This window comes from Notamacropus eugenii, chromosome 2 (assembly GCF_028372415.1).
Source record: "Notamacropus eugenii isolate mMacEug1 chromosome 2, mMacEug1.pri_v2, whole genome shotgun sequence".
Lineage (NCBI taxonomy): Eukaryota > Metazoa > Chordata > Mammalia > Diprotodontia > Macropodidae > Notamacropus > Notamacropus eugenii.
The window spans coordinates 378,188,297-378,249,244 of NC_092873.1; the positions used below are offsets into that span (position 1 = coordinate 378,188,297).

The following is a 60,948-nucleotide window of genomic DNA, read 5'->3' on the forward strand; positions in this document are numbered from 1 at the left end:
CATAGGATCATAGACTTAGAGCTAGAAGGGAATTTCGAGGCTACTTTACGCAATGCTCTCATTTTACAGGTGAGGTCCACAGTCACAGAAGTAGAAAGTAGTAAAGGCAGGATTTGGACCCAAGTCTTCTGCCTCAACATTCAACATTTTTTCCATTCTGATATGAAGTCATTATTAAATCAGTTAAGTATGTACAACCAAACCACCAACTTGTCAGGCAAAGGTCAGAATTAGTAAAAAGATAGAAAGATTGATGGAATAATAAAATTGAGAAAAAGATACGGCACATATTTAGAACAACTCAATCATGAATTGTTTAAACTACTGATAATGAAAAGGTAGAAGGTATGTTAACACCATTCATAATAATTTTATATAGAAGTTTAACTGATGTAAATTGATTGTTATAACAAGGAGATAAAAAGAGCCTTACAAGCACTTGTTAAACACAGCAAACACCTAACTCACATCCCAAGAAGAGATGGTGATCTAAAGCGATGCAAAATTAGAATATAATCTCATTTGTTTTATGATTAAGCTGATAGATGATGATGAGCAGTATTACCTAATAAAGCAGAAAAGCAATCCAGGATAAGGTTTTTTAAAAAAGCTTACCAAGCTATTCAAGTAAGCAAAGTTATTCTACTTGCATTTAATTATGAAAATGGAAAGAGAGCAGAAAAACAAGAAAAATGGAAAAGATCTGCAGAGAGTTTAAATTTTTCTCTTATAGTACTCAATGGTCCCAAAGCACTTATATAAAAAGGAATTGATCAATGAGAACCCAGTTTGGGGGGAGCATGTGAAATGGAGCAAAGCCATAATGTGGCTCAATGGATAGAGCACTGGGTCTGAAATCAAGGAAGACCTGAGTTTAAATCTAGTCTTAAGACATTTCCTAACTCTGTGACCCTGGGCAAGTTACTTAACCTATATCTGCCTCAATTTTCTCAAGTATAAAATGAGAATAATAATAAAAGTCTCTCAGGATTGTTGTAAGGATTAAGTGAGATAATATTTGTAAAGTGCTTTAGCACAGTGCCTAGCACATAGTAGGTACTTAATAAATACTTTAAAAAAACTCAAGAGCACAGTTCTAGATGTGCTTATAGAGGAAATAGAAATTTCACTAAAAAGAACAAAGACAGGAAAAGCAGTTGAATTGGACCTTGGAGAGTACTGTGTTGGAGGTAACATAATCATGAAGGTGAGCTCCTTGAGAGCAGGGGCTATCTTTTACCCTTCTTTGTTTCATCAGTGCTTAGCATAGCGTGTAGCACGCAGTAGGTGCTTAAATGCTTGTTGACTGACTTACTATTAAGGGATTAATTCACAAAGTACCTGGAGAGGAAAACACTAAATGTCTGGTGGGGAAAGATCTCATAATGAAAAAAAGCAACTGAGAAAATGTCTAAATATTTATATTCCTATTTATTAAAAGTCTTTATAAGACTTTTGTACACATGCATCAGGAGCTTTAAAAATACACTATTTTTAGATTCAGAGTTGGCACGGGTAACTTTAAGATGTCATCTTAATACACAAGACATGTAACAAACTAGTAAAAGGGTAGATTTTAAAGACAACTTTTGGAAAGATACAGAGATCCCACAATCTATGCTAATAGTTCATTAGAAGAATTATATACAAACATTTAAGTCTCCCTTACATTTAAATCTTTTTCTTGCTGAAGTTCTCCTTCATTAGAGGCTAAATCCTTACTTTAAAACAAACAAGCAGGCAAAAACCCAAACAACAACCCAAAGCTCTCTTCTTCTGGAAGAGATATGAAATTATTCTTTAAATTCTTGTTCATACTAATTATCCTTGGCCTCTTTTATAATCCTTTTCCTTTTCCTTTCCTTTTAAACAATTCTTTTCCTGTCTTTATCAATTGCCTTGTATCCATCTATTAATGAACAAGCAATAAATTGGATATATTATGCTACTAATGACCCTAATTTTGCATGCCATATCCCTGATAACACATTCCAGTATCTTAGCTATTTTTTTATAAAGATTTTCAAGTTTTTCTTATATCTCTTTCTGTTGTTCATTCATCGCTTTGGCTTTCACAGTTTGGTGATGTACTTGTGATTTACAGTTTGGTGATTACATATACTTGTTATGTCTACTCTTGAAAATTTTATATTTAATGACTTCTTTGATTTCTAAAAATTAATTTCACTTCCTATTTGTTCCTATCTGCTAAAACCTAAGGGTTTTAGCAATTTCATGTGTCTTTACACTTAAAAATTTTCCCAATTCTCCTGAAATCTAGACTACTAATAAACATAAGCATAAAAATTTAGTCCCAAAATCCTACCTATTTTCTGCGTCTCTAGGTTGACACCAAGTCACTGGTTACCCTTGCTTATGTCTATGTATCCTTGTTTAGTATGACAGAGCCATGGGCCCATGGAACAATGTCTTTAGCCTGAAACAAAGGCAGGCAATGTTGGTGATTACCTGGGAGATGCAAATTGTTTTTTGCCTGGCATCATATTTTTCTCAGAGCAGCTGGTAGTACATAGTGCACACAGCACCAGACCTGGACTTCCTGAGCTAGTCACTTTACTCTGTTTGCCTTAGTTTTCTCTTCTGTCAAACAACCTGGAGAAGGAAATGGCCAATCATTCTAGTATCTCTGGCAATAAAACCATATTGAAATAGGGTCATGAAGAGTCAGACATAACTGAACAAGAATATATTTTTGTTGCTAGTGGTTGGTCATTTCCAAGTTAGTTTAAGGACAGCACCAACTAGATGAAGTTTTAAAAGCTGAAAAAAGGATTTGACAAAAGCAATTAGGTAGCAATTGTTTTTTTTTTTTTATATGTTTCTTTTTCTTCATTTCACAGTGTACCTTTCAACAGATGTGGATTTCCAAATGAGAGTATGAGGGAGGAAAACAATGGGGGGAAAGGAAACAGTTTTGAAGCCAGTTCTGAAAATAAATCAAAACAGAAAAGGTTCCCCTATAATCTCTTTTGTTTCATAGCTTTAGTATACTCAGGCACAAAAAATGAACATCTCTTGTAAGCTATTTATACATTTTTGCATACTTCAATTTCCACTTAAATTTTAAAGCCTGGTCATATAACTTAAAATGAGTTTTGTAAAGCACTAACTCCTATAGACATTTTATAATTTTGTTTAAATATCTATTATTTCTAAATAGTTTCATTAAACTGGTTTCAACTTTGATTACTATACTGATTTTCAAGTGATTGGTAGAAAAGATTTTTATTGACCAGTCAGTCAAATAGCCTATATCTTTACTTCATTCTTGCAAAACCAAATAGTTGTTGTTTAGTTGTTTTCATTCATGTCTAACTCTTCATGACCCCATTTGGGGTTTTCTTGGCAAAGATACTGGAGTGGTTTGCCATTTTCTTCTCCAGGTCATTTGACAAATGAAGAAATGGAGGCAGGGTGAAGTGACTTGCCCAGGGTCCCATAGCTAGTAAGTATCTAAGGCTGGAGTTGAACTTAGGTCCTTCGGACTTCATGCTAAACTAAACAGCAAAAGATTTTTATCCACTATAAGAAAGAACTATTTGGTTGCTATATTAAAGTCAACAAAAATTGCAGTGATTTGCTGCTTCTAACTATCAAAACTCCTTAAATTAATCCCGTAATTCTATATTCCTGTCTAGGTTAGGTCAACTTTATAGAGCTAGCAGGATGAAATTAAGAGGTACTTAGAAACTAGAATAAAATTTAAGATTTAGTTATGAACACTGAAAAGCATAACCATCTGGCAGAATTAGGAAGGGATATTCAAACCTCATAAGATTGAGAAAATTTTTTAAAAATAAAGCACTTACCATGAGTTTACATTTGTGTGTGTGTGTTCGTCCTTTGTTGCCAAAGAAGACCATGCCATCAGAGAAATAATGACATGACTTGCACTTGACTTTTGTTTTGAGTGAGGGAGGGCTGTGCAGGTCACCAGCCTCACTTCTTCTCCAGGGCCATCTGGATCCAATGACCAGATACTCATCAGCATGACTGGAGATGACCCAGAATGAGGCAATTGGAGTTAAGTGACTTGCCCAAGGTCACTCAGCTAGTGTCAAGTGTCTGAGGTGAGATTTAAACTCAGATCCTCCTGACTCCTGCACTGGTGCTTTATCCACTGCACCACCTAACTGCTCCGAGTTTACATTTACATATTTACCAGCCAACCTTTAATTACAACTTACATGAAAAAGTTTGATTTTACTAGGAAAAAAAAGAATTCACCGGGTCCTTTGTTAGAGTTCAGTGTTGGGCTTTAGCAGACATGTGGAAGCTGTTTGAAGCATTTTCTCTCTCTTTCTCTTTAAACTTTTTGTCCTGGCTTTGCCACTTAAGTACTTTTCAAGCCTCAGTCTGACAAACTGTTCCATAGAAGACACTGAAAAGTACTTTATTCTTGTTTTATCTTTTGTTCAGTACCAAGGTGTTGACAACTTCTTGTACTTGTTCCAGATGATAAGTTCAAAAATGTTTTTTTCTCAGCCACCTAGTCTTGGCCTTTCTTGGTTTGTCTGAAGTCTCAAAACCTCTTTCCTAAGCAAGTTTATCTACATTCATCCATGACCATTTTTCTCACTGTTTTGGACTTGGCATTAGCAACTTCCGTCTTTTGGTTTCCAGCTCTAACAGGAGGAGTATATTTCTTTCTTTCAGTAGAACATACCAAAGTTCATGTAAATCTTCTGTGTGCTTGTACCTTCACTGTTCATAAGTACAAAGAATGCCTGATTTGACTGTTTCTTCTCCCCAATTTTTTGGATCATCAAAACATTCTTTTAGTACTTACCTTGATAAAGTTGTATGAATTAATCTATATTGGTGGAAGGTCTGACGTTGCTCACATTCTTGTTTGACAAACTTGCTGGCATTGGAGGCCATCATGCAATTGACTAAAAGATGTAGAGAATACAAGATTTTACTGTGTTTGTTGATCAAAAAAGCATTTGATTTTGTAGAGCAAAATGCTGCTGTAAAGGGCTTTTTGTAGTAAGATGTTTCTCATCCTCACATCAAAGTCATTCAAGATTATTTGAATGGTATAATAATAGTTATAACCTTGTTCAATGATCCTTGTATCATTAATATCAAATAAGGTGTAAAGCAGGATGTTTGTTACTCTTATGAATAATAGTAACAGTATTCATTGAGTGCTTTAAAATTTGCAGTGATTTACAAATATTATTCATTTGATCCTCACAATAACTCTGGGATATAGATACTACTATAATCTCAATTTTACAGATGAGGAAACTGAGGCAGATGATGGTTAAACAATTTGCCCAGAATCACAACTCTGATGCTAGAGTTGAACTCTGATCTTCCTGGCTCCAGGATTAGTGCTAATGGAGGAAATTCAATGTATAGTTCAAGTTAAAGAGTTCTTTTATGAATGATTTACTTCCCCAAGATGCCCTTGTTCATAGATGACATGTTAATTCCATAAAGCTCTGGAACATTGCAGAGCCTCCTGGAAGAGAACTGTAAACAAAACACAGGAGAAGACTGAAGGACCTGTAGGGGTTAGAAGACTGAGTAGAAGATTGAAAGACCTTTCACTATCTAGGGATTCTAAGCAGAGGTGTGGACCAAATGAAGTCCTGAGCTGCCACTGTCGGGGAGAAGGAGCTAGCACACACCTGGTGAGTTCAGTAGAAGAGGGAAGGAGACTCTGCTGGATGTGGGCACTTGCATGAGAGCAGAGTCCCTGGTTTTGGTTCCAGGGCAGAGAGGACAGCTGAAGTTTGCACCCACCAGAGGGACCGCAGGGAGCAAAAGCATTTGCAAGGCTGGGGGCTTTGGCCATGGCTTAGGGGTGGAGAGAAGTGCCCAAGGTTGGATCACAGGACAGAGCTCAGAAAATAACAATAAGAGGGACCTGAGGCTTGGGGCATCATTCCTCAGACCTCTGGACTAGAACTTGATTATTATAATAACTGCTAAAAGCAAAATAAAAATGAGCAAGCAAAAAAGAAAGAATGCAACCATAGATAAATAATTCATTGAAAACTAGAACTGGGCAAGGAGAAGCTAATAATACAGAAAGACACCAAGAAATAATAAAACAAAATCAAAAGAATGAAAAAAAAGAGTGTGAAATTTTTCATCAGAGAAAACATAAGAATAATCATACTATCTGAAAGTTATGATTAAATAAAGAATCTTGATATAATATTACCAGAAATTATCAAGGAAAATTGCCCTGACGTACTAGAACAGAAGGCAAAGCTGACATAGAAATAAATCCACCAATCACCCCCTGAAAGGGATCCCAGGAGGAAAACTTACAGGAATATCATAGCCAAAAATCAAAGTACCCAGGTTAAGGAGAAAATATTGCAAGCAACAAGAAAAAAAAAACAATTTAAATATCATGGAGCTACAATGAGGATTACCCAAGCCTTAGCAGCCACTACATTGGAGGACTGTAGGTCTTGGAATACTATATTTCATAGGACAAAAGAACTGGGGTTATGATCAAGGGTAACTTACTCAGCAAAGTTAAGTATAATCATGAATTTAAAAAATGGATATTTAATAAACTGACTTTCAGGTATTTGTGATAAAAACAGCAGAACTTAATGGAATATTTGACATATAAGATCCAGGAGAAATATAAGGTAAACATTAAAGACCAATTATAAAGGACTCAATGAGGTCAAACTGGTTGCTTCTTATATGTGAAAATGTTATCAGTACTGTTATAGCTGTCATCATTGTTTGGGTAGTTTGAAAGACTTGGGCTGAACTGTGTATGATGGGGTGATTCTAAAAAAATAAAACAGCATAGGGAAGATCAAAAGGAGTAATTATCTCAAACAAATGAGGTAGGAAAGATACAGAAGAAGCAAGTGGTGGGGAGGGCAGGTATTGCTGGAAACTTACTCTTATGGGTTAAACAGGGAACAATATATATATATATACATATATATGTATATGTAAATATGTATATGTATGTATATAAAAGTCTTCTAAATTTAGAAGGAAATAAGAGGGTAAGGGAATAAGATAAGAGAGTGACTTTTAGAATGGTATGAATTAGGAAGGAGGGAGGGGATAAAGGAGAAACTCTTAGAAAGATAAGCAGATTAAGGTGGATAGTGTGGGGAGAGGATAAGGCAGGGACTCATAGGAGTGGGTAGATTAAAGAATTAGAGGGCAAAGTAGTAGGTAGAAGTAAATTAGACAGGTAAGGAGGGATAGGGTAAATAGGGTAAGAAGGACAGTAAAGAAAAATAGGATGGAGACAAATAACAGTAATTATAACTGGGAATATGAATGAGATGAGTTTATCCATAAACTGGAAATGGATAGTAGAACTCTCTGGTACTGGCTAAGAAATGGAGAGGTGGATTAGTGGAACACAGTAGATATATACGATACATATTAGTAAAGGACTGTAGTAACTTTGTGCTTGACAAATATAAAAATTTAAGTTTTTGAGATAAGAATTCATTTATTTTGTAAAAATTGTTGGGAAAACTGGAAAGCAGTCTAAAATTAATTGGGCATAGAGCATATATTGAACGATGTACCAAGATAAGGTCAAAATGGATTCATGATATAGATATAGAGGATAAAAGGAAGATATCACAAGAAAATTAGAAGAACATGGAACACATTACCTATCAGACTCATGGATAAGAGAATATGTGAAGAAACAAAAGATAGAGAGTATTATTGAGGAATAAAATAGATAATTAGATTATTTTAAATTAAAAAGTTCTTATATAAATAAAATCAAGGTAGCCAAGATTAGAAAGAAAGCAGAAAACTGGGGGAAAACTTTCACAGACAATCTCTCAGATAGGGTCTCATTTTTCAAATATATGGATAACTTTGTCAAATTCGTAAGAATACAAGTCATACCCCAATTGATGAATGGTTAAATGAGAAGAACATATAGCTTCCTGATGAAGAAATCAAGACCATTTATAATTATATGAGAAAATGCTCTAAATCATTATTGATTAGAGAACTGCAAATTAAAATAACTTTGAGATATCATCTTACACCAATTAGACTGGCTAAAATAAAAGATATTCTTCAATTGGGGAATGACAATAAGCTGTGATATATAATTGTGATAGAATATTGTTGTGATTTAAGAAATGACAAGCTGGTTGATTTAGAAAAAAATAAAGAAAGAGTTGGACCTATGCAGGAAGATGCCATTCACCTCCAGAGAAAGAACTGACAAATAGAAATAGGCATAATATAGTCTTACATATATGTATATATGTGTATGTTTATTGATAGGTATGTATATGTATATATTTGTGTTTACTTGTAACCTCTAGGATGGGGGGAAGGAAAAAAAAATAAAAAGTGCACAGCAGAGAACAAAAGAAAAACTAGAAGGAAGCACAGAAAGGCTGGATTGTTTTGAAAACAATATATAAGATTTATTACATAAGTTTTCATGAAATGGAAATTTATCGTTTTGTATGGAACCCTCTCATGTTCTGCTCTATACATGGAAATATTCCTTTTTTTTGTTTTGTATTTAAGTTTAAAATGAATAAAATATTTTTAAAAAGGAAAAAAAGATAATTTAATTAAGGTAATTTAAGATTTGTGTCACTCCATAAGAAGTGTTAGACTGCAGTCTGACATCTAGTCAAAAGTTACTATCCTGGGGCATGTGGCTGTCCATTAGTGTTCCATCCCCACTGTTTCTTCACATATGGCTTCCCATATAGAAGACTCATTTAATGTCTCGTTGATCCTCTACCTAATTGGTGATGCCCTTTTTCTTCCTTTCTTTTTTTAAAATAATATTTTATTCCCCCTGCCCAATCACATGGAAAAATAATTTTTAACATTCAAGTTTTAAAAAAGTTTTGAGTTCCAAATTCTAACCTTCCCTCTCCCCTCTCTCCTTCCTGCCCTTTTCTTTTTTCTTTCCTTTCTAATATTTCATTTATATATAGTTGCTAAAGGTAATAATCCAAACGTGCAATTTAATTAGATTAGTAAATGCATAGTAAATTCAAAAACATGAACTGCTCATACAAAATCTTGCTTCTTTCTTAAGTACACAGTTTATTGGCTTAAAAGAGAAACAAACAGGACATTTTGTGTGAAACACAGAGAAAATCTGTCTGAAGAAATATAGTTGTGAGAGAGCCTGAGAGAAAAAGCAAGCCCTCTGATAAGGACCCTAGAAGAGAGATACAGAGTTCTGAGAGCACTGCATCAAAAACATACTTCTCATGTGGAAAGACTTGATGAACTGCTGCAAAGAGAAGTGAGCAACCCCTAGAGAACAATTTATACAATAACAGCAATTTTGTAAAGATAATCAACTCTGAAAGACTTAATAATTCTGATGAACACAGTTACCAACCATTATTCCAAAGAACTCATGATGAAACATGCTAGCTACCTCCAGAAAGAGAATCGATGGACTCAAAGTGCCAATTGAAGCATACTTTCTTCTTCTTCTTCTTTTTTTTTTTGCAGTGTGGCTAATGTTGAAATTGTTTTTGCATGTGTATACATATTTATAGTGGTTTTCATTTTTCCTGATTTCTCAATGGATGGGAGAGGGGAAGGGATAAGGGAGAGAATTTGGAACTGAAAACAAATAAAACTGAGCTGAAGTTAAAAAATAATAAAAGAAAACATACCCCTCAATAAAATAAAATATGGCATCCAGAATAGAACCCAGTAATCTAAATGTTGTCTGACCAGGGCAGAGTATATAACAACACTATCACCTCTCTAGTCCTGGACATTTAATGCAGCTTAGTCACAGTAGCTATTTTTTTAGTCTGCTATAATAGAATGCTGATATATAATGTGTTTGTAGCTTACTAAATAAAGTCTTGAGCATTGGTTTTTGTTGTTGTTTTTCTCTAGTTATGTGTCCATCAGCTTATAATTCTAAAGTTGTTTGCCTGTTTGTTTTGGGAGAAGAATCTGCCATAAGTGGACTTTACTTTTATCTCTATTAAGACTTTATTTTGTCTCCATTAACTTTCATCTTATTAGATCTGGCCCAGTTTTCTAGCGACTCAATTTGTTGTTGTTTAGTCGTTTTTCCGTATGTGCAACTCTTGAGATCCTTGGGGTTTTCTTGGCAAAGATAATGGGAGAGGTTTGCCATTTCCTTCTCCAGTTCATTTGACAGAAGAGGAAACTGAGGCAAACTAAGTGACTTGGCCAGAATCACACAACTAGTAGATGTCTGGAGCCAGACTGAACTCATGAAGATGAGTCTTCCTGACTTCAGGACCAATGCTCTATTCACTGCACCACTTAGTTGCCCTAGATACTTATAGCACATCAAATCTGACATGTTCAAAAGACAGTTGGTAACACAAGATTGGAGCTCAGGAGAGGCTAGGGCTGGATACATAGATCTGAGGGTCATCTGCATAAAGGTGACAATTAAACTCATGGGAGCTGATGAGATCACCATACAAGACAGTGTGGAGGAAAAAAGAAGAGAACCCAGAATAGTCTTGATTATGATCATAGCTAGCATTATTTAGTACTTTTAAGATTTGCAACACACTTAACAAATACGGGCTTATCTTATCCTCACAACAACTCTGGGAGATAGGTACTATTATTAATTTCATTTTATAGGTGAGGTAGACAGAGGTTGAGTGACTTGCCCAGGGTCACTTACCTAACAAAAGTCTGAAGCTGCATTTGAACTGAGGTTTTCCTGACTCCAGTTCCAGGGCTCTATCCATTGCACCACCTAGTGGCCTCTTTAGACATTGTTCTGGTTCTGCTCACTTCACTACATCGTTTCATACAGGTCTTCTCAGGTTTCTCTGAAATGGTTCCTTCTGTCATTTTTTATGGCACAATAACATTCCATTATATTCATATATCATAGTTCATTCAGTCATTTCCCAATTGACTAACACCCTCTTTGGTTTCCAGTTATTTGCTCTAACAGAAAAAAACCTAAAAACCTCATATAAATTTTTTTTTGTACATATTGGTTCTTTTTCTCATTCTTTGATCTTTGGGGGAAGGGATATAGTACTAGTAGTAATATCACTAGGTCAAATGATTTTTTACATAGTTCGGTGATTTTTTTTTTTATCATTGTTCTAAATTGCTTTCCAGAGTGATTGGGCCAATGCATAGCTCCATCAATATTACATTAGTAAGCCTGTTTTTCTGTAACCTATCTAACAGTTGTCATTGTCTCCAACTGAATGAGTGTGAGGAGGAACCTCAGATCTGCTTTAATTTGCATTTCTACTTGTGGCTACTACTTGTGGAAGTAGACAGAGTGTTGAGTTTGAAGTCAGGAAGGCTCCTCTTCCTGAGTTCAAATCTGGACTCAGACACCTATTAGCTGTGTGACCCTGTGCAAGTCACTTAACCCTATTTGTCTCAGTATATCATCTATAAAATAAGCTAGAGAAGGAAATGGCAAACTACTCCATTATCTCTGCCAATAAAACTCCAAATGGATCATGAAGAGATGGACATGACTGAACAACAACTAAAATTATTAATGATGTGGAGCATTTTAACATATTGTTAAATATGTTAATAGATTAGATTTCTTCCTTTAAGATCCATCTATTCATATAGTCTTTGAATATTTCTTAATTGGGGAATGGTTCTTGTTCTTATATATTTGAACCAGTTCTTTATCTATTTCTATTATCAGAGAAGCTTGTTTCCCCCAATTAATTGTTTCTCTTCTAATTTTAACTGCATTGGTTTAGTTTGTGCGAAAACTTATAGATTTTATGTAATGAGAATTGTTCATGTTTTCTTCTCCTAGGCCAGAACATCTTATTAATTACTTAATATACATGCGTAAGCAGTAGGTGGGTACTGGTGATCAAGGCACAATGAGCTGCCAGTTGGCCAGTGTGGGAAACTCCTTTCCTCCTTCCTTAGTGGAGGTTTGGCTTTTTTTCAGTTCACTCCTTTTGAGGCAAAGCTTTCTTTTAAAACATGTTCAATAGTTTGAAAGTAAAACCCAAAGTTACCTGCATATTGCCTCCTTAGCATCACCAGATGCTGAATGACCAACTCATGAATCTGGCCTTTGGGCACTATCCTCTCAAACATGCAGCTTGACCACTATTCCAGTTCACACTAACAAATCTAAATTTGTTTTCTAAATTTCCAGTCTAGTACTGTAAATCTTCTTCCTCTGAATGTTCTCACTCTATGCCTAATCTAGTCAGAATTCACATAAGCAGAATTATCACTGGATTGAATGACCACCTGCATTTTAATACATGATCACACACATATTGAGAAATCACTTAGAACATTATCATTTGCAAAGACAGTAGATTTATAATCAGTCAGTCTAACATCAGAAGGGCAGGAAGGAGAAGCAAAAGTGTTTCTGGTTCCTCCAGCATTCAGCTTTTTGCTACGGAATGGGAAAAACAGAAGGGAGTAAATAGGGTTCATAATTGGAGAGTAGATTTTAACCCTCTCCCTCAATCTCCCTGAAAACAGAGGGGAAAGTCTCCAGGCTTATTAATAGCCCTGTACCTGCTTACAACTTGGATGGTTGCTGTCACCTCTGGAATTCTATCCCTAGTTTCTACATCTTGCCCCCTGAAACAACTATTTTATTTGTCTTTCTCACAAAGATGATAGAGGACTGTCACTGTATCTTTTTTTAAAATTTAAAAAATTTTGAATTCCAAATTCTTTCCCTCTCTCTAGTCCCTTTCTCACCCACTGCGAAGGTAACACTTAAAATTATGCAAAATATTTCCACATTAGGCATGTTGAAAAACAAAACAAGAAAAATAAAAATTTTAAAATAAACTTCATTCTGTACCCAAAGTTCATCAGTTCTCTCTGAATGTGGGTAGCATTTTTCATCATTAACCTCTTGGAATTGTTGTGAATCATTGTGTTGATCAGCCATTAAATCTTTCACAGTTGATTATCATTTCTATTGCTGTTACTGTGCATGATGTTCTGCTTCTCTTCACTTCATTTTGCATCAATTCACATCTTTCCAGGCTTTTCTGAAAGCATCCCTTTTATTATTTCCTAAAGCACAATAGTATTCCATCCCAATCAAATACTACAACTAGTTCAGTCCATTCTCCAATTGATGGGCATCCCCTCAATTTTCAATTCTTTGTCACCACACACACAAAAAAGTTGCTATACATATTCTTTTACATATAGGTCCTTTTCTTTTTTCTTTGATCTCTTTGTAATACAGATCTAGTAGTGGTATTGCTGAGTCAAATGAGACACAGTTTTATATCCCTTTTGACATGGTTCTCATTTTTCCCAATTTATTTATTTATTTTAGTTTTCAACATTCATTTCCACAAGATGTTGAGTTCCAAATTTTCTCACCATCTCGCCCCTCTCCCCATCCCATGATGATGTGCATTCTGATTACCCCTTCCCCCAATTTGCCCTCCCTTCTATCACCCCACTACTTTCTCTTATCCCCTTCTTCCTCTATTTTCCTGTAGGGTAAAATAAATTTCTATACCCCAATGTCTCTGTATTTTATTTCCCAGTTCCATGTAAAATCAATTTTTAACATTCATTTTTAAAACTTTGAGTTCCAAATTCTCTTTCTTCCTCCCTCCCCACTCACCCTCATTGAATGGGCAAGGAATTTGATATAGGTTATATATGTGTAGTCATGCAAAACACTTCCATAATAGTCATATTGTGAAAACTAACTATATTTCCCTCCATCATATCCTTCCCCCATTTATTCTATTCTCTCCTTTTACCCTGTCCTTCCTCAAAAGTGTTTGTGTCTGATTACCCTCTCTCCAACCTATCCTCTTTCTGACTCCTCCCCTCTTATCCCATTCCCCCTACTTTCCTGTAGGGTAAGAAAGATTTCCATATCCAATTGAGTGTGTATGTTATTTCCTCCTTAAGCCAAATCCAGTGAATGTAAAGTTCACTCATTTCTTCTCACCTCTCTCCTCTTTCCCTCCACTGTAAAAGTTTCTTGCTTGTTTTATATGAGATAATTTACCCCATTCTACTTCTCCCTTTTTTCCTTCTCCAAACACATTCCTCTCTCACCTCTTAATTTTATTTTTTAGATATAATCCCTTCATATTCACTTCACCCTGTGCCCTCTGTCTATATATATTCCCTCCAACTACCCTAATAATGAGAAAGGTCTCATGAGTTACAAATATCATCTTTCCATGTAAGAATGTAAACAGTTCAAATTTAATAAGTCCCTTATGATTTCTCTTCCTCTTTTCTGTTTACTTTTTCATGCTTCTCTTGAGTCTTGAATTTGAAAGTCAATTTTTCTATTTAGCTCTGGCTTCTCAAGAATGTATTACATTCCTTTATGTCACTGAATATCAATTTTCTCCCTCATTAGTTATATAGTTTTGTTGGGTAGGTGATTCTTGGTTTTCATCCTAGCTCCTTCAGCCTCCAGAATATCATATTCCAAGCCCTCCCATCCCTAAATGTGGAAGCTGCTAAATCTTGTGTTATTCTGTTATAATACAATACTTGAATTATTTCTTTCTGACTACTTGTAATATTTTTTCTTTGACCTGGGAACTTTGGTATTTGGCTATAATATTCCTGGGAGTTTTCCTTTTAGGATCACTTTCAGAGGGTTATTGATGGATTCTTTCAATTTCTATTTTACCCTCTGGTTCTAGAGTAGCAGGGCAGTTTTCCTTGATAATTTCTTGAAAGATGATGACCAGACTCTCTTTTTGATCATGGCTTTCAGGTAGTCCAATAATTTTAAAATTATATCTCCTGGATCTATTTGCCAGGTCAATTGTTTTTCCAGTGAGATATTTCACATTGTCTTCTATTTTTTCATTCTTTTGGTTTTGTTTTATAATTTCTTGATTTCTCATGGAATCATTAGCTTCCATTTGCTTCATTCTAATTTTTAAGGAATTATATTCTTCAGGGAGTTTTTGAACCTTCTTTTCCATTTGGCCAATTCTGCTTTTTAAGGCATTCTTCTCCTCATTGGCTTTTTAGACCTCTTTTACTTTTTGGTCAAGTCTGTTTTTTAAGGTGTTGTTTTCTTTCTTCAGTATTTTTTGGGTCTCCTTTAGCAAGCTGTTGACTTATTTTTCATGATTTTCTTGCATCACTCTCATTTCTTTTCCCAATTTTTTCCTTGACTTCTCTTACTTGATTTTCTTTTTTTTCCTTTTTTTTATTAATTAATTAATTTATTTAACTTTTAACATTCATTTTAACAAAATTTTGGGTTCCAAATTCTCTCCCCTTTTGTCCCCTCCACCCCCCAAACACCAAGCATTCTAATTGCCCCTATGACCAATCTGCTCTCTCTTCTATCATCCCTCTCTGCCCTTGTCTCCATCTTCTCTTTTGTCCTGTGGGGCCAGATAACTTTTTATACCCCTTTACCGGTATTTCTTATTTCCTAGTGGCAAGAACATTACTTGACAGTTGTTCCCAACACTTTGAGTTCCAACTTCTTTACCTCCCTCCCTCCCCACCCCTTCCCTTTGGAGGGCAAGCAGTTCAATATAGGCCAAATCTGTGTAGTTTTGCAAATTACTTCCATAATAGTTGTGTTGTATAGGACTAACTATATTTCCATCCATCCTATCCTGTCCCCCATTACTTCTATTCTCTTTTGATCCTGTCCCTCCCCATGAGTGTCGACCTCAAATTGCTCCCTCCTCCCCATGCCCTCCCTTCCATCATCGCCCCCACCCTGCTTATCCCCTTATCCCCCACTTTCCTGTATTGTAAGATAGGTATTCATACCAAAATGAGTGTGCATTTTATTCCTTCCTTTAGTGGAATGTGATGAGAGCAAGCTTCATGTTTTTCTCTCATCTCCTCTCTTTATCCCTCCACTAATAAGTCTTTTGCTTGCCTCTTTTATGAGAGATAATTTGCCCCATTCCATTTCTCCCTTTCTCCTCCCAATATATTTCTCTCTCACTGCTTAATTTCATTTTTTTAAGATATGGTCCCATCCTCTTCAATTCACTCTGTGCACTCTGTCTCTATGTGTGTGTGCGTGTGTGTGTGTAATCCCACCCAGTACCCAGATACTGAAAAGTTTCAAGAGTTACAAATATTGTCTTTCCATGTAGGAATGTAAACAGTTCAACTTTAGTAAGTCCCTTATGACTTCTCTTTGCTGTTCACCTTTTCATGCTTCTCTTCATTCTTGTGTTTGAAAGTCAAATTTTCATTCTTGTGTTTGAAAGTCAAATTTTCTTTTCAGCTCTGGTCTTTTCATCAAGAATGCTTGAAAGTCCTCTATTTCATTGAAAGACCAATTTTTCCCCTGAAGTATTATACTCAGTTTTGCTGGGTAGGTGATTCTTGGTTTTAGTCCTAGTTCCTTTGACTTCTGGAATATCCTGTTCCATGCCCTTCGATCCCTTAATGTAGAAGCTGCTAGATCTTGTGTTATCCTGATTGTATTTCCACAATACTTGAATTGTTTCTTTCTAGGTGCTTGCAATATTTTCTTCTTGACCTGGGAACTCTGGAATTTGGCCACAATGTTCCTAGGAGTTTCTCTTTTTGGATCTCTTTCAGGTGGTGTTCTGTGGATTCCTTGAATATTTATTTTGCCCTCTGGTTCTAGAATCTCAGGGCAGTTTTCCCTCATAATTTCATGAAAGATGATGTCTAGCCTCTTTTTTTGATCATGGCTTTCAGGTAGTCCCATAATTTTTAAATTGTCTCTCCTGGATCTATTTTCCAGGTCAGTTGTTTTTCCCATGAGATATTTCACATTATCTTCCATTTTTTCATTCTTTTGGTTTTGTTTTGTGATTTCTTGGTTTCTCATAAAGTCATTAGCCTCCATCTGTTCCATTCTAATTTTGAAAGAACTATTTTCTTTAGTGAGCTTTTGAATCTCCTTTTCCATTTGGCTAATTCTGCTTTTGAAAGCATTCTTCTCCTCATTGGCTTTTTGAACCTCTTTTGCCAATTGAGTCAGCCTATTTTTCAAAGTGTTATTTTCTTCAGCATTTTTTTGGGTCTCCTTTAGCAGGGTGCTGATCTGCTGTTCATGCTTTGCTTGCAAGTCTTTCATTGCTCTTTCCAGCTTTTCCTCCACCTCTCTAACTTGATTTTCAAAATCCTTTTTGAGCTCTTCCATGGCCTGAGCCCATTGAGTGGGCTGGGATATAGAAGCCTTGACTTCTGTGTCTTTGCCTGATGGTAAGCATTGTTCTTCCTCATCAGAAAGGAAGGGAGGAAATGCCTGTTCACCAAGAAAGTAACCTTCTATAGTCTTATTTCTTTTCCCTTTTCTGGGCATTTTCCCAGCCAGTGACTTGACTTCTGAATATTCTCTTCACACCCACTTCGCCTCCAGATCCTCCCAGCCAGTGTTTGGGGTCTGAGATTCAAATGCTGCTTCCCAGCCTCAGGGCTTTTGGCGGGGGCAGGGCTGCTATTCAGTGTGAGATTAAGTTCAGGTGCTCAGGTAGGGGCAGGGCCGCCTCAAGGGCTCAGCTCCCTTAGGGGATTTATTCAGAGACCTTCAACAATGGATCCAGGCTCCTGCCTACTTGGGGAGCCCCAGCCTGCTCCCACCTCTGCTGCTGCTTCCCGAGGGGGCCTAGTTATGGGGGCACCTCACTCCCTTCTCGACCCGCCAAAGAGACCCTCTCACTGACCCCTGTCACCTGTGGGTGGAGGGACCCACGCAGCCGCTGGAAATCCCGTCCCTGAAGCCCGCTCAGATCTGCTCTCTCGGTGCCGCGGCCGCGGCAGGGCTGTGCTTGGCTCCCAGTCCACGGCACCCAGTCCACGGCGCAAAGGACCTTTTGCAAGAGGTTTGCAGGTCCCTCTGGAACAGAAATCTCCTTCCCTCCAATGTTCTGTGGCCTCTGGTGCTGCAGAATTCGCAGTGAGTTGCTATTTACAGATGTTCTATGGGTTGTGGGTTCGGAGCTATGTGTATGTGAGTCTTTCTACTCCGCCCTCTTGGCTCTGCCCCCCTCTTACTTGATTTTCAAAATCCTTTTTGAGCTCTTTCATGGACTGAGACCAATTCATATTTTTCTTGGTGGCTTTGGATGGAGGAGCTTTGACTTTGTTGTCTTCTGATTTTGTTTTGATCTCCCTTGTCACCAAAATAAGATTCTATAATCTGAGGTCTTTTTTCCCCTATGTTTTCTCATTTTCCCAGCCAATTACTTGACTTTTTAACTCTTTATTAAGGTAGGGCTCTGTTTCTAGTATGGAGGAGGCACTGTCCTGAGCTCCAGGGGTTTTGTGCATCTGTTTCCAGAGACCCTTCTAGGGACCTGTGAGTTTTCAGTTCTTCTAAGGTGGTATGATCTAAGGAGAGGTCTTTACTCCTCTTCTGGACTTTGCTCTGGCCAGTGAGTGACTACAAGCACTCTTTTCTGCCCTGAAACTGTGAGGGTGGTTCCATCTCCACTGCTGACACAAGCTCTGCTATGCCAGTGCTCCTTCTTGCCCCAGGACTGCCACCCAGGACTTTGATTCAGATCAGAATATGGGCAAAGCAACAGAATCCTGCCTCAGTGCTAGCAAAGAGATCCCAGTAATTTCCTTCTGATCAGTTGTTTGATCCCCTTACCATCTGTGGGTTGAGAGCTCTGCAGGCAGCTGCTGCAACTGCCACTGCCACCGCAGCTACTGCTGCCATTGCCACCACTGCCATGCTGCAGCTGCCCAGAGTTGTCCTGGGCCAGGGCTGGTCTGTGCTCCTCTTTTATCCAAATCTGACAGCCCTTTTCCACTGACCTTCTAAGTTGTCTTTGGAGTTTGTGGGTTGAGAACTCTGGAAAATGCCTCAGCTGCCAGTGATTCAGTCTACTGAAGCCTGCTCTGGGTTTACTAGGGCTGAGTCTATGCCATCACAGCCCATGATTAACTGTGCTCCTCCCAGTTGGGTGCAACAGACCTTTCCAAAAAACCCTCCAGGTTGTCTTGGGCTGGAAATTTGTTTCACTCTGTTTTTTTTGTAGGTTCTGCTGCTCTAGAACTTGTTTAGAGTCATTTTTTACAGGTATTTGGAGGGGTCTGGGGGAGATTTCAAGCAAGTCCCTGCTTTTCCTTCACCATCTTGGCTCCACTCCCAAGCTGTTTTTCAGAATGGTTGAACTAGCACTGTTGGTAAAGCCATGAACTAGCCCAACTATTCTGGAGACCAATTTAGAACCATTATTTTAATCTTTAAGAGCCCAATGAAATATTGTGGGAAAAGTATATATACAAAGAGCCTCTGATAGCATTTCCTCATGTGGAAAAGTTGTAATGATAGATAATGGAAGTGCCTTGGAGAAATCTAAGCATATACAGAGGTTCTGTAACTTTTTAGTCCACTATGTGATTAAAAGAAACCTTTTTTGATGGTCTGTATAACTTGGGATTCCAAAGGCCTTAGTCAGCCTTAACCATTGTCTTTGGCTACTTGATCTTACTGGATCTCTTTGACTTTCATTGCAGGCCTTGGGGTCCCCTCACCAAAGCCTGTGAATATATAGCCTGGGCTCTCTGCCTGCCTTGGTGTTTGTTCTTTCATTTTAGGTAAAGGGATAGGAAACTGTGACCTTGCAAGTTTTAAAAGGCTCAGGAGAGAAGTGATACACCAATGTTCTAGTTCTAATGGGTGGGTTTTGCAGCCAGCTCAGCATCAGTGTCCTGAGATCCTAGGAGTGACTATCAGTAGTGATGTTTATGACTCAGTCTGCTGTTAACTGAGGCAAGGATTCATCTGGCAGTGATGTCACACTGGGAAGCACATTGGTAGGACCAATGCTATGTAGGAATTGTGAACAGAGGAAACCCACTCTTCCTGGATACAAGGTGGAATAGAGAAAAGTTTACATCTAAAGAACTGAGGAAAATATTTGTATACTTATTCTTGCTGTATCTTTGAAATACATGTCCCTTTGTAAGAGTGGTTAAATGGAATTGAGGTCTGCCCAGTTAACGATATTTAATAATCAGATAACTGATCTGGTTTGAACAAATGGCATTAGAAAAAAAGATTCTGACTTGCCTCTCTCTCCCCCCTCTCTCCCCCCCACCAGGATATCCCTAGAACCCTGAGGTTTTAGCAATGGGTGTTGCTGGTCTGACTCTGGGACATAGAGCCAGATACTACTTAACATAGTAATTTGTATTGCCAATTGGAAGTCCTTTGAAAAAGTTCTTTCTGTGAAAGGCATCTTCCTATGGAGCTAAGAGAGTGCGTACCTTTTTTCTTTTAACTATGAGGCTCTATGAGGAATCTGAGGAAAACATGGGGAGGAAGGTGAGAAGAAATTCTTTTTCAGAATAATAGTTGTTATAAAGAAAAATTATAAAGCAATTTCTATGAAGAGTTTGTGAAGCTCTGGCAAGTACAGTGTATTCTGGAGAGACTTTTTCTGTGATTGCTGAAGAGGTGACAAAGAAAAAGGACTAACCTATTTCAAACCTATCTCATTTCCTAAGAGATTGAATTTAATTCTTATCTTGGGAAATATGAAAAAAGATTCATGAGAGACTTTAATCAATATCTGGAGTAAACTGAATGGTGAAATATTGTTTCTGGATGTGAAATAATATCTTTTTATAGTAAAAAAAATTGAGACAATTCTGGCTATGGTTTTTCTCATAGGCAAAATATTGTAAGTAATTATCTTTTAAATTTTGTTTTATTATTTTTTTGTTACTGAATTGTAAATGAGTAACTACTATTGGAAAATGAATTTTCTACAGTTTAATAAATAATACTTAATGAATTGGCATGGAGTTCAAGACAGCTGATTAATTAGTGAGAAAGAGGTCACAATTGTATTAATTAGAAAGAAAATATTCAAACATACCCTAGAGCACTCTAGATTTTGGACTGATAAAATTAAATATGAGAGCACATCAAGTAGAAGGTTGAGGTACATGTAAATGTGGGGGACACTATCTTCCTTGCTGTATCCTTGTCACTTGGGAGCAACAGTATCTGATGGTGCTCATCTTAATTCATAACAGCAGAGTACAGCATATAAATTCCTGCTGAAATATCATTCTGATTCATTGACTCTGCCCTTTCTTACTGTGTGACAAAAGTCAACATGTTCATTCCTTCACATTTTGTTTATTTGTCTTAGCTTCAGCCTATCTCAAGCCCTGTTAAAGGTCAAAGGAACTCTGGGAAGTTCACCCTTACGTTAGGTCTCAAATGATCTCAGAGGTTAGGGAGTGCTGGAAAGGAGATTGCCCTTCAGCAAGGAGCCTTGCCCTTTTCATTCCTTGCTCTGTGTCCCAGTTTTTTGGCAGAACTTTAAAAACTTTTGACTACAAGTGGATAACATCAAGATACAAGATTCTACTGAAAAATATCAGATAGCTTCTCCATCTCATGGAATCTGTCTCCAGTGATACTCAGTATTATTTAGACTTGGTAAGTATACAATTCTTAATGGACACCAAGGAAAGACAGAGACTTTGAGTGTGAATTCAGAGGTCCAGTTGAGTCCACTGAATGAATACTTTGGTTTCCTTTCAGGTAAGACATATTGAGCATGGCACTCTTGAGGGAAAACCTGTGGGTGTGTATGCCAAGAGACTCAATGAAAAGCTGAAGTCAAAGCTCAATGGGAAGAACATATTTAAAGTAATTGATGCTTAAGCCATGTCAGTCTTAACACAAATTTTCAGAACTATAAATGGATCAGAAAAGATTTAGAAAGCATTCTAACAAAAATCTCTACAATATCAATGGAGCACACTCATCAACTAAAGGCAACTATGAAAAAAATGAAAACATCAAAAAGGAGGAAGAGAACTGATAGACATTCTCAGAGCACATGATGAACAAGTCAAAAACTTATAGAAATACTTTTGGAATCAACAGTTATCATTTCACCAACCAACAGTAAAGGCTGCCAGTAGATTTACTGCGAGTTGGAGCCTCTGACATGGCTAATTCATTAATTAGTTAATCATTCAATCACCAAAGATCTAAACAGTAGATGAAAAGTCCTTCATGGGTGACATCCACATGGACTCAACCAACAATACTGAATAAATAGTTGAGTCATGTGTATTTATTTATGGAAACAGAGGAGTTTATGATGGCAATTCTGGATCAGGTCATTGCCAACAGAAATCATATCCTTAAAGATCTTTGACTTATTGTTCAATTCAGTTAATACCAGGAAATGGTAGAAACCATGTAACACTTCACTGAAAGCTGTGAAAACTTAGCACCCACAAAATACCCCGCTGGCCAGAATCATACATCAGAGACTTTCTTTCATAAAATAACAGGGGACAAATCCACATACAAAAAATACAGACTTCAAAAGATCCCTGAGAGTTCATCAATAAATGGTAGTGGAACCAAATCATTATCACAGAGATATTGCCCCCAATTGCTGGGACAAAACATTGATTTAAAAACACTCATAATGTCCAAACTAAATGAAAAAGTTTCCAGAATACAGAGACCCAGCAGAAGAAATTAAAAAGAATGTGGGAACAGGATGAAGTACATATCATCCAAGCATTCTGCCTACTACTGAAATAATCTCTAACATATTTTCAATGAGTTTACAGAAGATGGACTTTTATCTTAACTGTTTCAGAGGAATAGATACGTCATCCACTTGTTCAATAATCTACAGAACATTAAAAGATAATAATAGGATGGGGAAGCTAGGTGGGGCAGTGACTAAAGCACTGGTCCAAAGTCAGGAAGACTCTTCTTCATGAATTCAAATCTGACCATGGACACTTACTAGCTATGTGACCTGTTTGCCTCAGTCTCCTCAGCTGTAAAATGAGATGGAAAAAGAAATGACAAACCATTCTAGTATCTTTGCCAAGAAAACTCCAAATGAGGTCACAAAGAGTCCAACACAGTTGAACAACAAATAATAGGATTGTTCCTTGTCTCAGGACTACTAATATCTGAGTTCCACTGAAAAAGATAGGAACAAGATAACTAATAATTATAGAATTTCATGTATATGGTAGTTGGGGTGGATTTTGTGGAGCTGCACTAGCCATAGCAGCCACATTTCTTTTCTTTGTAACCTAGAGAGAAGCAATCTATCATATTATTATTTAATTAATTAAATGCTAAGCAAAAAAGTATCATATATAATTTGGCCACAAATTGGCACTACCTTCAGACCACTAGCCAGGGGGCAGTTAGAGGACATTCAATGTGAGCTACTAGCTTCCCAAGAGGCAGTGGTATTATAGTATTCCCCACTGCTCACTTTAGGGTGGGGCAGAGAGGTGGTTCAGTGGATAGAACACTGGGTTTGGAATCAGGAAGACTCATCTTCCTAAATTCAGATCCAGCCTCAGATACTTACTAGTTAGCTATGTGACTCTGGGCAAGTCATTTAACCTCTAGTTGCCTCAGTTTCCTCATTTGTAAAATGAATTGGAGAAGGAAATGGCAAACCACTCCAGTATCTCTGCCAAGAAAACCCCCCTGGGGTCATGAAGAATCAGATATAACTGAATAACAACAAATTTAAAAGTACTCAACTTAAACCCTTACACTACTATCCTTTCCATTGCTCTATCTGGATTGGGCCAGGACTCATGAATGTGGTGGCTAGATTCAGAGTTTAGTTTGAAGAAATGGAATATTACATGGGAAAACATAACTGTCTTTGTGGTTCTACCTCCACCCAACATTTGGGAAATCTGCTTTCAATCAACTATCTTTATTCATAAAACTTAAACAAAATGACTTAGATGGATGACTAGCCTTTGTGTATGTCTTTGTGATTTATTAACATATGGTAAAGTAATGATAAAAGAGCACAGCAAACCTGTAAAGAAACTTCTCTACCCAATTGCTTCTCTCTTCAAATTTCTTTCCAACAAGCAAATGGGAGAAAGAAAAAGGGAGATGATGGCATGGTGTTTGGAACTTGGTGAAACTGACTCTGAAGACATCCCATGAAAGGAGGAAACCCCGGTGACAGGGATTGGGCTCTTGACCCAGTATCCCCTAGCTGAAGTTTCAAGGCAGATTCTGGGCTGATCTCTCTTGGACCCTAGTCTATTTCACTACTACAAAGACCAGTCTTGCCCTGTAGGCCCCATGTTGTTTCCAGGTCTTTCATAGCCTTGATCCAGGCTTTGCTTCATGTCTGCATGTTTCCCTGCAGGATCTTTCCCTACTCATCCTTCAGGATGCTCAGTTTAGACTACAATGGCAGTGGTTCCTTCAGCCACAGCCTGCAGAAAATGGCTAGCATTGAGAAGTTAGGGGACCTCCTACCTTGCCAGTAGTTTGGAAAGAGTAACCTGGAATAGCAGACAAGGACTTTTCTTCAGGTCAGTGATGATGATAATAGCAATAGCTAGTATTTATATAGTGCTGTAGGTTTGCCAAGCACTTTACAAATATCAACTCATCTTCACAACTCTGGGAGAGAAACGTTATTATCACCCCCTTTTAAAAGATGAGAAAATTGAGGCAAACAGAGGTTAAGTGACTTGCCTAGGGTAAGTCACACAGCTAGCAAAGGTCTAAGGCTGGATTTGAACTTAAGGTCTTCCTGATTCTGGGTCCAGCAAAGAGAGGTAAACTGATGATTTGGGGAAACATAATTCCTACCTACCCCAAATTTTCTCATTGATCCATTTCTCCTTCTGGGAAGCATTAGGAATATCTGTTACTCTTACATTTTTTTCATTTAAATCTCATAATTACCCTATAAGGTTGGTAATTCAAACATTATTACCCTCATTTTTTACATATGAAGCTACTGAGGCTCAAAGAGATTAAGTGACAAATAGTTAATAAGTTTCAGAGGGTGAGATTTGACCCTATTTCTTCTGGGCTGAAAGTCTAGCATTCTATCCACTAGGTCATCTACCTCTCAGCTATTCTAACTTGAAAGTTAGGCTAAAAAGTTTGAACTTCATCTGATGGGTATTAGGAAGCCTTCAAGAGATTTGATCAGACATTAGACATGATCTGTGATCTGTACATTAGAAAAACATAAGTTGTCAATGGAACGTATGGACAGAAAAATGAAGAGGAAGAGTGGAAAGACTCAACAGTTATCTATTAATAAATTACTAAATCCTTATGCTGTCCTACACTCTGCTAGATTAGTGATACAAAGGCAAAAATGAAACAATTTCTTTCCCCGGGGCATTTACATTCTATCGAGTGAGACAACATAGACATAATAAGTGAATACAAAGTCACATTGTGTGGTGGGAGGACTCTGCTAACTGTAGGAGATGTTGTTTGAGTTGAGTACAGAAGGAAGCCAGGGATTCTAAAATGCTTGGGTGAGGAGGGAATGTATTCAAGCAAAGGCATGGACAGACACCAGAGAGAGAATATTATGTTACATTAGAAGGCCCTGATATGATGGTGGACTAGAAAAGGGGTGGGATGCAAGAAAGATACAGAGATAAAATAACAGGATTTAACAATTAAATATGAGAATGAAGGAAAGGGAAGAATCCAAGCTGACAGCCATTCAACACCATGCACTGGTGATTGGTACTGCCAGTGACAGAACAGTAATGAAAATTGGAAGTCAGGAGGGAGGAATTAGGAAGAAGGCTGAAACAGAATGAATCTGGTTTGGGAGATGTTGAGTTTTTGAGGTGTCCTTTAGAACCTCTTTTGGAGAAGACAGATCCATGTAGGCAGGAGATCCTCGCTTCCATTACCAGAGGCAAAACTAGATTATCAACAATCAGTTGTGTGTCACTGGAGGATACAAAAAAAAGGGCAAAAGACAGTCCCTGCTCATAAGGAGCTTATGGTCTTATGGGGAAGACAACATATAAACAAGGATATATAAACAAACTATACACAGGATAAATTGAAAGTAATCAACAGAAGGAAGGTACTAGAATTGAGAAGGACCAAAAAATGCTTGTAGGAGAAGGTGGGATTTTAGCTGTGACCTGAAGGAAGTTAGGAAAATCCAGGAGGTAGAGGTAAGGAGGGAGAGCATATCAGGAATGGGTGACAAGAAAGAATCCCTGGAGAACTCCAGAGCCAACAAAAGATCTGAGGGTTATCCAGGAGGTTGGCAGTGGAGAGTCTGAATAACAGAGTATTTGGGGCCTTGGGGAGGTTGCACTGGGTCTCAGGGCCTCCACTAAGGTTTGTGTGAGTACACACACATACACACACACATGTAGAATGGAAGATTCCTCTGCTATCTCCATCCTTGCTGGGGTCTTAGAATATGATGATTTCCATTTATATGGGAAGCTACATGGTGCAATAGATAGAGCACTGGGTCTGGAATCAGGAGGACCTGAGTTCAAATCCAGCCTTAGACACTTACTGGCTATGTGACCTTGGGCAAATCACTTTATCCATTTGCGTCAGTTTTCTCATCAGTAGAATGAGATGGAGAAGGAAATGGCAAACCATTCCAGTATCTTTGCCAAGAAGACACCAAATGGGGTCATGAAGTGTTGGATAAGACTGAAATGCCTGAACAACAACAAATTCCATTTATATATTTCTTGAAACACTTTACTCAAAACAAACCCATGAGACAGGTTGAACAAATAATCTTACCTCCATTTTACAAATGAGGAAACTGGCTTCATAAAGGTTAATAGACTTGTGGAAAAGTAGGAGGGATGCTGAGACTCAAACTCAGGTCTGCTGTCACCAATGCTCACTCTACTACTGGATGCTGTGGTTCCATGGTAACCTTCCTCTAGTCTGTGAGGGTTGAGGGTCTAAAGGTGAAAAATCCAGCAATCCAGATCCATAGTCCATGTACGTACCATGAAAACTTTTCCTTAACCTTAACCCTGCCCCCTCTCAAGAGCAACAACTGCACAGGAGTTAATTGGTCTTAAAGTCTCTTTGTTATCTTTGGCTATTTGTGTGGTCTAGTAGCCTTAGCCAAGCAGGTTTAATTGGTTATTTGGTCTTAAAGTCTTTTTGTTATCTCTGGCTATTTGTGTAGTCTAGTAGTCAGTTGAGTGAACAGTGGCTAGAGAGAGGTTGTCCTCTTGGGCTCCCACTGACATCTTTCATCATGACTAAGTTTGTATTCCTGGCCCAGGTCAGAGCCTGGGTCCGAATCCGCAACCTCCTAGCCCGACAGTGCTTGGCTGAATTTTTGAGTGTCTTCGTGTTTATGGTAGGTGGGACTGAGTGGTGGGTAATCAATCAGGAGGGAGGGAGGGTGGTAAAGGAAAGGATCTTTACTTTGACCTGTGACCCCATCTCCCCATTTTTCTGTTCCTTTTCTCTTCTTCATTATCTTCTTCTGTCCTTTGCCTTAATATTCTCTGATTATCTCTAAATCTGGACTGTCCATTGCTCATCTTCTATTCTATCCCTTCTTTTTTCTCCTTGTCCTTTCTCCATTTTTCCCTTGGCTCTTTCTCCCTTCCTCTCTCTTCCTATCCCTCTCTCTTCCTTCCCACGTTATTTCTCTTGAGGCTTTTCCTGATTTCCCATTTCTCCCAATTTCTCCTCAATCTTCCCTTTATATTCCGTCCTCTTATCTCCCTTTTCCTTCCCTCCCCTCTCTTTACCAATTCTACCTTTTTACCTTCCCTCTCTATTCTCTGTTATTTGCCCCTACCTTCTTCCCACTCCTTTCCTCTCTTCTTTCCTCTCCTCTTTCCTCTCATTTTCCCCTCCTCCCTCCCTTCTCACTTTTCTCCATCAGCTCATCATACAGGGAGCAGGGGCTCAGGCTGTTACCAGTGAAGAAACCAAAGGCAACTTCTTCACAATGTTCCTGGCAAGTGCCCTGGCTGTGACAGTGGCCATCTACGTGGGAGGCAATGTCTCAGGTGAGTAAGGAGGTGCCAGGTTGGAGAAGTACCTGGAAGTGGATACTGCCCAAGACACTGACTCATGGATATTATCTATTGGATATTTCACATGATGCTGGCACATCCTTGAGTGTCTCTAACCTTTCCTCCCAACTTTCTTACTCTGCCTGCCTTCCCTATTTCACCTTCAAAACTCTTCCTTGTTTTCACTCTGGCTCTAGCTTCCAATTCTCTCTCCTCATGCTGAACCCTCCTAACAAAGAAGAGACCCTCACTGAGACATGGTGTTTAAGAAGGGTGGGGCTTACTCCCTGCATATATTACTTTCCCAACCATTCTAGATCTCTTTTCACTCTTCTGTTTCTTCCTGACCCAACCTTTGTTTCCTCAGGGGCGCACCTGAATCCTGCCTTCTCCTTGTCCATGTGTCTCGTGGGTCGCCTACCTTGGGCCAAACTTCCCATCTATATACTGGTACAGCTGCTTTCTGCCTTCTCTGCTTCAGGAGCAACCTATGTCCTCTATTATGGTATGAGATAGCCTTTTCAAAGACTCAGGACTCATAAGAGAGAAGCTCAGACTATGAGGAGGCACCCTAGGGATGGAGATGGGGAGAACCAGTACATACGTGGGAATGGGAATGGGGAAACTCCCTCTGAATATTCAAAGGGAGGATCTCAAGCTGAATGTTCATTGCCTCTACTCCCTGAACTAGATGCTCTGCAGAATTATACTGGTGGAAACCTGACAGTGACTGGCCCCAAGGAGACAGCTTCTATCTTTGCCACCTACCCAGCCCCTTATCTGTCCCTGGAAAATGGCTTCCTGGACCAGGTGGGAATAGAAGTGGGGGACCACACCAAATTACCCAATGTTCTCCAACCTTCTCCTCCAGCATCTCACCAGTCCCCACCACTTTCCTCTAGTGCCCCTAACTCCTATCCTTCCCTTATTGTTTTCCTTTTGTACTATCCTAACTTGATTTCTCTGCTTTGGGGCACCCCTCAGCAACCAAGGATAAAATCAAAGGGTGTGGGAAGTGAGAGTATGGGATGTATAAAGAAAGATAAGGGTGTGGGTGTGGGATGTGGGTAAAGTCTGAAAGGTATGGATGCAAGGGTAGTCACAGGGGAGCCCTGGAGCTTCTAACAGGGTAACCTTTCTCCCAAGGTTCTAGGCACTGCTGTGATGATTGTGGGCATCTTTGCCATCACAGACACCAAGAATAAGGGGGTGCCTGCAGGATTGGAGCCAGTGGCAATTGGGCTGATGATTCTGGCCATTAGCTTCTCCATGGGTGCCAACTGTGGTTACCCACTCAACCCTGCTCGAGACTTGGGACCTCGGCTCTTCACCTACGTGGCCGGCTGGGGATCTGAGGTCTTCAGGTCAGTGTTCCCTGCTCCAGCATTTCCCTTTTTCACTTTTAAACTATTAACTTACACTTACATAGTACTTCATACTTTGCAAAGTGTTTTTCTATAGATGATTTAACATGATCCTCAAAGTCCCGTAAAGTAGCGTAATAGATTGTTTCATTCCAGTTGGTGAAACCAAGTCAGAGAAGTCAAAAACAATTTGCTCAAGGTCACATAGCTAGTCAGTAGGAAAAATGGGACCTGAACCTAAGGCTTTTGACCCCAAGTCAAGCCTTCTTTCTACTACCCCACATTGTCGCAGGTCTATCATCCTATATCTCCCCTTTCCTTCCCAATTAAATTAATTGAAAAAGTCATCACAGTAGGTACCTCCAGTTCTTTTCTTCCTCCTTTCCTGTTAACACTTTGCAACCTGGTTTCTGACTTCATCATTCAACTGAACTTCTTCCTCCAAAGTTACCAATGATCTTTTTCTTATTTGCCACATCTAATGACTCTTTATTAAGCTTCATCCTTCTTGGCCTTTTTGCAGCATTGGATAATGTCGATCATCCTCTCCCTCCTCTTTGGGTTTGTGTGACACCGTTCTCTTCTGGTTCTCCTTTCATCTATCTAATGACTCCTCAGCCTCTTTTGCTAGATCTTTATCCATGCCATGTCCATTAACCACGAGTCTTCAAGGCTCTATCTTAGGCTCTCTTCTCTTTTTGCTGTATACTATATCTCTGGATGAGTACATCAGCTGCCATGGATTCAATTATCATCTCCCTGAATATCTTTCTTCTGAGCTCCAGTCTTTTATCTCCAACTTACTTTTTGACCTCTTGAACTCAATGTCCTGGAACAATCTCAAACTCAAAATAGCCAAAATACAGAACTCAGACTCTCCCTCCAAACTCTTTCTTCGTCCAAATGCTTTTTTTTAAAATTATTGTTCCAGGTGCTACCATCTTCCCAGTTATTCAGGCTCATGACATTGGTATTGTTCTTTATCCCTCATTCTCATGTACTCCAAATCTTGTTATTTTTGCTGTTTCTGGTTATTTCATTTATAATCTTTTCTCAGGCCCTCATCAGTAGTTTCTTCTGTTCCTTCTCCTCCTCTTTTCCTCCTCGCCCTCCTTTTTCTTCCTCCTCTTTGCATTACCAGGTGCCAAAATGATTTTTTAAAAGTATAAGTCTGATCATATAATCTTCCTGCTCTATAAACTCTATCTATGGATATCTATTATCTCTAAGCTTAAATATGAAGACTTTTGGTGTTTAAAGCTTTTCATAACTTGACTCCTTCCTACCGTTCTACTCTTAAACAATACTCTCTGGTTATAAAACCCACAATCTAGTTACACCAATCTACTTGCTGCTCTTCACATATGACATTTCATCTCCTTCTTCATGTCTTTGCAATGGCTACCCTCATACCTGGAATGCTTTCCTCCCTCTCCTCCACATCCTGGCTTCCCTGAAACCTCAGCTCATATCCCACCTTCAGACTCTTCCTGGTTCCCCTAAGTTACTAGTGTCTCTCTGAGATTAACTTACATCTACACACACACTCTCTCTCTTTATGTATATATATATACACACACACACACATAATATATATAGATATATTTATATAAGATTTATATACATATGTGTATACATATATACCTATATATTTTGTATGTGCAATATATAAAACTATGTGCAATACACATGCATTATATATGTGTGTAATGTGTGTGCACATGTATGTATATGTGTACATATATTGTATATCTATATCTACATATCTCATGTACCTAGCTAAACTATCTAAATCTTTGTTTCCTCTATTAGTATGTGAATTCCTTGAGGATAATGATAATGTTTTCAATTTTCTTTGTATCTCTGAAGTTCAGCATAGTGTCTGGCACACAGTAAAGACTTAATATTTGTTGACTGACTTTCCTTCTGCATCCTCTTCTTCCCTGCTTGGTACCTTCCTTGCTCCATTTCCCTGGCTTCTCATTGTATCCCTCTTCTGTCCCTCTAGTCTTCTTCCTCTTCCTGTTTTGTTTTCCTCACTGGGTCTCTGGCCCATTCAACACTTCTCCTCCCCACCCAGTGCTCTCTTTCTCCTTTACTTCCCACCTCACCGAAAGGCAGTGATAGAATAGAAAGTTCCCAGTAATCAGAATCAGGACAGCTGAATTCTAGGTCCCTCTCCACTGTCTACCACATCTCTCAAGCCGTTTTGCTGCTCTGAGTCTTAGTTGCTCCACCTAATTAAATGAGGCAATACATATGATGGCTTTGCAAACCTTAAACAACTGGGAAAGTGTGAATTATTATTAGCTCTCTGTAAAATAGTAAAATAATACCTTTCTTGCCTCAAGCTAAAGGGCTGGACCACTCTCAGAATTTGGATTCCATAAGTTAGACTATGCCCCTCCCATCTCCCAGACAAATGTGACCCAAATTATCTTCTCCCCACAACTTTTCCCTTTTCAGGGCCTCCCACTGGGCATAGCAGTGCACCTTCCTCCTCTTCTCTGTCCTCCTCCTTCTCCTCCTACCCCAATTCATCCTTTGTTGTTGTCATTCAGTCATTTCCTACTATCCATCATCTCGTTTGGGGTTTTCACTGCAAAGATACTGGAGTGGTTTGCAATTTTCTTCTCCAGCTCATTGTACAGATGAGGAAACTGAGGCAAACAGGGTTATGTGATTTGCCCAGGGTCACACAGGTAGTAAGTGTCTCTGATCAAATTTGAACCCATGAAGATGAGTCTTCCTGACTTTAGGCCTGGTTACACTTTGCCATAGCTTCCCTTTATCCTCCCTCTAGGAAAAAGGGGATGGAGGGGGGAACTGTCTCCTGACTCCCCTCTTTGTCCTTACAGTGCTGGCAACGGTTGGTGGTGGGTGCCTGTGGTGGCTCCCATGGTGGGTGCTGTGTTGGGGACTGCCACGTACCAGCTGCTGGTGGGTCTGCATCATCCTGATGATCTGGAGCCTGCTCCAGAGAAAGCCTCTGAACCAAGGTCCCCATCTTACCTCAAAACCTTCGAGTGCAAACTGTGATATCCTTTCTTTTTCCAATGTTACCACAGACATTAACAAAAAGCCCCAACAACAAACAGAACTATGCCCAATAGTATTTACAAACACCAACAGCAACTAAAATTGTTTAACTTGATAATCTCTTCTGCTATTTATGATTTTACAAATTCGATTTAGTTAAATTGGACTGACCTACTGGTACATATAACACTCTATCTCTTAACTTTTGCATTAGCTGTTCCCTATGCTTAAAATACATTCCTTCCTCACATCCATATTTTGGACAATTTTCATTCAAAATTCAGCTCAAGTGCCATGAAGCCTTCATTGGAAGCTCTCCCCGCCCCTGCCCCCCACTGCTTCTCTCCCCAAACTACTTTTATGTATTTTTAATTTTTTGTATATATTTGTACATGTATATGTTGTCTTCCCTGAAAGGATGTAAGCTCTTTGAGAGCAGGGATTGCTAGTACAGTGCCTAGCACACAGAAAGCACATAATAAAGGCTTGTTGATTGATTGGACTACATGGCATAGGAGGTCTCTTCAAGTTCTGAGATTCTGTGATTTAAAAAAAAATATTTCCAAAAATTATCCTTACTACCTACTATGTGCCATAATACTAGGAGGTTACAATAGGATAAAGGGTAAGAGACATGCACAAATAAACATAGAATGTTATAGAAAATAAGGGAAGAGACCTAGACATAGTACTCTGTGAAAATTTAAGGAAAGGAAGAGAGATTGCAACTTGGGGGGCAAGGGTGGGAAGATGGGGTTTGAGTGAGGGAAGGTTGGGCAGAGAAAGAGGCACTTTGAGCAAGCAGGGTCTTGAAGGAATAGGATTTCAACAGGTAGAACACAGAAGAGGGTGCATTCTAGGCATGGGAGATAGTGTCTGGGAATGTATGCAAGCCGGGGAGAGTCTGGATAACTAGAAGTCCAGATTAGAGAAGGGCATTAGTATGAAATAAGGGGGGAAAGGTAGTTTGAGGCCCTATTGCGGAGAGTCTAAAATGTCAGATATGCAGACTGTATTTTATCCTAGGAGTTATAGGAAGCCATTTAAGCTTAGTGAGCAGAGAATTGATGTGTTCAAATTTGTGCATTAGGAAAATTATTTTGGTAACTATGTGGCTTGGGTTGGAGAGGGCAGAGACAAGGGATGCCGGTTAGCAGGTTCTTTAAATAATACAGACCAGATGAACGGATCCGAATTAGAATAGCGCTGTGATGGATAAGTGATGGAAGAGTGGAAGATAGGAGGAAGACCCTATTGAACAGCTGAATTGTTACATAGTTGCAATTCCACTGGAGACAACATTCCTCTTTGCGCGGGGCAGAGTTTGTATGTGGGATGGGGAAGACTACCTGGAGGCTGTGGTCTTACGTCTCGAGTCTCTTCAGCTGTCTACTAACGTACTCATCACACTTCTAGGGAAGCCTTGGAGGTGTGGGATGAGGGGAGAGGGGGGTGAGGGTGGGAGTTCCTTGGGAGAGTCAATACTTAAAAATGGCCGCCAGAGGACGACAAGCAGATAGCTAGATGCCAGGACACCAGGTAGCCAAATGGGCAGTCCATCCTGGAAAACAAACTTGCGACCCCGTATCCTTGACGCCCGAGGAAGCTTCGCTAGTCTTGGGCGTTCCTTTTTTCACCCCTCTCTTCTCCCTCAGAAATATCCAGTTCCCTTTTCTTTTAACCCTGGCTAAATTCGAGTTCACCAAGTATCATTTCTTTCTACCCCTGGGGCCCCTCCCCTTGACTCAGACACCTTCAAAAGTTAATTAGAGGTGGGGGAATCTGTCCCTGATACTAGAAGATCCGGGGAAGAGAGGGAATGAGTGAGCCAGCTAAGGAGCGGTCTTAGTGCCGCCTCTGCTGCTAATTATAGGGTTCCGCCCTTCCCAGTACCCGATGCCCGGAGATGGGGGAAACTGAGGCAAGGGAGACCCAACACAGATTTCTTGGAGCTTCTCCCGGCAGAGGAAGGAATGCCCTGAGATGAGCTAAAGCGAGAAGGATGCAGGACACCAGGCAACTCTAAAGGGCATGAGCAGAAGGGGTAAGTTGGAGAAGCATCCTCCAGAGGGAGACTCCCCCCTCACTCACCGCTTCCTCAGCCTCGCCCCCTTCCACAGCATAAAGGAGATGCTCCGGCAGTCCTAGACTCAGAGAAGTTTTCTTCAGCCTCCTCGTTCCCTTCAGAAAAGCAAAACCTAACTAACCCCTCTCGGCCCTTCTGCCCCAAACATCAACGGGGAGTGGGAGGGCATGGGAGTGGGGAACCAGTGGTGGTAGTGGGAATTGCATTACAAGACTGCAGAGGCTCAAGGGTTAAGACCTTCGCCTTGCCCCGCACAAAGATGGCGGCGCCCACCTTTCCCGCCCCCCCATCTCCCGCTCCCCAAATCCCCCCCTCTCCCGCCCCCCGCCCTCTACAGATGTCTCCGTCACTTCCGCCCCGCCGTGGCCGAAACTGACACAAAGTAGCGGCCAGAGGCCCAGGGGGGAGCTGGGGCTGTAGCTGGGGTGGGGGGGCGGGAGCCCGCGGGGAGCCGAGCGCTCCCTGCCCCAGCCCCCGGCATGGGCAGGACAGGGCCACCGGGGCCGGGCGCAGGGCGCTGAAAACTGAGGAGAGGTGAGGGGGCAGTGAAGCCCCGTGGGTGTATAGTGCGGGGGTGCTGAAGCAGCGAAAAGAGGGCATCGGGAGAGGGCAGAGCACGGAGTGGCTCGGGAATGATGATGAGAAGGGATAGAGGAGGGGAAGATCACGGTCCCTCTCGGGTACAGATAGAGGGGGAAATGGGGAGTCGGGAATGAGACTAGAAGAGAAGATCGGGGGTCCTGGGAAATAGAAGGGGAGGACAAGCCAGGGAGGAAAGGGATTTTTTGGGGAGCAGTAGAGAGAAGGTGGGGAAATTTGGAGCTAGGGTGAAATGGAAGGAGGAGGAACTGGCGACTGACGTGAATGAGGATTGTTTAGGACATTTGGGGAATGAGTAGCAATGGAAGCGAGGTGGGATGCGTTGATGGGATTACTGGGAACTAGGAAATTCGAATATTGGAGAGCCTGGGAGAAACTCCAGGAGAGGAGGGATATGAGAGATAAGAATGTTGTGCAGAGGAGAGATCTGAGGCTAAGAGTACTACGAAGTGATAATGAATAATAAGAGATTTGGGGAAGACTCAGTGCTTGGTTAAAAAAAGATTTGGGGGAATCTAGGACTGCCTTCTTATCTCTCAGTGTGTAATAGTAGAAAAACTGAATATGCAGGGAGAATGGGGCAATGAAGTTTTAAGAACAGTTGATTAAAAAAAAAAGGGCCAAATTCCTTTGTATGAGTGCCTTGCTCCCCATCATAAGCTGTGGAAAAGCAGATATTGACCAGTGGAAGGAAAACTGGGAGTTATGGACTTCCAGAGTTCAGTTCTTGATTCTGGAAAAGTGGGTTGATGGGGAAAGCAGGCTGCTTGGATTCCATTTTCTTTTGTATTTCTACTTAGACCTATCCCTACATGCCTATTTCAAGATCCTCTGGAAAGGAGGGAAGGAACATTTGAGAGAGGGGCTCTCTCTGGAGAGAGGGTAATTCTTGGCTTATAGAGAGGAGTTATCACAACTATTCTCCCCCTCTTCAGTCCCAAAGCAGCCCAGCTTCTTTCCCATTGGTAGCTATTTATACATAGTGGGTGTCTCTAGAAAGGACTGGGGAAGTGGGGGTGGAATCTGGCAGCCAGGCTTGACCCTGAGCAGTCTCAGAGGCTAGGCTTGAGAGGAAGGTGAGGTGTAGATCCCCTCTCCCACTCCTCTTCCATATCTAGAATCCCTGAAACTGGATGGAGTTGGGGTGAGAGGACTCCCAAGGGTTGGGAGTTTAATTTTCCAGTCTGAATCTCCCCAGAGTCTGAGACATTGAATAATTTTCTTGGCAGTGGGTGGGAGGCATCCAAGGCTCCTGAGAGGAGTTTATGTTTCTTTCATTAACCACCTCCCATAGGATTCTCTCTCCAGGGCCTGATAGTGGTCTCCAAATTGCCCTCAAAACCCAGGGTGGAGCTGGGATTGCTGATGGAGTCACCGGAACCTCGTGATGGCCTATCTTCACTTCAAGTCTCTCCCCTCACCCCCCTCACCCCACCCACCCATGAGTCATCCCCCAGACTGGGTGGGGTTGGTGTCTTTATAGTGTGGATAAGGCTGTATCTCCTACAATTTCTGAGCTAGACACCCCTAGGTTCTGAGGTTAGGAAGTGGGGCAGGGCAAAACTTTTGGCCAACTTGATCCTTGATTTGGGATTTGAGGTGGGACTTTGAGCCAGCTTAGGGAGAACATGGTATGTGTGTGACTGGGGCTCCAGCCAGAGTCTGTCTGTAATTATATAGGTTGAGTAGACAGGCAATTAGTATCTCTTGGGGCTGACAGGCTGTGGGGTGTGTCTGGTAGACAGAGAAGGAGGGAAAACCTCCACCCCTGGTATAAAGGGAAAAGGAGGTGGTGAAAGGGGCAGGTACCATGTTGGCAACTTTCTCTGGACCAGGCTTAATTGGGGAGGAGATGCCTCCAAAAGTCTCTTGGTGGACAAGCCATTTTAAACTCTGGGATATGCGAGGAGAGTGGAGAAAGAGAAGGAACGAATAGCATAACAGAAAGGTCCCAGTGTCTACCCTGATCCCATGTTCTCTGGGCAGGTATAGAGTGCTCTCATGTTCCCATTCTAGACGTTGTTGGTGGGGTAGTTCCCTGCAAGAACTTTGGAGACTAAACCATCAAGCAGGGGAAAGAGAGTCAGTTAGCTAGCCCCATTCTAAAAAGAAGAAATTTTGGTGCTACTTGTACAGGAAGTGAGGGCCACACCTCTGATGTGAGAGCCTTTGGAGGAGGTAATAACAGGAGCTCCTGGAATGAGGGGAAAGGAAGTAGGGGCCTGAAGGGCGGGACCTACCCTCTTCCGGATACCCTTGCAGGTGCTTCCTGGCATACTCTACAAAGCTCCCTTAACCTTTGTCATTGGGGGACTCTGCTTTCTAGATTTCTCTGCCACATATATAGGCGTCTTTCTCTCCTTGAGAGCCTTGGAGGTTTCCCAAAGACAAAGCCAGGTTTGTTTTCCGTTCCAGCTCTTCTTTCTACAAGTAAGGATACCTTGCTTTGGGCAGCTGGGGCCACCCGGTGAAGTGTCACCAAGACGATTATAGAGAGAGAGGAATGATATAGGGGGTAAGCAGCAGCGTCATTCTATGAGATCATTGAGCAGTTAGTACAGGTAGGACTTGTTGTTGAAAGGCTGGAACCTGTTCAGTATTACAACCTATGAATAAGATCCCGCTTGGTGGCAGGGATACCAATTTTAAAAACAGGACAGTCTCTGTTCTCCTGGAACGGATAGTTTAGTAGAGGAGAAGAATATACACAGTAACTGTAACACAAGTTAGAATATAATTAAAACACAGGTTTTGCTAAGCACAGAAGAGGTGCTTAATAAGTGTTTGTTCAGGTAACTGAATTAAAAGTTCATAAAGGGGTTGGCAGAAGAGATTTGAGACCCATAAGGAGGAAGTAGCACTTGAAATTGTTCTTAAAGGACTAAAGGAAAATGATGACCTGATTTGAAAATGTGTATATTACAGGTCCATAGGGTATCATCCAGTAAACATTTAATTAAATATCCACTATGTACCAGACACTGTACTAAGTGCCAGGGATACAAAGAAAGGTCAAAGACAGTCCCTGTCCTCAAGGAGCTTACAATCTAGTGGGAGATAACATGCAAACAACTATGTTTAGACAAGCTGCATCCAAGATAAATAGGAAATAGTCCAGGGATTGGGATTGGGAAAGGCTTCCTGTGAAAGGTAGGATTTTAGTTGGGATTTGAAAGAAGCTGGGAGACAGTGATGAGGAGGGAGAGCATTCCATGCATGGGGGACAGCCAGTGAAAATACCCAGAGTCAGGAAATGGAGTGTTTCCTTTGAGAACAACAAGGAGGCCAGTGTCAGTGGATTGAAGAGTATGTGTGTATAGTGGTATAAGGTGTAAGAATACTAGAAAAGTATGTGTGTGTTTGTGTATGGAGGAGTAAGTTAAGAAGGGCTGTGCACACTAGAGGATTTTATATTTGATCCTGGATGTGACCGGGAGCCACTGGGATTTGTTGAGGGAGGGTGAGTGAGTGAGAGTGTGTGTGTTCCGTGGTTAGACCTTTAGAAAAATCTCTTTAGCAGTTGAGTGGAGCATGTACTGTCTAGATTAGGGGAAAGATGTGGGAAGCAGATCAACCAGCAGGCTGCTGCAATAGTCCAGGAGTGAGATAAAAGTCTGTGCAGAACCAGGGAGAAGGGAATTTATTGTAGACATGTTGCAAAAATAAAATCAACAGGCCTTAGCAACAGATTGGACATGGGGAGTGATAGTGAATCAAGGATGACATGTAGATTTCAAGTCTGGGGGACTTGGAGGGTAGTTATATAGCAGATATAGAGAAATTTGGAAGCAGGAGGAGTTTGGGGGAAAGATTATGAGTTCAATTTTGGTCACGTTGAGTTTAAGATGTCCACAGGACATCTAATTCTAGATGTCATTGTCTTGATGTGTCCCCCTTCTTCCTTCCTGTAGGATCTCCCATGGGCTTGCCAGGATCGCTGTGGGTGAGATGGCATTGTGTACAAAAAAACGCCCCCCAGGTAAGGAAGATAGGGTGGGCTAGCTCTTTGTGGTCACTATAGGAGTGTTGTCAGTGCTTAAAGGGGAGTAGAAAAACAGCAAGGGGGCCAAAGGGAAGTGGAGTCAATAATATCGAACTTGACCTCACCTTACCCCAGGAAACAAAACTGAAATTAAAAAAACAAAACACCTTTGCACATAGATTCATAAATAGCAATTAGACTTACCTTTATCAAGGCACTATCTCTATAAGCCTCAGTTTCTTGAAAATTAAAATGAGGGCATTAGACTGGAAACTCTAAAATCCCTTTCCATTCTGAATCCTATCTTTCCTATGTATTGAAAATTCCTATGGGAACAAGTCTAAGGGCATTGGGGATGCCAGAACTCCCTTTCTACCTCTTAGGGAGGACTTTCTGCTGCTGGTAGCAGAGTGGGGCTAGTTGTGGGGAGGAGGGACTGGAGGTAGACTGATGTGGTAGGAAGAATGCTGGATCTGGTGCCAGAATATTTGGGTTGGAAGACCCGGGCCAAGCTAGTACGTCAAATCACTTTCCCACTTTGAACCTCGGTTATCATGATGATCTGTGAAATGAAGTGGCCGGACTAGTTCAATTGTACGATCTCTTTTAGCTGATAATAATAGATAGTAATAGATGGCTTATGTACTACTAACTTAACTTTACATATTCATATGCTGCTCCCATCCACCTCGTAAAGTAGGTGTTATCATTCTAATCTTACAGATGAGCAGATTCAGAGTTAAGGGACTTGCCAGGGTCACCCAGAACCCTTTGAGTATGCAGTAGGCAGGCCATGCCAGACCAGTCACAGTGATTTTCCCCTCATTCTTCATCACTTTTTCCATTTTCTGGCGTAACAACCAAGTCTCTCTGGGTCCCTCCTTTTCCTTCTTTCCTTCCTTTCCCCAAACCCCATCCTTTCCTTCTACCACCCCACCCCACCTTCCACTCCTCCATCCCGCCCTGCGCCGCCCCCCCACTCCCTCCGTAGGGAGCTTCCCTGCAGCGGGAGCTGGTTGGAGGTGGTTGCCCCGGGAGACGCGGGCGATCCCGTCACCGTACTGGCTATCCCAGAGAGATGGGAGGCTGTGGGGCGGGGAGGAGGGGGAGAGGTGGGGCTCGCCCGTTCTCTTTAGTCTACGCGGCGCGCTGGCCAGTGGGTTCTCCCTGCAGTCGTGGGAGGGGGCGGGACTCCGGGCGCGCACTCTTGCGCGCGCGCTGTTGGGGGCGGTTGGGGGCGGAGCTGGAGGGGGAGGGGAGGGGAGGGGGTGTGCTGGGGGCGGTGGCGGCGGCTGAGCGCGGGGCTGCCGCGAGGATGGCCCGGGAGGCTGGTGTGGCGCGCTCCCGGAGGCCGGGGCTCCCCTCAGAGCGGCCGCTGCTCCCTCTCCTCCCTGGGGGGCCGTCCGCTCGCCGCCTCCTCTTCCTCCTCCTCCTTCTCCGTTGAGAAGACAGGGAGGGAGGGAGGGAGGGACCCCGCGAACTGTCTGCACCCCTCACTGCAGCCGGGATCATGACGGTCCCCAAGGAGATGCCCGAGAAGTGGTCCCGGGCAGGGGTGCCCCCTGCCTGGAGTCGAAAGAAGCCTTCCTGGGGGACAGGTAACGAGAGGGACCTCTCCTCCTTCACCCCCATCCAGGATTTCTTCCTGCCCCCTCCTCTGACTGCTCTGCCCCTGTGACCTCTTCATCCCGTCCCTGTGTCCCCATCCCTTCTCTGTGATCCCTCTCTATATGCGACTTCCGCATCCCAACTCATCTTTGCATCCCCCATCCCTTCTCTCTGGTCCTCCATCCTGTCTTTGTGGTCCTCCGTTCCATCTTTGTGTTCCCCCCCATTCTATCTCTGTGACCTCCCCTTATCATCTCTGTGACCCTTCCCCAACCCATCTCTGTGGGTCCCCCCAATTCATGTGTGCATCCTCCACCTTTTCTGTCTGGCCCTCCATTTCCTCTCTTTGACCCTTCATCCCATCTTTGTGGCCCACCATTCCATCTCTGAGACCTCCCCATCCCATTTCTCTGGCTCCCCTTCACCCCATCTCTGGTTCCCTCCATTCCATCTTTCTGACCTCCCCAATCCCAACTCCATGACACCCTCCATATCAATGACCATTCATCCCTTGTCTGTTCCGCTTCCTTCTTCTGACTCTTCTTTCTGTGACATCCCAATATCTATGTCCCCCTGCTTTATTCCTTTATTCCACATTTCTGTGACTCTCTGCCACTAATGCTCTATCTCTGTGACTCTCATCTTTGTAATTCTTTCGATGCTCTATCTCTCTGACCACCAACCCATCAGTTCTTCTCCTTCCTCCCCCAGACCTCTACATCTCTAACCCTAGTCTTCTTGGATACCTCCCCTCAGATTCCTCTTTCTCACCTCATGACCTTCCCAATCACTTCATTCTGTAAGGTCCCTCCCCTTACCCACCCTCCCCCAGGTCTGTGGGATTGCTGGCTGGTACTGTGGCCTCTTAGTTTACGCTCCTTATTCCTTCTTGCTATTTTGGGGAGTCTAGGTGGGGGGAGGGGCAGTGGTGCAGAACTAGGAGAGTTCCAGTATGGGGATATCTGTGGTTCAAGGGGACAGAAAAAGGGGAAAGCTGGGTTGGGAAGTTGTTGAAGAGAAAGTGGGAGAAGGAAAGGGACCCCTGGGATTGGGGCTGAGATGAGTGACATTGAGTTGATGTTTAGCACTGCAGTGTGTTATGCAGGTGGTGTCCAAATACACCTCCCCCTTCCTTCCTACCTCCTGTTTAGGTCTCCCTCAGGTTTAGAAAAGGTCAGAATTGCTGACTAAGGCAGCAAAAACCCTTGTACTCCCTCCCTTTCTTAGCCTGAGGGTCATGGTAACCCCTGGGTATAAGTTGATACTGAGGTCACTATTCATGGGTTACCCCTACAGTAGTTCAGTAGAACTGGGGTTTTGGGAACTGATCTGTCCCTTTTGACACTTAAAGTCTATTTAGGAACTGTAGAAGGGGTTTGGGATAATTATACGTTGGACATATTCTTGGTAAACATCATTTAGGGATGAGGGAGAGGGAGCATGGAATACAGAGGATTATAGCAGGAAAGCTAGAGTATAAATGCTCTGATTGCATTCCCTTTATCCCTTTACCCTTTTCTCCACTGTCCCCCTCCCCCAAAGTCCCTGTCTGAGTCTGCATGACCCATCTCCCTGACCTCTCCCCCCTCCCTCTGACTTGAAGATGAGCTTTGAAATAAGCTGATGTCATCATGGGCCAGTAAGGAGCCAGTCTTAGTGACATGTGACAGTCAGTGGCTCCTGTTGGGGAGACTGCACGTGGGGCTGAGACACTGCAGCAGCAGCAGCGTAGTTTCTTGGGGCACTGTGACTCTCTTGCTGGCCATCTAATGCCTCCCCTTTGCCCCCTCCCTTTATCACCTTCATCTGGGTAAGGGTTACTGCTTTGCACTGTAGCTGTGGTAGGGAGGGTAGATAAAGAAAGGGAAAAGGGATTATTTCTTCACCTACAACCCCTTCTTGAATAAGATGACTAAATTGACAATGCCAAGGGATCTGGAGTATTCCCTAGCAGCATTCTTTTAGTTGGCTACAAAGGTTAATAGGGCTTGAAGAAATGGAGTGCCAGCAGTTGAAATGCATATTGAGAAAAAGAGAAAGCTATGTTGGTTGTGGCATTTTCTGTAGCGTGGATAACATCTGCTTAGCTGTGTGTTGGTAGAAGAAATTTATTGATAGGGATTTTTTTTCTCCAGGAATGGGGGCTATGTCTGAATTAACCCTCTTGTTATAACTGTAATAAGCAGAAGGAGCCAAGTGTTCCAAGAGGAAAATGGAACCCCTACAGAATGGAGGAGGGGTGACAAGGTTGGTTCTCAAGTTGTATCTGCTGACAATCGTTATTGTGTCTGTTGTAGAGGAAGAGAGGCGGGCACGGGCCAATGACCGAGAATACAATGAGAAGTTCCAGTACGCGGTGAGTGACCTTGTCCCGGTCTCTACCATGCATCTGATCTACCTAAAGGAAAGATGTGGATGTTCCACCAATGTGGGAATGTCTGTCTTTCTGTTGGTATTCTGGGACTGTTGTGGGACCAGTTTTCCTAGGCCACTTCACATCTGTTGCTGCTCGTGCATTTTTCATTTAGTTCCATGTCAGTGGAGTAGGATGTAGCCACCCCACGCTCACCAATTACCCCCACCCTTTCCCTGCCACAGAGTAACTGCATCAAGACCTCCAAGTACAACATTGTCACCTTCCTGCCTGTCAACCTCTTTGAACAGTTCCAGGAAGTTGCCAATACCTACTTCTTGTTCCTCCTCATTCTGCAGGTGAGTGACCCTTATACTGTATGCTGCACTAACCTCAGAAAAGCAGAGGAAGGTAGAGAAGGAAGTGAGAGGAGTAAGGCAAGGCAATTGAAGAGGAATGCGTGTCTTTTTCCTTTGTAGTTGATCCCACAGATATCTTCCTTGTCCTGGTTCACCACCATTGTGCCTTTGGCTCTTGTCCTTACCATTACAGCTGTGAAAGATGCCACTGATGATTATGTGAGTTGTTTTCCATCCTCTGTTCTCTACACCCCCCTCCCAACAACAGTTAGTGGATATCTTGGCCCATTCAGATTATATCTACCTGGGACCCAATGGAATTACCCTGGGTGGTCTTTATTTTCGTCATCACCTAAAACCATCTTGATCTGACAAGTGGGAGCTGGGACATATGGTGTCCTTCACCCTGGCACATCTTTCTTTTCTCTTCAGTTCCGCCACAAGAGTGATAATCAGGTGAATAACCGACAGTCTCAGGTGCTGATCAGTGGGATGTAAGTACCTACCTAAGGATAGAGGCTCTGGGCATGGATGGTGTCTCTTCAGGAACTAGACTAGTCTCTGATGCTGCTTTTTTTTTTCTCATCTTCTGCAGCCTCCAGCAAGAACAATGGATGAATGTCCGTGTTGGTGATATTATAAAGCTAGAAAATAACCAGTTTGTGGCGGTAAGAAACTTTCTAACCTTTGACAGAATAGGACGGTTACTCTATTTAGGGATTCTTGCACTGGCTAGGTTACTTCCCTTTCTGCCTAGCTAAGTGGTCCAGTGAATAGAGCATTGGATCTGGAGTCAGAAAGACCTGAGTTCAAATCCAACCTCAGATACTTGCTAGCTCCGTGACCCTAGGCAAGTCATGTAATCTTTGTCTGCTTTAGTTTCTTTTCTGGAAACTGGGAGTGGTAATAATAGCATCTGCTTTCCAGGGCTATTATGAGGATTAGATGAGATATTTATAAAGCTCTTTGCAAACCTGAAAATGCTAGCTATTATCATCTCTTGGAGAACCAACTCAACTTTACGCTAACTCTCCTCTTCTATTTTCCCCCTGTTTTATTACTGATCCTGCTTTGCCAAATCTCAATCCTGAGTTATTCCCACTATCTACCTTCTTTGCTTCTATTCATGTGCTGCTGAACAGAGCTGGAGGAAATCATGAAACTGACTACCCTACATATTTGTATTATCTGATCTGAACTGAGTCCTCACTGCAGCAAGGCAATCATTCTATTCTTCCCTAATTATTTACTATCCCATTGTTGGTCCAGATCTTTTGATCTACCCTCATGTTTCACATGTCATTCCTTCCCTTAGCTGAGGACCTCCTATCATTCTTCACTGAAAAAATTAAGGCTGTTAGCTAAGAGTTCCTCCTCATTATTCCTCCTTTACTCTGGTCTTGCATGGAGAAGTAGCACTTCTTGCCAAGTCTAGTCCCTCTACATGCACCCTTGATCCCATATCCAGAAGATTGCCCCACTATCGTGTCCTCTCTCTTTTTAATCTTCAATTTCTCCGTCTCACCCGGGTCCTTTTCTAGTGCCTTTATGCCTATGTCTTCTAACATCCTTAAAATACAAAACCAAAAATAAACCTCTTACTTGATTCCACCGTCTCTGCTATTGGTAATTCTATATCTCTCCTCCTCCTCTTGGAAAAACTATTGGCTAGTTGAGAAAGCTTTCTTTCTACCTGGTGCCTCTTCTTCCTTTCCTTTTACTTGCTTCTAAATCCTTTGTATTTTAGCTTCCTCAAACTGAAACTGCCATCTTCAAAATTACTATTGATCTTGTAATTGATGAATCTAATGACTTTTTCTCAATTCTCATCATCCATCTTTACCTTTTGGTAGCTTTTGATATAGTTGATCACTGTTTGCTCCTGCATACCCTCTGGGTTTTTCTGTTTTTCTTTTTTTTTTTGGACACTGCTCTCTCTTGATTCTCAGTGTGCTTTGCTGCTGCTTTATCCATGTCAAACCTGCTAACTATAAGTATCCCTCATGACTCTGTCCTGGGCCCTTTTTCTTCTCCCTCTATACTGTCTCACTTGGTGATCTCATCAGCTCCCATGAATTCTATTTCATCTCTACGCAAATGATTCTCAGATTTATATATCCATCCCTAATCTCTATCCTGTCCTCCATTCCTATATTAACAACTGCTTCTGGGACATCTTGAACTCAGTGTCCTAGAGGCATCTCAAACTCAATATTTCCAAAACTGAATTCATTATCTCCACCCCCTCCAGATATTCCTCTTTTCTGTACTTTTCTATGAGTGTTGTGGGTAGCACTATCTTAGTCACCCAGACTCCCGATCTCAGGGTCAGCTTTAAAATGCTTTACTCTTAACTCCTCATATATCCAATTTGCTGCCAAGTGTTATTATTTTTACCTCTACAACATCTCTCCTATGTCTTCTTCCCTCCACTCACAGAGCTGCCACTGTAGTTGAGGCCCTCATCACCTGGCAGCTGCACTATTGCAATAGCTTTCTGATTGGCCCCCCTGCTTCAAGACCTTTCCTACTCCAATCCATTCTCCACTAAACTGACAGAGTGATATTCCTAAAGCACAGATTTGACCATGTCATCCTTCTCACTCAATACATTTCAGTGCTTGCTTGATATCTCCAGGATCAAATACAGAATCTTTTGTTTGACTTTTAAGCCCTCCACAGTCTGGCCTCCTCCTACCTTTCAAATCTTCTATGCTTTACTCTCTTGTCCAACCCCCACACATTCTAGGGTCCAGCTACGTTGGCTCATATTGCTGTTCTTTCTACATGACACTTCTCTCCCAACTACGTGCCTTTGCACTGGCTGACTTCCATACCTGGGATGCTGGGATCCTCACCACCATCTTTTAGCTTTCTTTCCTGTTTTCCTATAATGTCCCAGCTTCTGCAGGAAGTTTTTCTTAGTACACCTACCTGCTAGTGTTTTCCTCTTTGAGATTACTGTTGTCATATAGAGGAACCTATTATCTTCATGTTTATCTCCTCCGTTAAAGTATTTATTTTAATAAACTGGTATTTGGCAGGAATTGGTTTTTGTTTGTTTTTTGGTTTTGTTTTCCTTTTCTTTGTATTTCCGGAGCTTAACACAGAGCTTGGAATATAGTAAATGCTTAATACTTATTTGTTGACTAATGGACTGCTTCCTTCTTTAAAAAAATAGAAGAAATGTTTTCTGAGTGAGACCTCTGTATTATTTGGGCTGCATTCTATTTCTTTTCTATTCAAGTATGTAAGCAGACTCAGCACTTTTTGCAATAGGCGCTAAGTTGGGGGTAGCGAATGATGCTGTTGGAATTGCAGGGTTACCATCACCACCTCATGAAATTCTCTCTCCAGGCCGATCTCCTTCTCCTTTCTAGCAGTGAACCCCATGGATTGTGCTACATAGAGACAGCAGAATTGGATGGGTAAGTAGCATAAAAATGTATTATCCTAAATCTCACATCTCATTTCCTATTATGGTTAAAAAAATGATTTGGTAAGATGTTCTTATTTCTAGATTCTCTACTTACTTGGGAATTGAGGGATGAGAGGGATTTTAGAAGCAGGGTTGAGAAGTCAGACCCTTTGTGGTGCCCATGGGCAGAATGTAGGGGAGAAGGAAGTTAGAATTCTGGGGAACTATCATTCCAGGGAGACCAACATGAAGGTACGACAGGCGATTCCTGTGACCTCAGAACTGGGGGACATCAATAAGCTAGCTAAGTTTGATGGTGAGTAGAACTAGGAGAGCCAATCTTTGGCCAGATTGGGTGGTTTGGTGGGAATGTGTTTCAATCTTTTCCTTTTTTTTTTTTTTTTTTTTTTAGTTTTTGGCTATGTCCACTGATATCTATAACTTTTTTGTGAAAACACCATGGGTTATAGATTCCTACTGTTGCTATGTGTGCTGGGAAAAGCTTGGAGTTTTGACACTGGCTACTTTCTTCTCCTAGTTTGGTTGCTTCTTGGAATGTCAGCCACAGCTAGGCCAGTGACACTTTTATCCTCACTTCAGGTGAAGTTATTTGTGAACCTCCCAACAACAAGCTGGATAAGTTCAGCGGCACCCTTTACTGGAAGGAGAACAAGTTTCCCCTAAGCAACCAGAACATGCTGCTTCGGGGCTGTGTGCTCCGCAACACTGAGTGGTGCTTTGGACTGGTCATCTTTGCAGGTGATTTTCCCAAAGGCCAAGGAGTTGAGTGAGAAGCAGTTAGGAATTCAACCTAGTGCTTGAGATGTGTGGCAGGAAAGACTTTGAGGCTGATAGAATATGTAAGGGCAAGGCTACCAGCCCCAAATTTTAGCAATATAACCTGCATTTGCTTGAATTTTTGGTGAGGTTCTATATTCTGGACATGAGGGCAGAATCTTTGAGGAAAGTCTCTCTTTTAACTGTCCCAACTTACCATCTCCTTTCAGGTCCTGATACGAAGTTGATGCAGAACAGTGGTAGGACAAAGTTCAAAAGGACGAGCATTGACAGGCTGATGAATACGTTGGTGCTCTGGGTAAGACTGGACACTGCTGTGGCTTTTGTATCTCCTGTGGTCTCTTTTCCACAGTCAGCGTTCCAGTTTTGAGTTTTGGTTTAAAAGTCACTGACAAGACATCCAGTCAAAGCCTGTGTTTATTTCAGGATCTTTTAGATCTGGAAAATGTTACAAGAACCTTAGTAACATATGCACAAATCAACAACAAAAACAATTCCAGTGGATTTCCTCCTCTGGATCCCAGCTCTATGGATGATCTAGTATGGCACGTACCCTAATGCAGCTTTTTAGCCCGAGACAGGGGACCAGTCCTTGAGGGTTGTTTTCTCTTTGACTGACTACAGTACCTGCGTTGGAGGGGGGAAGGAATATCTGTGGAAAACATTGCTATGTTAGAGGGGAATAACGGGGTCTTTCTTTTACCCTTTCTCAGTATAGAGTCCCAGAGGGAAAATTTCCGACTTAATTCTGGCAGTTTCTAAAATTCTCTCTTGCTTCATTAGAAATCTGAGTACTGCTCCCCTTTTTGTGCCCCTCTGCCCACCCCTGACACACTCTAGGAAGCCTGACGCCAACTTCTGTGGTGAAGGAGCTTCCGCCCTGGTCCTGATCAGGCTGTTGGCAGACTTCGCCAGAGTTAATATGGCAGAAATTGGCGCTCAGTGGATTTGGATCGCCCCCTGGTGGCCCTTGAACACTCTAACATTTTCAGCTTTGTGAACTTCAGATTGATCCCAAGTAAGCAGGGAAGCTGCCTCCTGTTTGAGGGTTCGTCAGAGTGGAAGTAGTACCTTCTTTCAACCCGTTGGCATTTGGCTAGGAGTAGCTACATGGTAGTAAGGTGACTTTTCCCTGCCTAGTAGAGCTGATCCCTCATCTTTTGTCCAACAGATCTTTGGCTTCTTGGTCTGCATGGGGGTGATCCTGGCTATTGGTAACGCCATCTGGGAGTATGAGGTCGGAGCACGCTTCCAGGTCTACCTGCCATGGGATGAGGCAGTGGACAGTGCCTTTTTCTCCGGCTTTCTCTCCTTCTGGTCCTACATAATCATCCTCAACACTGTGGTGCCCATTTCACTCTATGTCAGGTATGTGCTTCCTCTGCCTAGGAAATATCAGGAGCCCCCTTAGCAATTTTTCATATTTATGAGTCTGTTATAATTCCAAAGAATGTAACTTGGAGTCCTCATAGGAGACAAAAAGGTGAAACATAACTGGTTATCTTTGTATCATACCTCTCACCACAGTAACTAGATACTTTGTGATATATTCTTATGAAAACCAACTTAACTAAACAGATTTAACATATACTGTCTACCGTATTTTGAAGGTACTTTGAAGACCATTGTCTCTGCCCTTAAGGAACTCATATCAAACCTATGCGTAAATAACTTTGGTATATGGCAATGAATAGTACGAAGAAAATGCCATGGGAGTTCAGAGAAGGAAGAAAATTACTTTTGGATGGGGTGAGCAGGGAAAGCTTCTTGGAGGAGACAGTGTTGGAAGCCTGAGTAATATCATGATGAGAAGTGAGGGTTGAAGGTATTCAGAGGAAAGAGATCAGGAAGGGGCAAGATTTGTTCAGATAATACGTGTTCTGATTTGGCCACAACATGGGGTATATATTGGGCAGTAGAGACAGGTAAGCCTGAATGGACCGGTGAGATCCAAGTTTTTATGTGAGGCTCCGAGGAATTGTATTCAATAGGCCTTGAGAAAACATTGAAAGTTTGTAAGTACTGAAGTGATATATAATAGGGGTTCTTTAGGAAAAATCGGTCACGTGAAAATAGGTTGGAGTGAGAACCGGCAGAGTAAGATAGGAATTTATACACTGGACTTGGAGTCCAGTTGAGTTCCCATATTGACTCTACCATTGGCTAGCAGTGTGACCTTGGGCAAGTCTCTTAGCTTGTCTGGACCCCTTTCAACGATGGAGTTGGACCAAATGATCTCTATTATCCCTTCTAACCTTGAAAATTTATGATTCTGTACCTTTCCTTTCTTTCTAAATGCCTTGGACCTGAGAATTTGTCTGGAAACAATTTTGCAGATAGCATTTTTTAAAAATCCTCATCTCTGCTGCCTTTTGTTTTGACTCATTATAACAGTCTTAGTCTTCCATATTCTGTGTTCTGGCAGTGGTGTAGTTCCTTCCAAAAAGAAGGAAGAACGTTTACATATGGCCACAGGCAAGTCATTTCTAATATCCCAATGAATCAGTTTTCTCACATGAAAAATGAGACTGATAATACTTGTTCTACCCACTTAACAGAAATGCTGAGAAAAGTAAAGGACCCAATAGTTTGGGAAGCACTTAAAAATCAGAATACTATACAAATAGCATGAAGAGGCATGATTGTACATACTGCCCAAGTGTTTGCTCAACCAGAGCCTGATTTCTTTCAGGCTTGAGCATTTAAGCCCATTCTTATTTCCATGCCTACTAACAAATGATGGTTACTGTATCCTCTCAGGCTGTCCAAGAAAGGTTCTTTCTTGTTGGGGATAGGGAGAGGAAATGAAGCATCTTTGTAATAAAGTTTGGCTTTTTAAAAGAAGTCATTCCAATCAGTAGTATTGCATGTTGATGTACGTAATGGTGTGTGTTGGTGTATGTTGCAGAGGTCGAAGATACTTTTTTTATAATTACTGTCTCTTCTGAATAGCCTACCCAGAAGAAACCTTCCTTGTAACAAAGAAAGTACATTTAAGCAAGATAAATGGAAAAATTGACCATGTATGACATTATATACCTCATTCTCCACCTGTAACCCACCACCTCACTACTGAGAGGAGAGGGATATATTTCATCATTAGACCACTGAGTTTAAAATTAGTCATTGCATTGATCACAGTCAAGAAAAATTCCTCTTCTTAAGCCTTGTCAGGTTGAAATGGAGGGTAGGGTGGGAAGAGGGTGTTTGGCAAATTAAGCAGAGTGTTTTTAGGAGATTTCATTGATACCCAGATTTTTCCTAGTATTTTAATTGAATTTGATAGGATCTATTTGATAGGATGATTTGATAGGATCAGGGTTGGGAACTGAGTACTAGGATGATATGAGCTCAGTGTCCCTTTAGCTCCATTTTCTGCTAGAAACAGGATTTTTTCTAAAAATGCCAACTGCTCAAATCCCCTAGCTAGTTGGAGATAAAAGATATAAAAACATTTTGAAAAGTTAAAGAACACCCCCCCTCCAAAAAAAAACTGTGTATGTATGGTGGTATTGACTTCCAAGTTTCCTTGTTCCCTCCCTCTTCTTTCAGAGTGCTTCAGAATAGGTGTGGGGTTCAAAAGCCAGGTTATAGGCCCATTCTTGCCTTGCATTTGGGAGGTCAAGAAATCCTGTCCAGAATCTTCTTTTTGGTTCTTTCCACAATGAAGTTTGTTTGCCCTGGCATGCCCAACAACCTCACTATTTTTCTCTTTTCTTTCTTCCCTCTCATACTTTCTCTTGTTTTTTTCTCTGCATGGTTTCTGTCATTATTAGCCCTGAGGTAAGAACGAAGTTCCCTTTCTAGTTAGCAGCCCTTCCTCTTCCTTTACCTGTGGTCCTCCTGCCTGCTCTGGTCTTTTCCACTTTTCTGTCTGGAGAGAGACTCGCGGGCAGGGGTTGTGGTGGTTCCTTTGCCATGTATAAGTGGCCAACCCCATCCCTGGGCACGGTGTTCCCCTCCTGCTCCCAGGTTCCTGCATCATTCTTGTTTCTCCCCTGGCAGATGTCCTTGGTAGAAGTCTGCAGCTAACGAATGCCCTGTGGTTCATGTGGGTGGTGTTCCTTCTCCCTCGTCCTGTTAGAGATTGTGGTCTCTGGGGATGGTCCTAAGCTTTATTTCCTTCTCCATCCCCTGCCCCTGCCCCATGCAGTGTGGAAGTGATACGCCTTGGCCACAGTTACTTCATCAACTGGGATAAGAAGATGTACTGTGTGAAAAAGCGGACACCTGCGGAGGCTCGCACCACAACACTAAATGAGGAGCTGGGTCAAGTGGAGTACATTTTCTCTGACAAGACAGGCACCCTCACACAGAATATCATGATCTTCAATAAGTGTTCCATCTATGGGCGAAGCTATGGTGAGGCCCTCGCCAGTGTTGGATTCAGAGTATGGGAAGGGATTTAGGGGTCCACCCCTCAACTGGAGGGTTTTTTCGTTATTTGAGGAATTTGCTTCTCCTGATGTGGACTGCAGTGGAGTCCTATGAAAGGTCAATTTTAAGTACTGTTTGGAGTAGGTGATAGTATTTCTTCCCTTATACTCTGTTCATGTTGTTGCCCTGGTCCTAGCTCCAGGGTACGGGGGAGTTCCTTGGCTGATAGGAAGCCTCAGAAACTGGCCACTGAGTGGCACTTCTAGGCTGAACTCTGAGTCTCCAGGTGGATCTGCAGGCAGTACCTTCTGCCTACCGCACAGGGGCCTTGTGAGTCTCTGGGAAATGGCCTTGGGTTTTCTTCTGTGCCCTGTAGATTGGCTACCATGCTGTAGTGGCCCTTAGAGCTGAGCTGCTGGCACAGCATGGACAGGAGTTGATGGTTTTGCAGAGCTTACGTCCTTGTAGTGACTGCTTCTTGCACTAACCTTAACACAATGGCCATCGTTTGTATTTGTTTGAGGTTTTGTTTTTTTTTTTTTTTACACGTGTGAATCTGGTAGAATGAGAGGCTTTTGGGAAAGCATGGATGAGTATTAGAATGAGAGTTGTCTCTGGGGAGAATGCTGTTTGGGTGGAGTAGGGGATGGCTCCTTCAAAGTTAGTAGGAGCTACAGCCCCGATTTGCCTTTAGAATTAGTTTTATGATGTAAGTGATTCTGCTTGAAAGATTTGTGATTAGCGCTCCATGTAGCTGGTGGAAAGCTTCCCTTTGCACCCTACCCCCTTTTTGCTCTGAAATACCAACTCTAATGCTCTGTCTTTATCTCTTTCCTGGGATGTGTGTGGTTGGCAGGTGATGTCTTCGATGTCTTGGGACACAAGGCTGAATTGGGCGAGGTAGGGCCCAGTCTCATTTATTATTCTAATATGGTCATTAAACACTGACAAGGTGCAAATGTATTAACTTTTATAGCTAGGAGTAATCTACAGGTAAGGATTATTGGGAGGAAATATGAGAATGCTGACTTCTGGTCTGATGACAGTACTAGCCTGTACCTCATTAATAGCCTGTCTTCAGGCACTGAAGGGGAATCAGCTAGGCCTGCTTGGGAGCGTGCTAGGTTTCCAAAGGGGTTGGCAGTGAGGAGGGGAAGCTTGGGATATACACTGACTAGGCATAGGATAAGGGGCAACACCTTCATTGGAATTCAGCTGAGCAGCCTCCCTTGACTGTGGACTACATGGCCGTTCTCACACTCAACTTGTGTCTGTTCTAGAGACCTGAGCCCATTGACTTCTCTTTCAACCCCCTGGCTGACAAAAAATTCTTGTTCTGGGACCCAAGTCTACTAGAAGCAGTGAAGATGGGGGACCCCCACACCCACGAGTTCTTTCGGCTCCTTTCTCTGTGTCACACAGTCATGTCTGAAGAAAAGAACGAAGGTGAGAAGCTGGCCTCAGCTGTTCATGATGGCTCGTTTGTTTCTTTCTTGGAGTTTTTGTTCTGCCATGAGTCCAGGTTCAGGCTTACTGGATATGATGGTCCCTTGAGTGAGTGTTTACTCAGAGGGAGCTTGCTTTGTCCTCACCAGGGGAATTGTACTACAAAGCTCAGTCCCCGGATGAAGGGGCCCTGGTCACTGCGGCCAGGAACTTTGGCTTCGTGTTCCGTTCACGCACTCCAAAGACAATCACCGTTCATGAGATGGGCAAAGCCATTACCTACCAGCTCCTGGCCATTTTGGACTTCAACAATATTCGCAAACGCATGTCAGTCATAGGTGAGGTCAGCGGTCTGGGGCAATGTTGGGGGGTAGTTCCATCCTGGAGTGGGTGAAGTCCTGCATTCGGAGGAGGGTCCCACTTCTGGGCCAAGGGGCACTTGAAATCTCATGTCAGAATATAGGAGAGGACATTATGTGAGTCTTTGCCTGTTGAATCTTTCTGGGAACTTCTCTCCCAATTACAGTACGGAATCCAGAGGGCAAGATCCGACTATACTGTAAAGGAGCTGACACTATCCTATTGGAGAGACTCCACCCATCCAACCAAGAACTGCTCAATACCACCATGGATCATCTGAATGTGAGTGTAGAGAGAGTAAGGGGAACTCTAACTTCCTGCCAACTCTCAGCACCATTCTGGGGGCCAAAGGTTTTGACCCCTGCTTTTATCTCTCAGGAATATGCAGGGGATGGGCTGCGGACTTTGGTCCTGGCCTACAAGGATCTGGAAGAAGAATACTATGAGGAATGGGCAGAAAGACGACTCAGAGCCAGCTTAGCCCAGGACAGCAGGGAGGACAGACTGGCCAGTGTCTATGAGGAAGTTGAAAATGACATGATGGTAAGAGACATAGGGACCTGCGCTCTGGGGGCTGTGGATGAAAAACATTGATGAGATCTCATTTCTCTTCAATTATGGTCTTTTTCAGCTGCTGGGTGCAACAGCCATTGAGGACAAGTTACAGCAAGGGGTCCCAGAGACAATTGCTCTTCTGACTCTGGCCAATATTAAGATTTGGGTGTTAACTGGAGATAAGCAAGGTAAGACCACATGTGTGAAGCAGGCTTGGATATCTGTCTAACTCAAGGTTTTTTGTTTTATGTCTTTCTCCTCTGCTGAGTATATCCCTCTATGGAAAAGGCTTGAGTCTAGATCTTATAACCAGTCAATTCTTCTATTAAGTTTAAGTCTCCTGAATACCCCCTTCCCATCTCCCAGGACAGAGGAGATTCTGCTCACTCCCAGTGCTTTCTGTCTATTAAATCTTGAGCTTCTCCCTTGCTAGAGACTGCAGTAAATATTGGCTACTCCTGCAAGATGCTGACGGATGACATGACAGAAGTGTTTATTGTCACTGGGCACACTGTTCTGGAGGTGCGGGAGGAACTCAGGTGAGAAGCCTGAGGTGGTGGCGGGGATGACCCTGTCTGCTCCATAGTGGTGAGGTGGTGGGTACTAGGCCAGCTTGGTTAGAGCTGGGAAATTTCCTTGTTCTTGTTTAGACTGAGGTCCAAGTTCTTATTCCCTTGGGAAATGCCCCAGTACATGCTATACTCAACGTAGCCAATTCCTTTTCTCTATTTAGGAAAGCCCGGGAGAAGATGATGGAGTCATCTCGTACAGTAGGCAATGGCTTCTCTTATCAGGAGAAACTTTCCTCTTCCAAGCTCACATCTGTCCTGGAGGCTATTGCTGGAGAGTATGCCCTGGTCATCAATGGTCATAGCCTGGTAAGGGAATACCATCCCATATCTCAGACCGGAGGCTCTCCTGAAGCCTTCACTTTATGGAGTTTGGATAGTCAGAAAAACAAGATATTGTTGTCCAGTTGTCTGAGATCTTTCCATATAGTCTTCACCTACTAGTTTGTCCTCATTCTGCTTGTCTTCAGAGGAAGTTGCTGGTGGTGGTTGGGGGAGGATGTGAGTTTCCAGATGGGAACTTGGGGAGTCTGAGACATGTCCTTTACCTCCCAGGCCCATGCTCTGGAAGCGGACATGGAGCTTGAGTTCCTGGAAACAGCCTGTGCTTGCAAAGCGGTCATTTGCTGCCGGGTGACCCCCTTGCAGAAGGCCCAGGTGGTGGAACTGGTGAAGAAGTACAAGAAGGCTGTGACGCTTGCCATTGGGGATGGTGCCAATGATGTCAGCATGATCAAGAGTGAGCACTTGATGCTTGTGTAGGGTGTACAGGCTGATGGGGGTATTTTCTTCTTCTGGAATCTTCTAGGCCCACCTAATTCCAGCTCTTGGGAACAAGCTTTAAGGGAGTAAGGAAAGGTCTGGGACTGTGTTGTGGATTTCTTGACTTTCCCACCTTTTCTCTCTGCAGCTGCTCACATTGGAGTGGGTATCAGCGGACAGGAAGGGATACAGGCAGTGCTGGCCTCAGATTACTCCTTCTCTCAATTCAAGTTCCTACAGCGCCTTCTGCTGGTGCATGGACGTTGGTCCTACCTGCGCATGTGCAAGTTCCTTTGTTATTTCTTCTATAAGAATTTTGCTTTCACCATGGTCCACTTCTGGTTTGGCTTCTTCTGCGGCTTCTCAGCCCAGGTATTGAGTGCTTACGGTCCTTCGGTGAGGGTTGGCTTTAGAGAGGGAGCTGAGGAGTGCCTCTGAATTAGCAGTTTCCTTATGTGAGATGGTATCCTCCCATCACCCATTCCCCTCTCTGCCCTCTCTGTCTCTGTACACTTATGCCTCTTTCCATCTCTCCCTTTCTATAGACCGTCTATGATCAATATTTCATCACACTCTATAACATTGTATACACTTCGCTCCCCGTCCTGGCCATGGGGGTCTTTGATCAGGTATGGAATTGCTGGTGTTTAAGAGGGCTTCACTGAATAAATCATTCTGCACAATTGGAAGAATGTGACATTCTATCAGCCATTTCCTGCTTATGTGGGAAGCAAACCCACCTGGCTGGGAGGACATGTGCTTGCTCCTCTGTGAAATACATGCAGTTGACCTGTCATTGTTGACATATCATTGTTATAAATACCAGGGTATCTTTATGTGGGGGTGTACATCGCTGGCTTGAGACTAAATCCATTTGGCAGAGGATCTGGGAGGGAGAAAAGAGAAAGGTGGCCAGTTTTGGGCTTTTGTAAACTGATACCAAGGCTGAATTTAGGGTGGCATGTTTCCTTGTAAACCTTAAATCGTGACTATTCCCAACCCAGCATGAGTCATCCCCTTACAGGATGTACCTGAACAGCGGAGCATGGAGTACCCCAAACTCTATGAACCAGGCCAGCTCAACCTTCTTTTTAACAAGCGGGAATTCTTCATCTGCATAGCCCAAGGCATCTACACCTCAGTACTCATGTTCTTCATCCCCTATGGCGTGTTTGCTGAGGCCACGCGGGATGATGGCACCCAGTTGGCTGACTACCAGTCCTTTGCTGTCACTGTGGCCACCTCATTGGTCATCGTAGTCAGTGTGCAGGTATGAAGCATCTCAGCGTGCTTTGTAGCTCCTTCTCTACCCTGACCCCTGAGTAAGGTTGACCTTACTCAGTCAGTTCCCTGTTTGGACATTTTCATGGTGGGGCTCCCTTGATGTACGCTCTTCTGTGCATCATGGTTTCATTCTCCCGGTTTGTGGGTTGTGGTTGCCCTTTCTGCTTTTGATCCCCTTTCTCCTTCCCAGATTGGGCTGGATACAGGTTACTGGACAGCCATCAACCACTTCTTCATCTGGGGAAGCTTGGCTGTTTACTTTGCCATCCTCTTTGCCATGCACAGCAAGGGGCTTTTTGAGATGTTTCCCAACCAGTTCCGATTTGTGGGTGAGTCCCCAAAGCCTCATTTTGGATGAGTAAGAGAACTAAACATTGCCTAGGGCCAGCCCAGCCTAGGACTTCAGAGTGCCTACTCTATTTCCTTTATAATTAATTTGGTCAAGCATTTATCATGTGCCAACACTGTGTTACCAGCAATGTGTTAGGCACTTGGGGAAACACAAAGATAATTGAGATGTCATCTCTACCTTCAAGGAGCATATATCTGATAGAGAGAAGATTCGTACAAATAGGTGCCTCCCAGTGCAGCTTGTAATAAAAGTGGGAGCAGAATAAACAGCAGAAATTCATAAGAGATGGTGAGCATTTTGGGCTGGGGAAATCAAGGAAGGCTTCTTGGAGGAGGTGACATTTTAAGTGGCCTTTGAAGGACAGATAGGATTTTGATAAGTAGTGATTGTGGTTGAGCAAAGGTCCAGAGGTGAGATTAGGTAAAGGATGGATAGGCAATGAGGATAGTCCAGATTGACTTGTGAATAGGCTATGTGTAGGATAGTAGAGGGAGGGAAAGTAGAAAAAGTAGTTTGGAGCCAGAGTGTAGTTGTCCTTGAATGCCAGGCTATGGAGTCTGAATGTATTCAGTGGGAAGTGAAAAATCCTCAAAAGTTTTTGATTTGGAGACAGAGAGGATCATAGTAGAGTGTTAGAATGATGAATATGGCTGGATGGATTAGAGGGAAAAGGGCATAAAATTAATTTGGAAAGGCTATTGTAAATGGAGTGGTGACAGTGGGAATAAAAAGGAAAGATAGATATAAAAGATTGCGAAGGAAGAATGAACAGAGCTCTGTGAGTCATTGGATGTGGGAAATAGGGAACTAATCCTGGGATTTTGAGTCTAGATGACAGGAATAGAAATTTGAAAGGATGTCATCCCTTCGCCTTTCCCTCAGCTTCCCTCCTCCCTTGGGCTGATGATTGTTTTCTCCTTCCATAGGTAATGCCCAGAACACTTTGGCCCAGCCCACAGTCTGGTTCACAATTGTGCTTACCACAGTGGTCTGCATCATGCCTGTGGTAGCCTTCCGTTTCCTAAAGTTGGACCTGAAGCCTGAGCTTTCGGACACGGTGAGAGGCCAGTTGTTTGTGTGGGAAGGGTTGGGGAAAGTTAAGCTGTTTTTGTGGTGGTGGAAAGCTTGTTGGGGTGAGCCCTCCTGAGTCTCCAGTTTCCAGACTGCCCAGAGATCAAAGATGGATCCATGGCGGTCAGTTTCCCTCACTCTAGATATTTTGAATTCTGTTTGCCCTCCTTCACGCTAGACCAGAGCTTTGGCTGCAGATCTTGTACCGTTTCTGCTCCTTTCCATCTCTTATATAACTCTTCGCTTAATTACTTAATTCACTTAATTCATAGAGGTGACCCTCCCTCCTTTTTTTGTCATCCCTTAGGTCCGCTACACACAGCTGGTGAGGAAGAAGCAGAAGGCCCAGCACCGATGCATGCGGCGGGTGGGCCGCACAGGCTCTCGGCGCTCTGGTTATGCCTTCTCCCACCAAGAGGGCTTTGGGGAACTCATTATGTCTGGAAAAAATATGCGGCTCAGTTCTCTTGCCCTCTCAAGCTTCACCACGCGCTCCAGTTCCAGCTGGATTGAGACTCTGCGCAGGAAAAAGAGTGACAGCGCCAGCAGCCCTAGTGGTGGGGCTGAGAAGCCCCTCAAAGGGTGATGGGCTACAGCCTGGGGCACCCCTGTGGTGGTGACCGGGATGTGCTGAGACGCTTGCTTTGCTTGGGTGCTGGACTTAGCACCTAGGTACCAGCCTGGCACTGAGGAAACAGAGTCTCTGAGAAGCTGTTTTCTGGTTTCCTTTTTGCTGGGTCGCGTTCCCCGGTGGTCTTGCCACCACCATTCTTTCCCTTCCTTTTTGCTGTTCTCACCAAGAATGGCTGAGAACTTCCTCAGCTGAGGGAGCTCAAAAGCAGGCCAGTGGAGAGGATGGAGGTACTGAGAGCAGAGCTGGGGTCACAGAGGACCACTTTCAGTAGGGGAACACAGATATGGAACCAAAAACATAGAGAAGGACCTTTTGCAGAAAGAGAGCTATTCCCACTCTGCCTGGGAGTCCACAGGTTGGGTGGATGAAAGGGGAAAGTGGGACTCACTAAATCTCCTTATTTTTTTACTCCTAATCCTTGGAGGGGACCGCAAGATTCCCTGTTCCTGAATTACACAAGAATGTATTATGCTGGGAAGCCCGGAAGCTGTTGGGGCCTGGGGCCCCTCACACCCTGTCATGTGTCATGCATAGGTTCATGTTTGTATTTGGTTTGTTTTATTTTCTTACTTGGCAAGTGGAGGAGGCCTTTATAGTGATTTCTCCGTTCTGGTTGGTGTCCTGATTTCTGGGGAAGAAAGTTGGTGCCCATTGGGCCCCTCTCAGAACCTCGTGTGGGTATGGAGGCGCATGCAGAAAAGACATTGTCAGGGGGTTTGCTTTACCCTGTCTAGCAGTTTGGGAGTAGCTTACCTAAGGGGCAACCTGAAGGGTCGTGTTGGTCCTTTCCCCTCCCTTAATTTGAGGTTCAAGTATAGCACCCTCCTGTTCTAGCACCAGGCTCTTGGGGTCCTTGCCTGCCTCCTTGGGCACGAGGATTGTGTGAGTGCTGGCTGGGACCTGGGCGATGGTAGGCAATGTTAAGCTGCACCCAAGCAGAATTTAGGCCTAGAAAAAAAAAAAGATGTGGGTTTTTCTTTATTTTAATTTTAGATCCAAAATATTTTGTAGTTGAACTCCTTCTCTCAGCACCCCAAATCTGGCTCTGCCCCACTGTCTGTTGGTAGAGGGCCTTGGTCCCGGCAGAAAGGGGAACTTGACCCTGCTGCTCCTCACTCCTTCCCCTTTCCCTGATCCCCCAACTGCCCTGAGACGAGAAGAGACGAGAAGCATGGCTGGGCCATGCCCTAGTTCTGAATCATGTCCTGCCCCCTCCCAGCAGCCTCTGTGAAGGAACTGCTTTTTTGGTTCTAGGCAGTAGGTTGTTTCTTGTGTCCCTGCCTCATTATAGGTTTTATAAGAAGAGGTACAGTGCCTGGAACTCCAGGAGAGGACTTGGTGGACCTGGGCCTGACCCTGGGGCCGCACAGACAGAACCCAGGTTTGGAAGGACAGTATGGCTTGGTCCCCTTTTGCTGTGCCCTCCTCACTCACAGTGATAGTTTTCCTCCATTGCCAAATCAACCTTGGGAAAACCCTTCTTTTTCTTCTTTGAGGGATGGGGTGGATTTTAATTGTTTGATTTGAGGGCCTGTGAGGACGAGTTTTACTGAGGCAAAGGGAAACAGGGTCCAGAGTGGCCGGAGTCTGGACAAGAATGGCCTTGTCAGTCATGCAGTCTGCAAACTACATCATGTTTGTCTTGGTGTTTCTCTCAAGGTGAGAGTCTGATTTTTATACCAAAGAGGAAATGATTTTTTTTTTCATGTTTGGTTTGTCTAAGATATATATACATATATGTATATATATATGTGTGTGTGTGTGTTTGTATCTGTGTGTGTACACACACACAGTTATATATTATTTTTGGTTCTCTCTCTTGTTTTTTAGGGAGGGGGGAAGTGCTAAGTTGCATTGAGCTGTAATTAAGGAACATTCCATATAATTTATGACACATTTCTATACTTGCAAATTGTATCATTTTATGGGTATAAAGAGAAAGCCTTTTATAAAATTACTGTTTCTGAGAAGTGTGTCAAACGTCTTTTTTTCTGATATTTAACAAGATGGATCATGAAAGGATGATACCACCATGGACAGAGAAGAGGTTTTATATGAGACAGATCTAAACAAAGGTTGAGGAGATTTAATTTAATTACAGTGGACAAGGTAATCTTTTTCCTTTCTGCTTTCCTCCCTCTGTGGGCCTGGCCTCTGTCTGGTATATTAAGTGTGGGTGAT

The 60,948-nt window shown here is 42.3% G+C and overlaps 2 protein-coding genes and 1 pseudogene across 6 annotated transcripts; 2 read left to right on the top strand and 1 right to left on the bottom strand.

Moving 5' to 3' along the window:
- Positions 1-4,187: 4,187 nt before the first annotated feature.
- On the bottom strand, positions 4,188-5,019 carry LOC140528856 (large ribosomal subunit protein uL29m pseudogene; annotated as a pseudogene).
- A 21,956-nt stretch (positions 5,020-26,975) lies between these two features.
- On the top strand, positions 26,976-32,249 carry AQP10 (aquaporin 10). Its single transcript, XM_072638149.1, has 6 exons — positions 26,976-27,080; positions 27,618-27,744; positions 28,118-28,255; positions 28,442-28,560; positions 28,897-29,114; positions 31,973-32,249. Exons 1-6 carry the CDS (start codon positions 26,976-26,978, stop codon positions 32,151-32,153), a joined length of 888 nt encoding a protein of 295 aa, XP_072494250.1. The 3' UTR covers positions 32,154-32,249.
- A 2,347-nt stretch (positions 32,250-34,596) lies between these two features.
- ATP8B2 (ATPase phospholipid transporting 8B2) lies at positions 34,597-60,737 on the top strand. 5 transcript variants are annotated; one of them, XM_072647070.1, is made up of 29 exons: positions 34,599-34,773; positions 37,166-37,236; positions 38,751-38,818; positions 42,727-42,785; positions 43,028-43,141; positions 43,262-43,360; positions 43,574-43,635; positions 43,737-43,809; positions 46,499-46,569; positions 46,796-46,875; positions 47,160-47,318; positions 47,567-47,655; positions 48,529-48,725; positions 51,511-51,719; positions 52,591-52,634; positions 53,015-53,180; positions 53,330-53,518; positions 53,707-53,822; positions 53,919-54,083; positions 54,172-54,283; positions 54,529-54,634; positions 54,829-54,973; positions 55,220-55,403; positions 55,575-55,798; positions 55,972-56,055; positions 56,451-56,696; positions 56,901-57,039; positions 57,989-58,119; positions 58,441-60,737. In XM_072647070.1, the coding sequence occupies exons 3-29, from the start codon at positions 38,788-38,790 to the stop codon at positions 58,717-58,719; spliced, it is 3,573 nt and encodes a 1,190-aa protein (XP_072503171.1). In that variant the 5' UTR covers positions 34,599-34,773; positions 37,166-37,236; positions 38,751-38,787; the 3' UTR covers positions 58,720-60,737. The 5 variants fall into 5 exon arrangements, with proteins under 5 accessions (XP_072503168.1, XP_072503171.1, XP_072503169.1 ...); XM_072647068.1 differs by lacking the exon at positions 37,166-37,236 and adding an exon at positions 37,255-37,354 and having other exon boundaries at positions 34,608-34,773; XM_072647067.1 differs by lacking the exon at positions 37,166-37,236 and having other exon boundaries at positions 34,597-34,773.
- Positions 60,738-60,948: the final 211 nt, after the last annotated feature.

What these genes read in the sequence shown, in the direction of transcription:
- AQP10 (XM_072638149.1), top strand. Translation starts at nt 26,976, where the DNA reads ATGACTAAGTTTGTATTCCTGGCCCAGGTCAGAGCCTGGGTCCGAATC. An exon ending in TGAGTGTCTTCGTGTTTATG is followed by an intron (nt 27,081 to 27,617) that starts GTAGGTGGGACT and finishes TTTCTCCATCAG; the next exon opens with CTCATCATACAGGGAGCAGG. An exon ending in TGGGGATCTGAGGTCTTCAG is followed by an intron (nt 29,115 to 31,972) that starts GTCAGTGTTCCC and finishes TTGTCCTTACAG; the next exon opens with TGCTGGCAACGGTTGGTGGT.
- ATP8B2 (XM_072647066.1), top strand. Translation starts at nt 40,332, where the DNA reads ATGACGGTCCCCAAGGAGATGCCCGAGAAGTGGTCCCGGGCAGGGGTG. An exon ending in TGAATACGTTGGTGCTCTGG is followed by an intron (nt 47,656 to 48,528) that starts GTAAGACTGGAC and finishes TTTGTCCAACAG; the next exon opens with ATCTTTGGCTTCTTGGTCTG. An exon ending in GTTAACTGGAGATAAGCAAG is followed by an intron (nt 54,284 to 54,528) that starts GTAAGACCACAT and finishes CTCCCTTGCTAG; the next exon opens with AGACTGCAGTAAATATTGGC.